This window comes from Globicephala melas, chromosome 2, assembly GCF_963455315.2.
Source record: "Globicephala melas chromosome 2, mGloMel1.2, whole genome shotgun sequence".
NCBI classification, from domain to species: Eukaryota; Metazoa; Chordata; class Mammalia; order Artiodactyla; family Delphinidae; genus Globicephala; species Globicephala melas.
Window position 1 is genome coordinate 75,257,886 of NC_083315.2, and position 72,089 is coordinate 75,329,974.

Genomic DNA, 72,089 nt, shown 5'->3' on the forward strand with positions numbered 1-72,089 from the left:
AACCAAGTCAACATAATCATATCTTGGCTATGCTAATTGGAAACCTCAGGTTTAAACAAAAGGCTGTACATCGCAACATTCTAAGGCAACCACATTCCAATAAAAATTAATAATAAAAAAAAAAGCCTATACACAGAGCAGTATCTTCCCATAATCTCCAGAGGGTACCCTGAAACACAGCAACCTATAAATAAAACCATCAGCCTGCGTTTGCCCAAGAACATTTTGCAAGATAGTGAACCAATGAAAACTAAACATGTTTCCCAATCAACCCTTCTTCTACAAAGGAAGGGAGATAGTGGTGGAAATGCTCTATGGAAATCAAGCAAAAACCACAGGGCTTAAGCCTCTCGAGGTAGAGAAATGAAAACAACTCAAGGATCTTTAAGAAGTTTGGGTTGAACTGTTCTGCTAGTTCATACCCCCTCCCTTTTTCATTTTCATTTAATATTGCATTTTCTCTTTCCTAGTCTAATGTGCCCACAGATTATTTTTCTTCATTGACTGGAACAAAATAATTTTTATTTCTAATGTGCATTGAAAGTTTGATATAGGGGCTTCCCTGGTGGCACTGTGGTTGAGAGTCCACCTGCCGATGCAGGGGACACGGGTTTGAGCCCTGGTCTGGGAAGATCCCACATGCCGCGGAGCAACTAAGCCCGTGTGCCACAACTACTGAGCCTGTGCGTCTGGAGCCTGTGCTCCACAACAAGAGAGGCCGTGATAGTGAGAGGCCTGTGCACCGCGATGAAGAGTGGCCCCCGCTTGCCACAACTAGAGAAAGCCCTCGCACAGAAATGAAGACCCAACACAGACATAAATAAATTAATTAAAAAAAAGTTTGATATAAAACATTCTAGATAACCCCTTTCCCCACCTAGTTGTTGCTTACAGTGAACCTCTTTTCAATGAATATCTAATGAAAGTAGCTGTTAAATAAAAATGAATGTTATATATAAAATTGTGAAATGTTATTTTCTACCTTGTAAAGAAAAAATATATCAGTGTGGAATGTATAATTTATAGGCAACTGGAAGACTATGGCAACTTAAATGGCATCAGGCATGGTGTGGGCAGAAAAACCAAAGTCATCAGGGAAAGTTGGAGGATATACTAGAGATTGCAAGATAATCCCCTAGGGTTCAGTGGGTCTGCTGAGTAAGGTCCTCAGAAAAACAACCCTGCGAGTTTGTATTACTGGCACATTCCCTCCAAATAAGAGGTGTCATTTCTTCTGAATTTATTGGACTGAGTTTCTCAATTCTGGTATGTTGTGTGTCTGCATATGGAGCTCTAAAATTAGCTTTAAAAGCAGGCATAACAAGCTGCTGGCCTGGATTTTATTTTGTCTGTACAGTATTTTTAAAAATCAGAAATTTGCACATAAAAACCCAGATTTCCAATATCTCTTGACATATTGGAAGACCTGGCAACACTAGGCTTGAATTTCTCCTGGTAAAGGTTGATTGTTTCCCATGGCCATGAACTCTGTGGTTTGCCATAATCCATAGAAGTCCTTGTTGTATATCGAGACAGCTTTATTTAAATGGCTGAGTCCCGGAAGCATCTGAGTTTGAGACCTACATTATCCAGTTTCAATTCATTTAGATAAAATAATTTCTTTTGACCAAAATAGGTATTTATAGCTATGAAGGCACCTTGTGCATTTATGGTATAAAATGCCACGAGGCATTTTCCATTCCATTATTTTATTTTCTCCTCCCAACAACCCTTTGAAAGAAGTGTAATTATCATAACCATGATAATCCTAAGATATGATTCTGAATCTTGGAGAGGTTGTATAACTTGCCCATGGTCACACAGTTGATAAGGAGCAGAGCCAATATTCACACCCAAAGCCTACGCTGTCAGATAACTGAGGCCACAGAGAATGTTGAGCTTGCAATGATCTACAGCTAAGTCTTAGGAAAGCAAGGAAGCAACATGGGAGCGTAAAAAGGACCACAGTTCAAAGACTCAAGAATTAGGACTGAGACCATAGGCTTGTTTTTCTGAGGACTTAACCACTTATTAGTTGGTAACCTTGGGAAATCCCCTTTCCTTTTGTGGCCTGAGTTTTACAATCTTTAAAATGAGCGTGGGGTGGGGTGAAAGAGGAGATCTCTGAAAGCCCCTGATGGGTCTTCCTCTGTGTTTGCAACCTAATCTGAAAATGAATTTGTTCCTTTTCTTTGGCTCCCTCTGCTGGGCATAGGAAGAGATTTGCGGCCGGAGCCACTTCAGATTTAATTCAGTTATTTATGAAGGACTTGCCCTGTACAAGGGCATGGTGGGCTCCTGGTTACCAGGTGGGGAGACTTAGACTAGAAGTGATTCTGAGTCACTTTCTAATCACCATTGAGCAAAGCAAATGAAGTGAAGTTCTAAAGCAACTCAAGATTCTATTGTATATATGGAAATCACAGAATCAGAAAATGTTATAATAATGGTAATCATGGAAATAAAGAGAGCTAATATTTATTAAGGACTGACTGTAGGCCAGGCACTATCTAAAGTACTTTGTCTACTTTCGTTTCCACTTCATTCTTAAGTAACCCTATCAAAGATTCCATTTATTATACACACTTTGTGCTGGGAGGGAGTTTAGAAGGCAATCCCCTCTGTTACCAGATGAAGAAATTGAGGCCCAGGGACATTAAGTGACTTATCCAGAGTCACACAGCAGATGACTGTTGGCAAAGCTAAGACCAGAAGCTAGTCCAGAAATATTTTTATTCCTTCATCCAGAGTCTCTAATTTAAAATCTGGCTGCAGAGATAGGACTAACGTACCAAGGAATAATTAACAGGAGGAGGCATGTAATTAGAAGCTTAGATTCTGAGAGTTGAAAGGAGCCTTAGAGGCTAATATGAATTCCTGCTCAGACAGAAACTTCTCTCATATCCCTGCAAAGTGGGTACTTAGCAATTGAGTTAAAACCAACCTCTAGTCCAAATTTTGTTCCCTGGAGCTGTACAGGATGTATCTAAGCCCTCTTTTGTACACGGTCCTCTAAGAATTTGTAAACAACTGTTGTGAAGTTATAAAACATCGTGTCTATGCTAAAATCCTCAAATTTATTTGTCCTTCATGATATACGTGAATCTTAGAAAAGAATTCATTATAAACCTCGTTGCCTCCTCCAGTGGCCTCCAATGAACGATACCTCCTGGTATTCATGTCCTGTGTAGTCTCTCTCATACTGAATTTTGGCTGTCCTTTGACACATTTACATAGAATGGGCAGAAGTGACTGTGCCAGTTTTGGTTCTAAACCTTAAGAAGGATGAGCAACTTTTATGTTTGTGCTCTTGGAAGCTAGCCACTGTGTAAGAAGTTTCGCTACCTTGCTGAAGAGGAAAGGTCCCAGGGGATGAGAAGCCACGTGGAGGGAATTGAGGCATCAGTTCTGTAGGTGAAGAAGCCATCTTGGATGTCCTGCTTATGGAGGACTCCTGTCCAGAGTACTCCAACCCTGGCTACCAACTGACCGCAAGTGCAAGAAAGATTCAAAGCAAAACCAGCAGAAGAACCACCCATCTGAGCCCAATCAGCACAGACTCATGAGGGATAAGAATAAAGTTCTTCTAAGCCACTAAGTTTGAGTGATTTGTTATACAGCAACAGATAACTTGAAACAACCCATTCAAAAAATATTCCCAGAAACAAAATTGATATGTCTAGTGCTGAGGATGGAAGGAACAGTGCCTCTGTTTATTCTGAGACTATTAACACTGTCCTGGATTTAATTTACATTTAGCGACCACATCACCAGATTGAACCATAAATCCCTGGCATTTGTCACACGATAGCTGTTTGGCAACTTCTCTCCAATATCTTCCTAAGTGGTGTTATGGACCTAAAAAAGGACTTCAGATTTTTTTTTCTTGATAATGTTCATCTTGTCTGTTGTGATTCATCATTCCAGCTTGATGAGATTTTTAGAACAAATCTTAGTTCTGTCATCTAATATAATAATTATCCCTTGTGTCCTCTGCAATTTGACAAACATATCATACATATTTTATCAAAATCATTGATAAAATTGATGAATAAGACCAGGCAAATTCGATCCATTTTCAGGCACCTGAGTAGATTTAGATGCATTAATTGAGCAACACTTTTAGGAAATGGTCATTCCAGCTAAAAAATCTCTTCAAATCTGTCATCCAATGTATAATTACCCCTCATGGCCTCTGCATATTAACACATACCATACATATTTTATCCAAGTCGTTGACAAAACGGTTGACTAGGACAGGGCAAACTCAGGGTCCCTTGGCAGGGCACTAACATCCTCCCGCTGAGTAGGGTTTTTTCCGCTGATTGAGGAGCACTTTTAGGAAACGATCGTTCCAGCTATGGGTCTATTTAATCTGTTGTCCACCAAGCTGCTTTTCTTCTTTTGATTCACAGTGACATTGCAGACAATGTGCCTTGCTAAGTCAAGGAATATTTGGCCTGTAGCCTTTCCCTGAACTTTCTGGATAAAACTTTCCAATAAAGTGGCTTAAATTTAGTCTGATATGACTGGCTGTTAATCAACTCATGTGGGTTCCTAATGGACACCACTTTATTTCCTACACAGTCAAGAGCAATATGTTTTAGAGTGTGAAGAGCACAAGTTTTGTAGTCAAACACACCTAGGTTGAAATCCTGGCTATTTTTACTGTGAACTAAGGCAAGTTACCTTCTCTGAGCCTCGGTTTCCTCATCTGTAAAATGAGGATAAGAATACTTTCTTCATAGGTTTGATGTGATGATTAAAATGAGATTATGTGTGGAAAGCAGACAGCATCACACCTGGCATGTACTAACTCAACACCTGTTGAGTTTCATTATTGTTACTGTTTTTTTTTAATTGTAATGATAAGTTAATCTATAGTTTCTAAAACTGATCTCTTTCTTTTCACTTTTCTGAAAATTTGAATAACACATGCCTATCCCTAATCTTATGGCACTGTGTTGAAGAATATAATAAAAATAAAGTAGTGCTGCTTTCTACCTGCCATCTGTTAACTTGAACCATCTGCCCAGAGCTGTGGGCCTATCCCTTTTTTGTTCTTCCTGCTCAAAACATCAATTAAAATGTGTCTCCCACCCCTGTACCCAACTTGAACCTTTTTCAGCCCCAGCATATTTCACATGACTCAACTGTTTTGGGGCTCCAACTGCCATCACACAGACCCTTTGGGGCCATCTTTTGTTCCTGCCTTTTTGCATAGGTGTGTCACCACCAGGAGCGGTTAAGTCCAGACCTAGAAGTCATTTAGGTCTTCCAGAATGGGGTAGAAAATGGGGTAGTCAACATCAAGAAATTATGAGATCTAGGATTAGGGAGCAGGACTTGGAGAAGCAGGAAAGCATCCTAGTCATGGGGAAACTAGGGCACCAGGAGGGGAAATGAAATAGGATAATAGTAACAAGGACCTGGCTACCAGGTCATAGAACCAGGCACCAGGCTGACATAGTGAGAGACCAGGAAGTACAAACCCACCTCTAAAGTTGGTGCTACCAGATCTTGGGTTTGAGTTGATTCTGTGAGTAGTATTAGGTGGCCTAGCAGTGGGGGTTACTGTGCTGCCCCAGCAGAGAGTCAAGCAAGGTGCTAAGATATCCTCCAAGAGAATTTTCAAGATTCCTGACACTTGCTCATCCCATTCAGTTCTTCCAGCTGGTCCTGAATTAAATCCTGGAGAGCACCTCTTTTTACTCATTTCTGAGCCTTTTGTGAGATGACCTTATTGTAAGGACAGTCAGAAATCTATCAGATGCCTTTTTTTTCAGCAGGATGACAGTATTTGACTACAGCTGGGTGGTATCCAGGTCACTGGTGACTCTCTGAGTACTCAAAATGTCAGTTTAAGGCTAGGACAAATCTGATAAGAATGGAGCGAGGCAGTGATGGGTTATACTTTATGGGACAGTCATTTTTAATCCACTTTAATAACCCAAGGGAATGGTACTGGTTGTAACTGTCTGTACCATCAAGGTGCCCTTAAGTGTCACTCAAAAGCCATCTAAGACTTTTGCCATTTTTAAAACTAAAAAAATATTTAAAAATTTTTTAAAGAAATGGAGAAATAAACTGCATCACAATCCCACCTTCTGGAGAAAATCTGTTAAAATTTTGGAGTGTATCTGAGCTAGTTTCTTTCTGCCCTCCTGTCCACCCCGCCGCCATGTACCCCCTTTCTTGTCCTCTTCTTTCTCTTTCTCTCTTTGGACCTCAGGGGCAGAGAGTTGAGTTATTTATGCTTTTCAGTCATGACGCATTATCAACGTTAGCATGTCCTTGGCTTTGCTTCTATTTTACTTTATTATTTTCCCCCTTTCTACTGAATCTTTACTCTCAGTCCCCCCTCTTACTACTGGTGCCCATTCTAAGATGCTGTATTCTTGCATTTGCACTCATGATTGAAGAATATATTGTATTTACGTATTTTCAGTTTACATACATGGTACTTGCTATATAGGTCTTGTTCTGTTTCCTTTTTATTTTTTAGCACATGATCTGTTTATAGTGCAGATGTCCATCTGGCTCATTGCTGCGTACAGCTGCATGATGTTTGATAGTATATATTCACCACATTTTATTTGTCTATTTCCCTGAGTGATGGACTTTCAGGTTGTTTCTAACATCTTCCTGTCAAAAACAACACAATAAACATCCCCATGTATATACCCCTGTGCATCTGATTATCAGAAGTATATACACAGGAGTGAGATTGCTGAATCATAGGGATACACATATTTAGTATCACTAAGGTGTTCCAGATTGTTCTTCAAATGGTCATAACATTCTTTTTTATCGAGAAATGATTCACATTCCATAAAATTCACGCTTTTATGGTATATAATTCAGTGCTTTTTAGATTATTCACAGAGTGGTACATCTAATTCCAGAACAGTTTCAGTTCCTCCAGAAGAAACCTGATAACTATTAGCAGTCACTCCCCATTTCCTCTCCTCCCAGCCCCTGTCAACCAGGGGCTGAAAATCTACTTTCTGTCTCTGTATATTTGCCTACTTTGGACATTTCATATAAATGGAATCATTCTGTATGTGGCCTTTTGTGTCTGGTTTCTCTCACTTATTAAACTGTTTTCAGGGTTCATCCATGTTGTAAAATGTATCAGTACTTCATTCCTTTTTATTGCTGAATAACATTCTATTGTATGGAGATACAATATTTTTTTAATCCATTCATCAGATGATGCACCTTTGGGCTGCTTTTTGGCTATTACAGATTATGCTGCTATGGCTATGTATGTATAAGTTTTTGTGTGGACACACATTTCCAATTCTCTTGAATATAGACCTAGGAGGGAATTGCTTGGTCTTATGGTAACTTCACTTAATTATTGAGGACTGTTCCAAAGCAGCTGCACCATTCCATGTTTCTACCAGCAGTATATGAAGGATCTAATTTCTGCACTTCCTCACCAATACTTATTATTATCAATCTTTTTTATTTTAGTATATGTGCTGCCGAAGCAAGCACCAATCTTTTTTATTATAGCCAACAAAGTAGGTGGCTTCGCATTGTGGTTTTGATTTGCATCTCCTAATGACTAATTATTTTGAGCATCTTTCTATGTACTTATTGGCCATTTATGTATCTTAATTTGAAGGAATGTCTATTTAAATCCTTTGCCCATTTAAAATTGGCTTATTTGTCCATTTATTGTCTAATTGTAATGTTTTTTTAAAAAATACTATGGATAAAAGTTCCTTATCAGAAACATTCCCATTTACCATTGAAACAAAAAGAATAAAATACCTAGGAGTAAACCTACCTAAGGAGACAAAAGATCTGTATGCAGAAAACTATAAGACACTGATGAAAGAAATTAAAGATGATACAAACAGATGGACAGATGTACCATGTTCTTGGAATGGAAGAATCAACACTGTGAAAATGACTCTACTATACAAAGCAGTCTACAGATTCAGTGCAATCCCTGTCAAACTACCAATGGCATTTTTCACAGAACTAGAACAAAAAATTTTACAATCTATATGGAAACACAAAAGACCCTGAATAACCAAAGCAATCTTGAGAAAGAAAAACAGAGCTGGAGGAATCAGGCTCCCTGACTTCACACTATACTAGAAAGCTACAGTAATCAAGACAGTATGGTACTGGCACAAAAACAGAAATCTAGATCAATGGAACAGGGTAGAAAGTGCAGAGATAAGTCCACGCACTTACAGTCACCTTATCTTTGATAAAGGGGCCAAGAATATACAATGGAGAAAAGACAGCCTCTTCAGTAAGTGGTGCTGGGAAAACTGGACAGCTACATGTTAAAGAATGAAATTAGAACACGCCCTACTACCGTACACAAAAATAAATTCAAAATGGATTAAAGACCTAAATGTAAGGCCAGACACTATAAAACTCTTAGAGGAAAACATAGGAAGAACACTCTGTGACATAAATCAGCAAGATCCTTTTTGACCCATCTCCTAGAAAAAGGGAAATAAAAACAAAAATAAACAAATGGGGCCTAATGAAACTTAAAAGCTTTTGCACAGCAAAGGAAACCATAAACAAGATGAAAAGACAACCCTCAGAATGGGAGAAAATATTTGCAAACAAAGCAGCTGACAAAGGATTAATCTCCAAAATATACAAGCAGCTCATGTGGCTCAATATCAAACAAAGAACCCAATCGAAAAATGGGCAAAAAGACCTAAATCGACGTTTCTCCAAAGAAGATATACAGACTGCCAACAAACACATGAAAGGATGGTCAACATCACTAATTATTAGAGAAATGCAAATCAAAACTATAATGAGGTATCGCCTCACACCAGTCAGAATGGCCATCATCAAAAAGTCTACAAACAATAAATGCTGCAGAGGGTGTAGACAAAAGGGAACCCTCTTGCACTGTTGGTGGGAATGTAAATTGATACAGCCACTATGGAGAAAAGCATGGAGGTTCCTTAAAAAACTAAAAATAGAACTACCATACTACCCAGCAATTCCACCACTGGGCATATACCCTGAGAAAACCATAATTCAAAAAGAGTCATGTACCACGATGTTCACTGCAGCTCTGTTTACAATATCCAGGACATGGAAGCAACCTAAGTGTCCACTGACAGATGACTGGATAAAGAAGATGTAGCACATATATACAATGAATATTACTGAGCCATAAAAAAGAAATGAAATTGAATTATTTTTAGTGAGGTGGATGGACCTAGAGTCTGTCATACAGAGTGAAGTAAGACAAAGAGAAAAATAATGTGCTAACACATATATATGGAATCTAAAAAAAAAAAAAGGTTCTGAAGAACATGGGGGTAGGACAGGAATAAAGTCGCAGACATAGAGAATGGACTTAAGGCCTTGGGGAGGGCAAAGGGTAAGTTGGGACGAAGTGAGAAGAGTGGCATGGACATATATACACTACCAAATGTAAAATAGATAGCTAGTTGGAAGCGGCCGCATTGCACAGGGAGATCAGCTCGTTGCTTTGTGACCAGCTAGAGGGGTGGGATGTGGGGGTAGGATAGGGAAGGTGGAAGGGAGATGCAAGAGGAAGGGGATATGGGGATATATGTATACGTATAGCTAATTCACTTTGTTATACAGCAGAAACTAACACACCATTGTAAAGCAATTATACTCCAATAAAGATGTTAAAAACAAAAAGAGCTCCTTATCAGATATATGATTGCAAATATTTTTACCCATTCTGTAGATTGTGTCCTTGAAGCTCAAAAGTTAAAGTCCAATTTATCTATTAATTTTTGTTGTTGATTATGCTTTTGGTATAAACCACTGTCTAATCCAAGGTCATAAAATTTTATGCCTTTGTTTTTTTTTAAGAGTTTTATAGTTTTAGCTCTTATATTTAGAGACTTTGATCCATTGTGAATTAATTTTTGTACATCTTCCAAAGTATTGATCCACATTCATCTTTTGCATGTGGATATACAGATATCCAGTTGTTCCAGCACCATTTGTTGAAAAGACCATTCTTTTCTCCATTGAATTGTCTGTGTACCCTTGTTGAAAATCAGTTGACTATAAATGTGAAGATTTATTTCTGGACTCTCAATTCGATTCCATTTTTATATGTCTATTCTTATCCACACTGTCTTGATTACTGCAGCTTTGTACTACGTTGTAAAATTGGGAATCATGAGTCTTCCAACTTTGTTCTTTTTCAAGATTGTTTTGGGAGTGTTTGGGCGTGTTAACCATCTGTATTAATTTTCTATGGCTCCTGTTATAAATTAGCACCAACCTAGTGGCTTAAAACAACAGAATTTTGTTATATTACAGTTCCACATGGATTCACCAAAATCACAAATTTCACATGGGTTCACCAAAATCAAGGTGTTTGCAGGTTTGTGTTCCTCCCTAGTTGCTCCAGGGGAGAATCTATTTTCTTGTCTTTTCTAGCTTCTAGAGGCCACCCTCGTTCCTTGGCTCCATGATATGCTTTTCCATCTTCAAAGCCAGTGGTGGCAGGCCTAGTTCTTCTCACGCTGCTCTCTCACACATTCTCTCTTTTGAAGGAGGCACACCTCCCTCCCAAAATAATGTTTTGTAGTTTTCAGTATACAAGAATTGCACGTCTTTCATTAAATTTATTTGTAAATGTTATTCTTTTTGGTACTATTGTAAATGGAATTGTTTTTGTAATTTTGTTTTCAGATGGTTTGTTGCTAGTGTATAGAAATAAAATCTATTTTTGTTTTCTTGATCTACCCTGCAAACTTCCTAAACTCCTTTATTAATCCAATGATTTTTTTGTGTGTGAAATCTTTAGGATTTCCCACAAGAAATATCATGTCATCTCAAAATAGAAGTAGTTTTACTTTGTGTTTTCCAATCTAGCTGTCTTTTTCTTGGCTTATTGCTATGACCTCCAATAAAATGTTGAATAGATGTACCAGAGTGGACAACCTTGTCTTGTTCCTGATCTTTGGGGGAAAGATTTCAGTTTTTCACCATTAAGTTTGATGTTGCTTTGTGTTTTTAATGTAGATTCCCTTTATCCCATTAAATAAGTTCCCTTCTACTACTAATTTGTTCAGTGTTTTTTTATAAAAAAGTGTTTTGAATTTTTGTCAAATGATTTTTCTACTTCTGTTAAGATGACAATATATCCTCCCATGTTTTTCTCTAAAAGCTTAATAGTTTTAGCTTTTATTCTGAAGTCTATGATCCATCTTGAATTATTTTTTGTGCATTGGGTTATCCTGAAGTAGGAGTCAAGGTTTCCTTTTTTCTAGTTGTTCAGTACCATTTGCTGAAAATAGTTTCCTTTCTCTATAGGATTGCATGGGCTCCTTTACTGAAAATCAATTTACTGCATAAGCATGGGTCAAAGTCTGAATTCTCTCTTCTGTTCCATTTATCTATTTGTCCCTCCTTATGCCAATAGCATACTGTCTTGATTACCATGGCTTTATAGAAAGTCTTAATATTATATAGTATAAGTCCTCTAACTTTGTTCCTCTTTTTCAAGGTTGTTTTGGCTCTTCTAGCTCCTTTGTATTTCACATACATTTTATTTTTTTACACATCTTTATTGGGGTATAATTGCTTTACAATGGTGTGTTAGTTTCTGCTGTATGACAAAGTGAATCAACTATACATATACATATATCTCCATATCTCCTCCCTCTTGCGTCTCCCTCCCACCCTCCCTATCCCACCCCTCTAGGTGGACACAAAACACCGAGCTGATCTCCCTGTGCTTTGTGACTGCTTCCCACTAGCTATCTATTTTACATTTGGTAGTGTATATAGGTCCATGCCACTCTCTCACTTTGTCCCAGCTTACCCTTCCGCCTCCCCATGTCCTCAAGTCTATACACTATGTCTGCGTCTTTATTCCTGTCCTGCTCCTATGTTCTTCAGAACCATTTTTTTTTTAGATTCCATATATATGTGTTAGCATATGGTATTTGTTTTTCTCTTTTTGACTTACTTCACTACGTATGAGTCTCTATGTCCATCCACCTCACTACAAATAACTCAATTTCGTTTCTTTTTATGGCTGAGTAATATTCCATTGTATATATGTGCCACATCTTCTTTATCCATTCATCTGTCGATGGACACTTAGGTTGCTTCCATGTCCTGGCTATTATAAATAGAGCTGCAGTGCACATCGTGGTACGTGACTCTTTTTGAATTATGGTTTCCTCAGGATATACTCCCAGTAGTGGGATTGCTGGGTAGGATGGTGGTTCTATTTTTAGTTTTTTAAGGAACCTCCATACTGTTATCCATAGTGGCTATATCAGTTTACATTCCCACCAACAGTTCAGGAGGATTCCCTTTTCTCCACACCCTCTCCAGCATTTATTCTTTGTAAATTTTTTTTTGGTTTTCTGTACGTGGGCCTCTCACTATTGTGGCCTCTCCTGTTGCGGAGCACAGGCTCCTGACGCACAGGATCATCAGCCATGGCTCATGGGCGCAGCCTCGGTGGCATGTGGGATCTTCCCAGACCGGGGCACGAACCCATGTCCCCTGAATCGGCAGGCGGACTCTCGACCACTGCGCCACCAGGGAAGCCCTGTTTGTAGACTTTTTGATGATGGCTATTGACTGGTGTGAGGTGATACCTCATTGTACTTTTGATTTGTGTTTCTCTAATGATTAGTGATGTAGAGCATCCTTTCATGTGTTTGTTGGCAATCTGTATATCTTCTTTGGAGAAATATCTATTTAGGTCTTTTGCCCATTTTTGGATTGGGTTCTTGGTTTTGTTGATATTGAGCTGCCTGAGCTGCTTTTATATTTTGGAGATTAATCCTTTGTCAGTTGCTTCATTTGCAAATATTTTCTCCCTTTCTGAGGGTTGTCTTTTCATCTTGTTTATGGTTTCCTTTGCTGTGCAAAAGCTTTGAAGTTTCATTAGGTCCCATTTGTTTATTTTTGTTTTTATTTCCCTTTCTCTAGGAGATGGGTCAAAAAGGATCTTGCTGTGATTTATGTCATAGAGTATTCTTCCTATGTTTTCCTCTTAAGAGTTTTATGGTGTCTGGCCTTCCATTTAGGTCTTTAATCCATTTGGAGTCTATTTTTGTGTATGGTGTTAGGGAGTATTCTAATTTCATTCTTTTACTTGTAGCTGTCCAGTTTTCCCAGCACCACTTATTGAAGTGGCTGTCTTTTCTCCATTTTATATTCTTGCCCCGTTTATCAAAGATAAGGTGACCATAAGTGCATGGGTTTGTTTCTGGGCTTTCTATCCTGTTCCACTGATCTATATTTCTGTTTTTGTGCCAGTACCATACTGTCTTGATTACTGTATCTTTGTAGTATAGTCTGAAGTCAGGGAGCCTGATTCCTCCAGCTCTGTTTTTCTTTCTCAAGATTGCTTTGGCTATTCGGGATCTTTTGTGTTTCCATACAGATGGTGAAATTTTTTGTTCTAGTTTTGTGAAAAATGCCTTTGGTAGTTTGATAGGAATTGCATTGAATCTGTAGACTGCTTTGGGTAGTATAGTCATTTTCACAATGTTGATTCTTCCAATCCAAGAACATGGTATGTCTCTCCATCTGTTTGTATCATCTTTAATTTCTTTCATCAGTGTCTTATAGTTTTCTGCATACAGGTCTTTTGTCTCCTTAGGTAGGTTTGTTCCTAGGTATTTAATTCTTTTCGTTGCAGTGGTAAATGGGACTGTTTCCTTAATTTCCCTTTCAGATTTTTCGTCATTAGTGTATAGGAATGCAAGAGATTTCTGTGTATTAATTTTGTATCCTGCTACTTTACCAAATTCATTGATTAGCTCTGGTAGTTTTCTGGTAGCATCTTTAGGATTCTCCCAGTATAGTATCATGTCATCTGCAAACAGTGATAGTTTTACTTCTTTTCTGATTTGCATTCCTTTTGTTTTTTTCTTCTCTGATTGTTGTGGTGAAAACTTCCAAACTCTGTTGAATAATAGTGGTGAGAGTGGGCAACCTTGTCTTGTTCCTGATCTTAGTGGAAATGGTTTCTGTTTTTCACCATTGAGGATGATGTTGGCTGTGGCTTTGTCATATATGTCCTTTATTATGTTGAGATAAGTTCCCTCTATGCCTACTTTCTGGAGGGTTTTTAAAATTATAAATGGTGTTGAATTTTATCAAAATCTTTTTCTGCATCTATTGAGATGATCATATGGTTTTTCCCCTTCAGTTTGTTAGTATGATGTATCACATTGATTGGTTTGTGTATATTGAAGAATCCTTGCATTCCTGGAATAAACCCCACTTGATCATGGTGTATTATCCTTTGAATGTGCTGTTGGATTCTATTTGCTAGTGTTTTGTTGAGGATTTCTGCATCTATGTTCATGTGTGATATTGGCCTGTAGTTTTTTTTTCGTGGCATTTTGGCTGGTTTTGGTATCAGGGTGATGGTGGCCTTATAGAATGAGTTTGGGAGTGTTCCTCCCTCTGCTATATTTTGGAAGAGCTTGAGAAGGATAGGTGTTAGCTCTTCTCTAGATGTTTCATAGAATTCGCCAGTGAAGCCATCTGGTCCTGGGCTTTTGTTTGTTGGAAGATTTTTAATCACAGTCTCAATTTCAGTGCTTGTGATGGGTCTGTTCATATTTTCTATTTCTTCTTGGTTCAGTCTTGGAAGGTTGTGCTTTTCTAAGAATTTGTCCATTTCTTCCAGATTGTCCATTTTATTGGCATATAGTTGCTTGTAGTAATCTCTCATTATCCTTTGTATTTCTACAGTGTCAGTTGTTACTTTTCCTTTTTCATTTCTAATTCTATTGATTTGAGTCTTCTCCCTTTTTTTCTTGATGAGTCTGGCTAATGGTTTATCAATTTTGTTTATCTTCTCAAAGAACCAGCTTTTAGTTTTTTTGATTTGCTAGTGTTTCCTTCATTTCTTTTTCATTTATTTCTGATCTGATCTTTATGATTTCTTTCCTTCTTCTAACTTTGGTTTTTTTTTGTACTTCTTTCTCTAATTGCCTTAGGTGTAAGGTTAGGTTGTTTACTTGAGATGTTTCTTGTTTCTTGAGGAAGGTTTGTCTTGCTATAAACTTCCCTCTTAGAACTGCTTTTGCTGCATCCCATAGGTTTTGGGTCATTGTGTTTTCATTGTCATTTGTTTTTAGGTATTTTTTAATTTCCTCTTTGATTTCTTCAGTGATCTCTTTTTATTAGTAGTGTGTTGTTTAGCCTCTATGTGTTTGTATTCTTTAATGTTTTTTCCCTGTAATTGATACCTAGTCTCATAGCATTCTTGTCGGAAGAGATACTTGATACGATTTCAATTTTTTTAAATTTACCAAGGCTTGATTTGTGACCCAAGATATAATCTATCCTGGAGAATGTTCTATGAGCACTTGAGAATAAAGTGTAATCTGCTGTTTTTTGGATGGAATGTACTATAAATATCAATTAAGTGCATTTTGTTTAATGTATCATTTAAAGCTTGTGTTTCCTTATTTATTTTCATTATGGAAGATCTGTCCATTGGTGAAAGTGGGGTGTTAAAGTTCCCTACTATGATTGTATTGCTGTCGATTTCCCCTTTTATGGCTGTTAACATTTGCCTTATGTTTTGAGGTGCTCCTATGTTGGGTGCATAAATATTTATAATTGTTATATCTTTTTCTTGGATTGATCCCTTTATCATTATGTAGTGTCCTTCTTTGTCTCTTGTAATAATCTTTATTTTAAAGTCTATCTTGTCTGATATGAGAATTGCTAATCCAGATATCTTTTGATTTCAATTCACATGAAATATCTTTTTCCATCCCCTCACTATCAGTCTGTATGTGTCCCTAGGTCTGAAGTGGTTCTCTTGTAGACAGCATATGATCGGGTCTTGTTTTTGTATCCATTCAGCCAGTTTATGTCTTTTGGTTGGAGCATTTAATCCATTTACATTTAAGATAGTTATCAGTATGTATGTTCCTATTACCATTTGCTTAATTGTTTTGGGTTTCTTATTTTAAGCCTTTTCCTTCTCTTGTGTTTCCTGCCTAGAGAAGTTCCTTTAGCATTTGTTGTAAAGCTGGTTTGGTGGTGCTGAATTCTCTTAGCTTTTGCTTGTCTGTAAAGGTTTTAATTTCTCCGTTGAATCTGAATGAGATCCTTGCTGGGTAGAGTAATCTTGGTTGTAGGTTTCTCCCTTTCATCACTTTAAATATGTCCTGCCAGTCCCTTCTGGCTTGCAGAGTTTCTGCTGAAAGATCAGCTCTTAACCTTTTGGGGATTCCCTTGTATGTTAATTGTTGCTTTTCCCTTGCTGCTTTTAACATTTTTTCTTTGTATTTAATTTTTAATACTTTGATTAATATGTGTCTTGGTGTGTTTCTCCTTGGATTTATCCTGTGTGGGACTCTCTGTGCTTCCTGCACTTGGTTGACTATGTCCTTACCCATATTAGGGAAGTTTTCAAGCATAATGTCTTCAGATATTTTCTCGGTCCCTTTTTTATTTCTCTTCTTCTTCTGGGGCCCCTATAATTTGAATGTTGGTGTATTTAATGTTGTCCCAGAGGTCTCTGAGCTTGTCCTCAATTCTTTTCTTTCTTTTTTCTGTATTGTGCTCTGTGGTAGTTATTTCCACTATTTTATCTTCCAGGTCACTTATCCGTTCTTCTGCCTCAGTTATTCTGCTATTGATTCCTTCTAGAGAATTTTAAATTTCATTTATTGTGTTGTTCATCATTGTTTGTTTGCTCTTTAGTTTTTCCAGGTCCTTGTTAAACATTTCTTGTATTTTCGCCATTCTATTTCCAAGATTGGAACATCTTTACTATCATTATTACTCTGAATGTTTTCTGCCTATTTCCTGTTCATTTGTTTGGTCTGGTGGGTTTTTACATTGCTCCTTTATCTGCTGTGTATTTCTCTGTCTTCTCATTTTGCTTAACTTACTGTGTTTGGGGTCTCCATTTCGCAGCCTGCAGGTTCGTAGTTCCCATTGTTCTTGGTGTCTGCTCCCAGTGGATAAAGTTGGTTCAGTGGGTTGTGTAGGCTTCCTGTTGGACGGGGCTGCTGCCTGTGTTCTGGTGAATGTGGCTGGATCTTGTCTTTCTGGTGGGCAGGACCACGTCTGGTGGTGTGTTTTGGGGTGTCTGTGAACTCATTATGATTTTATGCAGCCTCTATGCTAATGGGTGGGTTTGTCTTCCTGTCTTGCTAGTTGTTTGTCATAGGGTGTCCAGCACTGTAGCTTGCTGGTCGTTGAGTGGAGCTGGGTCTTAGCGTTGAGATGGAGATATCTGGGAGAGCTTTCGCTGTTTGATGTTACATGAGGCCAAGAGGTCGCTGGTGGACCAATGTCCTGAACTCAGCTCTCCCACCTCAGAGGCTCAGGCCTGACACCTGGCCATAGCACCAAGACACTGTCAGCCAGAAGGCTCAGAAGAAAAGGGAGGAAAAAAAAAAAAAGAAAGAAAGAAAGAAGGAAGGAAGGAAGGAAGGCAGAAAGGAAGGAAAAGAAAGTTTTTGAAATAGAAAAAAATATTAAAAATAAAAAGTAATAAAAAAAAAAGAAAGAAGAGAGCAACCAAACCAAAAAACAAATCCACCAAAATAACAAGCAGTAAAAGCTATACTAAAAAAAAAAAAAAAAAATACAGTCAGAACTCTAGGACGAATGGCAAAAACAGAATTATACAGACAAAATCACACAAAGAAGCATACACATACACACTCACAAAAAGAGAAAAAGAAAAAAATACATATATAAATTAAAAAAGGAAGTGAGCAACCAAATCAATAAACAAATCTACCAGTGATAATAAGCTCTCAATACTAAACTAAGATAAACATAAAACCGGAAACAAATTAGGTGCAGAAAGCCAACCCCAAGTCCACAGTGGCTCCCAGTGTCCACTGCCTCAATTTTGGATGATTCGTTGTCTATTCAGGTATTCCACAGATGCAGGGTACATCAGGTTGATTGTGGAGATTTAATCCACTGCTCCTGAGGCTGCTGGGAGAGATTTCCCTTTCTCTTCTTTATTCGCACAGCTCCCGGGGTTCAGCTTTGGATTTGACCAAATCTGTGCGTGTAGGCCACCTGAGCACATCTGTTCTTTGCTCAGACAGGCTGGGGTTAAAGGAGCAGGTGATTAGGGGGCTCTGGCTCACTCAGGCCGGGGGGAGGGAGGGGTACAGAATGCAGGGTGAGCCTGTGGCGACAGAGGCTGGCATGACGTTGCAACAGCCTGAGGCGTGCCTTGTGTTCTCCCGGGAAAGTTGTCCCTGGATAATGGGACCCTGGCAGTGGTAGGCTGCACGGGCTCCCTGGAGGGGAGGTGTGGAGAGTGACCTGTGCTTGCACACAGGCTTCTTGCTGGCTGCAGCAGCAGCCTTAGCGTCTCATGCCTATCTCTGGGGTCCGTGCTGATAGCTGTGGCTCGCATCCGTCTCTGGAGCTCGTTTAGGCGGTGCTCTGAATCCCCTCTCCTCGTGCCCCCCGAAACAATCGTCTCTTGCCTCTTAGGCAGCTCCAAACTTTTTCCCGGACTCCCTCCCGGCTAGCTGTGGCGCACTAGCTCCCTTCAGGCTGTGTTCGTGCAGCCAACCACAGTCTTCTCCCTGGGATCTGACCTCCGAAGCCTGAGCCTCAGCTCCCAGCCTCCACCCGCCCTGGCGGGTGAGCAATCAAGCCTCTCATGCTGGTGAGTGCTGGTTGGCACCGATCCTCTGTGCAGGAATCTCTCCGCTTTGCCCTCTGCACCCCTGTTGCTGCGCTCTCCTCCACTGCGCCGAAGCTTCCCTGCCGCTCTCCCCCATCTCTGCCAGTGAAGGGGCTTCCTAGTGTGTGGAAACTTTTCCTCCTTCACAGCTCCCTCCCAGAGATGCAGGTCTCGTCCCTATTCTTTTGTCTCTGTTTTTTCTTTTTCCTTTTGCCCTACCCAGGTACATGGGGAGTTTCTTGCCTTTTGGGAAGTCTGAGGTCTTCTGCCAGCGTTCAGTAGGTGTTCTGTAGGATTTGTTCCACATACAGATGTATTTCTGATATATTTGTAGGGAGGAAGGTGATCTCTATGTCTTACTCCTCTGCCATCTTGAAGGTGCCCCCCTGCACATACATTTTAGAACCAGCTTGTAAATTTCTACAAAAAAAGCATGCTGAAACTTTGATGGGAATTTCATTTAATATGTAAATCTTTTTTATTTTTGATAGATTTTTGGATAAATTTGGTAGCTCTATTAGGCAATTAAGTAGTTTGGTTAGCTTCTTTATTGAAGCTAGACTCTGTAATTCATGAACTAAGCATGGCCCTGTGCAAGTTCTTTGCACCTGAGTATATGAAGAAAAGTGTCAAATCTAAGTCAGTCATATGACTTGGATTATTTAAGTGTCAGCAAATTTACTCTCCTAGAGATTTTTCTTCAGCGTTTTTTTATGTTAGGAAAGCAAATATACAGCTGAATTTGTAAATGTGAAATAGTAATAGAATCAGCTGACTCTTACGAAGAGGAAAGTAAATTCCAGGCTCTGTGTTAAATGTTTCACAGGCATTTTCTAAATACTTCCAATAACACATAGAAAGCAAGTGCTAGTATCATTCCCATTTTATGGATAAAGAGGCTGAGGTTTAGAGGGTCACACAGCTATTCAGCGGTGGATCAGAATTCAGTCTGGTTGTCTGTAAAGCCTGACCTCTTGAGAACTAGCCACTCAGCCACCAGCCTGTGACTGCACAGACTCCTTCCATGGTCTTGTTCCAGAGGTCTGTGATTCAGCAACAAAGCATCTATTCCCTGCCCTTGGCCCCAGGCTAAGAGCAGGCTCCTGGATCTCTTCTGCGGTGCATGGTCCTCTTTGCTCCTCGATCCACAGATGTCTTTTTGGCTATAAATATGTCATCTATTAAATTAGAATCTAATTCTCTGTATATCAGCAGATGAGATCTGCCAGCTGAGGGCCATCAGAACCTCCTTTGGTAGAGGTAATTTCCTTCATGCAAAAGTTGGGAAGTATTGTGCCGCTTTTTATTAGCTTTTATTTCTAAAGGTCTGAAGTCATTGGGCAAAAAGTATAAACAAAAACAAACAATAAACAGGAAGTATCAAATAAACACCACTACTCCAGGTAGAGAAGCTTAGGAATTTTTAGGTTTTCACTTCCCTTAATCAGTCACTGTGACTCTCTTGCATAGGGCTGCATGGATGTTAAATATTTGGATTTCTTTCCACAGTGTGTTTTACCTTTTAAAGTATAAGCATTTTATGGAGTGTGCATTTTTGGATGTAACAAAAGTCACTAAAGACCTTTTCTGCAACTCAGGTAAATTCAAGACTTCCTCTCTTTCTAAAAATAATTTCACTCCTGGCAGATGGCTACTTTTAGTAATAGTAGACAAACACATTTTCCTTTTGGTATAAAAATGAAAATATTTTGCAAAAATCTTACAGAAGACTCTGATACAAGGGTACAGAACTGAGGTAAACTTGTGCTACAAACTGAGGTAAACTTGTGCCCCATGTTCTCCTGAACAATTAGACATCAGAGTAAATCCTGTTTTCAGTTTTCACAGATTCCACATTATTAACTGGGGTTGAAGGACAGTCTCACTAGAAATGTGAACTGTGACTAGATATTTGATGATATTAAGAAATTATTGATAATTATTTTTATGTGTGATAATGGTATTTTGTTTTTGTTTCTGTTTTTAAAAAGAATCGTTATCTTTTAGATAAACATATTAAATATCCATGAATACAATTATATCATGTCTGGAATTTGCTTCAAAAAATAATCCTAGGGAGAGTAGTGAGAAACAGAGAAGGGGGTATTGATGAAAGCATGTTGACTATGTGTTGGCAACTGTTGAAGCTGCTGGGGAGTCTGTTATACTATTGTACTAGCATGATACTCTTTCTTACTATGGTATATTTAAAAAATCTTCCATAATAAAAAAAAATGAAGGCAATCCCACTGACTTCTGTTAAAGAGTGGAAAATAAAACTGGATCGTTAAGTATTTGAAAGATAGTTTCTGAAAGATACATGTAACTGAGAATTATTAAACTACAGAGAGTAAGAGAAGAGCTTGTGACCAAATTCTGATTTCCTCACTCTATGTCATCAAACTACAGCACATTAGAATGCCATTAATAATAGTAACAATAGCTGCTGCTACAGCAGCAACAGTTCATATTCATTGAATACATACCTTGAGCCTGGAACTGTTTTAAGAACTTGGCATTGATTATCTCACTATTTTTAGCCCCACTTAATAGATGACTAAACTGAGGCTAAGTAACTCGGCTACTGTCCTAGTAGTAAAATCCTGAGAAACCAGGATTTGAACCCAAAGAGTCTCACTCTACAATCCATTCTTTCATTCATTCTCCAAACACCTATTGAGCAGCTACCATGTTCCAGGCACTGGAGCAGCAGTGGTGAATAAAAGAGCAAAAAGTCCTGCAAGCATGGGGCTTCTATTCCAGTGGGAGGAGCAGACAAAACCCAACATGCTTAATAAGGAATATGTGTGTTTTACTTATTTATTTATTTATGTTTTTAAAATATATTTTTTAAAAATTAATTTTTATTTATTTTTTGGCTACGTTGGGTCTTTGTTGCTGTGTGCAGGCTTTCTTTAGTTGTGGCGAGCGGGGGCTACTCTTCGTTGTGGTGTGCGGGCTTCTCATTGCAGTGGCTTTTCTTGTTCCAGAGCGTGGGCTGTAGGTGCGCAGGCTTCAGCAGTTGTGGCACGTGGGCTCAGTAGTTGTGGCTCGTGGGCTCTAGAGCACAGGCTCAGTAGTTGTGGCTCACTGGCTTAGTTGCTCCGCAGCATGTGAGATCTTCCCAGACCAGGGATCGAACCCATGTCCCCTGCATTGGCAGGTGGATTCTTAACAACTGCTCCACCAGGGAAGTCCAGGAATATGTGTGTTTTAGAGATGGTAGTAAGTGCTGTGGAAAAAGATTAAGAAGGGAAGAGGATAGGGAGCGAAACGGTTGTCAGAAAGACCTGAAAAATGTGGTGACATTTGAGAAGACCTGAGCAGGTGGTATAGGGAATTTCAGGCAGGAGAAACATCAAGTGCAAAGGTCCTGTGGCAGGAGCTTGTGTGGTGGGTTCAAGGATCAGGACAGAGGCTTGTATGGCTGCAGCTGAGGATAGACAAGGAGTACAATAAAGGCAAGACCAGGGAGACCCACATATTACAGGGTCTCTGGAGCTTATGGTGCCCCAGGACCTCCCTGGTTCCTTCTCAGAAGGTCAAGAAGGCCCTTTCCTGCTCAGTGCTTGAGAAGGAGAGAGAAGGGCCAAGATGTGGATGGTCCCCATGGTCTCAGGCCTCAGACCTGGCCTCCAGAGTATCCTCACAACTTCTAGGACTTCCAAGGCTCTCCTCTGTTTCCATCCTTCCTCTTCCCTTGGCCGTGTTTCCTGAGACCCCACAGGCAGGGTGTTGAGGACCACAAGGAGGAAGAGGCTGCAGTATGACTGAGCTCTGGGACACCAGGGGGCGCGCTAGAGCCCAAGATGTTTTTAGCAGACCAGGAAAATGTTTTAGTGTCTTCTAACATGATATAAAACATAATAATATAGTCTAGCTTGCCACCAGTGCAGTCATAAAACATAATTTAAGCAATAAAATTTTCTGTGAGGAAAGGGGCCCATGAGGGCAAACATGCCTAAAGTCTACAAAAGACATAATGTAACCCTGGAGAGGAGATAGAGTCAAACTATGCTTGGACAACATGTCCATCCTCACACAGTTCTGTGGATTCTCTCAGCTAACTCAGTTCACTTATTCATGTTCAGTTTTATGAGGGCCTTCCTTTATTAATCTTGAGACTACGTTTCTTGATAGAGCTACTCCATTTCCAGCAACAAAAAAGAAGTTGGGGCTTGGTGGATCAGTCTGTCTACCTGTCTGTCTGTCTATCTATCTATCTATGTCTATCTGTCTATCTAAATATCATTTATCTATCTATATTTATCTGTCATCAGCTATGTACCTATTTATTTTTATAGAGACTTAGAGAGTCAGTAAACCTGACCAGGTCTACCACTGTTTCTCTCCATATACTGTGATAAGTAAACATGTTGTCTCAGAGAACTTAAATTCTCAGTTTGAGAATTGATAAACAACTTGATATAAAAAATTTCTTTGTGGGTGATATTTGGTAGGTTGAGTAATTCTGTTTAACTTATCTAAATACACTTACCAAGAAGTCTTTGACAAATTACCTGAGATTGAACTAACATCGCTTTTTGTAGGTTCTACACTTGAAACTTTTATAAAAATTTTTAGCAACAACTTGTCCCAAATTCTTTATCAATGGTTTTCAATTGGTGTCCCCCACCACACACACAGAGCTTCTCTTCAGAGACCCTTCAGTGGCTGCGTTGGGGGTGGTGTGTGAGATGATATCACAGGCAGGATGAAACTCACATCCTCTTCCCTGCCCTCTTTCTATTTATAGCAGCTCTGGTTTACTTGTGGATACCATATAACATTTTATTTGAACAATAGGTTCTGTGGCTAAATAAAACTTGTAAACCATTCTCTGTAACTGGAAGTTGTAATTCTTTTTCCATGATGACATTTTTGAACACTGACATACCTTTAAATAAGGCAAGTGTGTGTGTGTGTGTGTGTGTGTGTGTGTGTGTGTGTAAGCAATTTAAAGGAAATAATAGTTTATATCTTAAAGATTGGATTTATAAATGTAACATTTTTACCCCACATATTCTGTTCAACAGCTGAGTGTTAACTTTGGCTCTTAAAGGTTAGAAAAGTCCTACAACCTTTGGCATGCTCTGAGATCTCAACTGGTTGGGGAATCATAGAGAAATTCCGTCTTTGACATTAAAATAAATGCTTCTATTACGTTTTGTGATTGACAAGGAAGAGAGGAGGGAAGATGTTGCAATTCTACCTCCTAAAGAATCTATTTTTTAAAGGTATGTATTTGGCTCTAACTGACTTCTGACACATGTCATTCAACCCTATAGAAATTCTCTTGGATAAGAACCTGACCCAGGCAAACCCACTTGTAAACTGGGGAAGGGGGAGGATTTGAGTGTAAGCACCTTGAACCAGAGGACTTTTTTTTTCCATTTAGAAAAACCTTCCTGGGGTTGATTTCCATAAGTGTACATTTCCTCTTCATAATTCTAGTCATTAATCACCAGGTAGTGTTTAAGAGCACCTGCGTGGATCACAGATTCCACAATCCAACCTGAAAACTCGAATTTGGGATTACTTCTTTCTCTAAGAAGTATAATCCATCCCCCGGGTCTGCCCCTGGCTCATCTGGCATCTCTGCTTTTGAAAGAACTTGGATCAGGGCACAGGATTTCAGTGTCTTCTCTTACTCCTCTCTTCCTGAATCCAGGGTCTCTTAACCTCCGCACTGTAGACATTTGGGTCTGGATACTTCTTTACTGCAGGGGAGGGCTGTCCTGTGCATGGTAGGATGGTTAGCAGCATCTCTGACTTCTACCCACTAGATGCTAGAAATGCTCCTACCCCAGTTGTGACAACCAAAAATGTCCCCAGACATAGCCAGACGTCCCCTTGCAGAGGTAGTAGGTAGGACTGTGAAGGAGCAAACTGTCCCCTACTGAGAACCACTGCTCTCTAATCCCTGAGGATCCCCAAACTGAGAATCCTACCAGGAATTACCCGGTCACCACTAGACATGGTTCTTAAGGATACCCATGTACTTTAACCAGGTCAGTGTTCTCAACACTGGCTGCACATTAGAATCACCTGAGATGTTTACCAATGACCAACTGAGCATTAGCATTTTTTAAAAAGCTCCCCAGAGATCTCAATTTGTAGACAGGACAGACAACCTCTGAACTAAGTGTACTTAGCAATCTTAATACTTATTAAAACTCCAAAATAAAACCTCACCCCAAATTTATTTCAAATAGGAAATGCCAAGTAGTTTCAGAGAAATAAAAAAATCCATATATCAATCTATTACAGTCTATTATAGGCCCCTGGAGACATTCACATGTGCTTTTTGTTTTGTTATCATCACAAAGCAGTTGAGAAACTGGATAACTCTGGGAATTCTGAGCTTTATAACAGTTTGACTGAAGGTGCATCACTCGATGTAGAGCAGTTTCTCTGTTGCTTGTAACTCACAGACTTTTTTGACCAAAGTGACAGGGAGGAGCCTGACCAAGAGGAAATTCCTGGAATGTACAGTGTTAGAATTGGCAGGGAAGGAAGATCAAGACTTAGCAAGACTAAGCGTGGCCTAGGAAGGGAGGCCTCTGATAATGTTCTTCAGCAGATGAAAAGTATGATCTAATGGCTACCTCTTTCCTTTGTTAGTGCTTCAATAACAGTGGGAATAAAACCAGACAGTGGCGGTCTTCGTAACTTAGGATCCAAAAGAATGATGCCCAGAAGGTGTACATGTTCTGGCAGCTGCCAGTCCCACTTCTGGCCGGCCAGGAGGGGCTGGCCAAGGTTTTCATCCAATTACTAATCTTCTGAAAGGCATAGGGTGCATTCAGTGATGTTCAACTTTCCATGTGACCTTAGGCAACTCAACTTCCCTGAGATTTTGTTTTCTTATTTGAAAGATGAGCAGCATGATATTTACCCCAGACAGTGACTATAAGGATTAAATTAGATGATATGTGTGAAAGTGCTTTGTGAAGTGTAAAGCCCAGTAGGTAGCCAATTGTAAACCCGGAGCTGAGCATGCTGTTACATTAGCACATTAAGTTCATGTTTCTCTGGTTTGTCCTCTGGCTGTTCTTCCTCGCAGTCTGGGTTAGGATCCGGGTGGTGGATTTCAATGACAAGAACATAGATGAGGCCTCCAGCCATAGCACCAACAAAAGGGCCCACTACAGGAATCCACCAGAAGTTATTTCCAGCTCTGAAATCAAACAAAGAAATTAGTGATACACCACTTGGCCTTCTTCCTGGTATTACTGCTAGTTATTCACTAACCAGCTAGTCATTTCTCATGCTCATGACTCCCTTTTAAATGAGCAAGAGCTAAGTATAAGGGCACTCACTGTAGCTTGGCAACCATCATCCTAGATTTTGCAGTATACCTGATTTCAGATGATCTATTCCATTGTCCTATTAGTACTTGTGAGAGAAATGTCCCATTTATTTTCCTTTCAGAAAATATAGTCCCCGAACCCATGGCTACAATTGAGGGCATTTAGGTAAAGTTCAGGTTGATTATTCGGGAGTTGCCTTCCCCTCATCCTGAAATAATGAGTCCTGGGGATTGCGAATGGTTGGGAGATGTGGAGAGATTCCTGGACATGATTGGTATATGAGGGCACTTACAAAATAAACAATCAGGAAACATTTGTCAATAAGTGAATTAAAAAAAATCAAAGGTAGAGATATGAATTACCTACTAAATATATTGAATTCAGTACTTATATTTTGAGGTCACAGCTTACTTAAACTTACTCTCTGATAGGGACTTTCTGCCATGTTTCCCTCTCCCCTCCAGAAATCCTCAATGTCAGCACATTGTATTGGAGGTATAGTTCTGAGAGAAAGCAGGTGCCTTTGCGAATTGTCACCGTCTCTTTTGGAGATAGAAAATCCACTTAAATAATTCCGTAGAAAGGACCATGAGTGGTCAGAAGCAAGTAAAACTATACAATTTGTTGTTTAAGGATATGTACGTTTGAGATAAAACTTTTTAAAAGCAGGATAATTATGAACAAAAAATTCAGAGTAATGCAGAGGAGGCAGAGGAAACAAGAGGAACACAACTACGCATGGGAATTTCACAATGTTCTATTTGGGGGAAGGATTCATGGCTGCTATTTTTAGTTTTATTCCTAACAACTATACATATTTCCATGGGACCTTTTTTTTGTATCAGTTTTTTATTAGAAAGGGTAATAAAGGAAATAAGCACAAAACAGGGGGGCCTGTCCTAGAATTCATGAGATTTAGTTCTAATCTCAGGAGGGTCCAGATGGTCTTTGGGCAAAGTCTCCTCATCTCTGAGCTTCATTCTTCCATCTGAACAGTGGTCCCTTCCACCTGCATCATCCAAGCACTCTCTTAGATCCTGAATCTTAGATCATCAATGCAGGCTCACAATAAGATAATAAGTCTTAGAGCATAAACGCAGGCTCCGGGGAAGAGCACCGTCATTAAGCACAGTGGCCAGCAGATGTCACTCTTACTGCACTGGAACGAGGTCACTGCATTCAGCTGTTCTCACAGCGCCCTTTCCCATGCCTCCAAATCCAGGTGGAATTTTCTTTGAGAGGCACCTGAGCTTTAAAGAGCTAGGAGCCTTCTCTTCAGGTAAGCACATGAAGCAAGTTTAAGCCACCTTATTTGGTCCATCACTTCCTTTCTTCCATCACTGGTTTGTGGCACATCTCTTACTGTCATTTAACAGATTAGGGTCCAAGATATCTGCCAGCACACATGTCCTCCTTTCACTGGCTGGACCCTCTTGAGCTGGATGTGTTGCACCAGGGTCACAAGGCTTAAATGGAGGAGCTCTGATACGGTTCCCTGCCTGGCCTCACAGGTAAACAAGGTTATTTGCACACTGTGATTTGGGGGATGCCAGAAATATGTCTGTGTTAATTGCTTACGGTACCATCATGAGGGATTCATTCCTTTGGTTAAACTATTTTAAAAATTAACAATACCCCTGAGATCCTTCATCCACTAAGTTATCAACACTTTAAAGTGAATTAGTGAAGACCACTCGCTTACATCCTAATACTTAAGGGAAAAGCAAGAGTCAGCCAGGGTCTGTCTTGCCCTTGTCAGACCTGCTGGAGCCCCACTCCCGCTGTCATCCTCACTCCGTGCCATACAGGGGCAAGTGAGGATCCAAGGCAGTCTCGGTTTTATCTGAGACCTTGGGTGTGGATCCAAACTAGAAAGTCCCCTGAGATGCTTAGCTTGGATGTAGAACCCTGAAAGGATGGGGCACTTTAGGGACACTTTGGAGTCCTGTTATCCCTCAGCGGTTTCCTTGGGAACTTTTTGGTTGAGGATTATCAGTTAGTCTAGCTATTTCCTAACTGGTTTCTGCCCCCTCTACTCATCTTTAATCTGTTCTATATAATAATGTCGGATCAATTTTGCTAAATTGAAGTTCTAAACGTGTCAAACTTCTGCCCTAAATCTTTTGTTGCTTCCTATAACCTACAGAAGAGGGAGCAGCAAAAACCCCAAAGTCTCATTCTGGGAATCTAGGTCCTCTAAGGGTCTGAAACAATTGCCCTTCCAAGCTTCTTCATGCACCCTTCCAACTAAACTAGATCATGTGTTATTTTAACATTCTGTCTTGGGATACAGAATCCTCTCTGCCTGAAATATCCTCTCTGTCTGCTGTTTAAGCATGTCCAAATACTACAAAATGCCCCTACTTCCACCCCCATAATTCTCAAATTTGGAGCTACAAACCTTCTCTCAACTCTTGGAGTTAATTAGTCAAATCTCTTTAATGGCACTTGACAGCTCCAACCTGTGTAAGAGCCTATGCTCACTACTCTGAAATAGAATGTAAATAAAGCAGTGAAGGGCAACAACGGTGAGGGGCATCTTTAGCACAGGGCCTTGAATAAGAAATCAGGTAGCTGCATGGATGAATGAATGCATGAATGAGGGGAAAAGACCCTGATGCTAACAAGGGACATGGTGCTCAGAGTTTGGCATTAGGTGATTTCAGCATTCTCCCACAGACATGGTCTCCTGCCATATACTCAACAAAGCAAAGAAAAGAGGCAAGATCTCTACCTCTTTAGAACCACCATCACTCTTAGAACTTTGGGTGAATCACCAAGCAGGGCTCAAACAGAGGTCACATCACTGTGGAGCACCTTTGTTCTCGGGGTCTGTGTGAAGCTCACAGAGGTGTCTTGATGGTAGGGGCAGTGGTCTCCTGGAGTGAACCTCAGGAAATTGGGATTAAAGGAAACTCATGGGCCAATTCTGGGCTTTGGAAATAAGGAGATCTTTAACGTATGCTTTTGACAGTACATGGGAAGAATACAAATGATCTTCCTAGTTGGCATTTTGTTCAACCTTTTCACGTTCTAGTATGATCATTCTGGAAGAGAGCTCCTCAACTGTGGCACTCTTAGCGTATTTGGCTGAATAATTCTTAGTTGTGGCGATCTGTCCTGGATACTGTAAGATGCTTAGCAGTATCCCTCTACTGGCCTCTACCCACTAGATGCTGGTGACAACATCTGCCCCCACCCTCCCCAGCTGTGACAACCCAAAGTGTCTCCAGGCATTGCCAAATGTCCCTGAGGGCAATATCACCTCTGGCTGAGAACCACTGCTCTATAAATTCACTGCATTGTTCGTTTCTTAAAGATAGGGAATGTTTCTTGATTCTTTTTTATCCCTCATCTCCTAGGATATGTGTGTCACATAGCATTTATCCATACTTTTATTCAATAGCTTTTATTGAGGCTTTCTATGTGCCAGACCACATCCTAGTCACAGCAGACACAGCAGTGAAAACATGGTCAAGGTCTCTGTCCTCATGATGCTTACGCTATAGCAGCTCTAATGCTGTCTGTGGTGGTTATCAGAATGGTGTCAGTGATTTCAGTAGCTTGTGTTTCATGATGGTGGAGGCAACCCAAACTCTTAAATGAATTCATCACTTGTGTACAGCTATATATAGGTCAGCATTAGGGACACTCAAGTGTTTTGTTCCCACAGCAGACATTAAAGTAAAATTTGCTCACACATGTTTTCCCTGCTTCTCTTTCTCCATGTTAGAGCCCTGTTTCCTGGGGAACAAAGGTGGGTGCCTTTCCCAGAGAGAGATGTGATGAGTGGTTGGGGACTGGCCACCATGACTTTAGGGGGGGACGGTGGGAAGGAATTAACGGGAAAAGTTTGTCCTGGGAGCTTGGTACCAGCAGTTGGCATGTTTCATCAGCACATTCTGAGGTGTAAGGCACGGGGTCTTGCCACTTCCTGTGCACAGGCTCTCTTTGATGCCTGTTCCGCTAGGAATTTCTTATGCTTCAAGAATTCAGGGACCAGTGATTAGGACTCCGCGCTCTCACTGCCGAGAGCAAGGGTTTGATCTCTGATTGGGGAACTAAGACCCCGCAAGCCACATGGCATGGCCAAAGAAAAAGAAAAAAAGAATAAGCTCAGCGCTCACTTCTTCTGTGGTGCCTCCCCCAGCTTCCCCGGGTAGAGGTAGCCACTCCCTCATCTGTGTTCCCTTAGCACTTTGTTTCAGGGGTTACCAGAGCACTTGTTACATTGCTCAAGGCCAGTGTCTTATCTGATTTTGAAATTTCCTTGCCTAGCACAGTGACCACAGCATAAGTGGTGATTAAGGTAGATCTGTTGAATGAAGCGAAGCTAGCATGGTCTCCTAGAAAGAGCCCTATAGTAGTATCAGAAGATAGAAATTCTACCCCTTTGTCACAAAGTGAATACGTAGACAAGTTCTACATCCAAAATAGTCACATAAAGCCATATACCAGTTGAGAAATCATTATTATATATGACAAACCTATCTCTTTGAAACTATCTAGAGCCTCTCTATCTTTCTCTGTCTCTCTGTCCCTCTCTGTCTCTTATTATGTCTCTGTGTCTATCTCTTTGTCTCCCTCCCCCTTCTCTCTCTCTCTCTCTTTCCTACACACACACACACACACACACCCCGTATCATAAATCACCAGTGAAACGTTCCACACTTATTATGAGGATGCGCTTAACCTCACCCTCCCATCTGCACTCTTGCATCTCCAGGTCAAAGCACAGCCGTCCCCATTGAGGCACAGTGTGAATCTTCCTCCCTCCTCCCTGACCGTTGTTACTTACGTGAAGACCTCAAACCCCCAACCTGCCAAGGCAGTGAAAAGTCTGGGACTCAGGTCTCGAGCTGGGTTCATGGCACAGCCACTGTTCATTCCCAGAGAGGAAGAAATGACAACAATCAGGAAGCCAATGACAATGGGCTGTAGGCCTTTGGGGACTCCCAAGTTTCTTGAGTCAAAAATGGCAAAGATGACAATGAGGAGAAACATGGTGGCCACTACCTGGGGGAGGGAGAAAATATACAAGGGATTTAGCTTATATTCTTCCCCCTTGCCCACCTCAAAATTCACCCACTCTCATTAAAAACAAACCTAGTAATAAGTAACGTATGCTGGTTGAGCACTCTGTGCCAGACCCTTATCGCAGCAATCCTAGACATGGGTGCTGATATCATTCTCCTTTACAGATTAGTTACCTGCCCAAGGTGACACAGTCAGTGACAGGCAGGTGTGGATCCAGAGAGTTCAGCTCTAGAGACTGTTATCTTTACTACACTATCCTGCTGAGCTACTACCAGCTAAATGGAGAGCAAGCTACAGGCTGGAAAAATGAACAAAGGGGCTCATTCAAAGTGGTGAGAAAAGCAATGTGAGACATCAATAGATGAATGGGCAAAGGAAATGGAAAGAAAATTCATAAAAGAAAAATAGATTTAAGAAACAAGAGGGAAAAACTGATTCACAATGAAAAAAAGTGCAAACAATACCAAGTGTTAGGGAACTGATACCACTTCTCTCAGGCTTTCCTAATTAAACTAAGCACATACTACACTTTTGAAAGGCAATTTATCAGTAATTTAGCAACCTGCATTAAAAATAATCCGTAAGATTATGTAGTGAATTTGGCCCAGTTGGATATTTTGAGAACCACATCATGGAAATAATCTAAAATATGGAAACATCATAAAGCAAATATGTAAATAAATAGTTAAACATCATTTATAGTATTGAAAAACTGGAGTCCCCATCAATAGGGAAAGGGCTAACTATATTATGAAGTGCCCATTCTATAGTCTATTATACAGCCATCAAAAACAAATACAAGGGCTTCCCTGGTGGTGCAGTGGTTGAGAGTCCACCTGCCGATGCAGGGGACACGGGTTCATGCCCCGGTCCGGGAAGATCCCACATGCCGCAGAGCGGCTGGGCCCGTGAGCCATGGCCGCTGAGCCTGTGCGTCCGGAGCCTGTGCTCCGCAGCGGGAGAGGCCACAACAGTGAGAGGCCCGCGTACCGCAAAAACAAAACAAAACAAAAAAACAAATATAAGAGCTATCTGGTAACATTTTTAAATGCTTATGATATTAAGAAAAATATGTGCATTATATTTTATACTTGAAAACAACATAAAAACAAGTTGTAAGAGATTATACAAACAATGAGAGCAGGTATTCTGAAGTGGTGTGGTACGGTGGGTGTTTTCCCCACTCTCTAGTTTCTAAAATTTCCAAACTATTATTTTACTTTAACAGCTAAATCATAGCTTCTATTTACCAGACACTTATTATGTGCCAGGTACTTCGTATGCTTTTTCTCATTAGAACTTCACACCAATTGGTGAGATAAATCCTATTTATTCACAGTTTACAGATGAGGAAATGTAGATAGAAGGAGGTTAAGAAACTTGCCCAAGGGCACACAGCTCATAAGCAGAAGAATCAGGACGAGAACCAGACAAGTGATTTTTGACCAGAATAGTTGTGCTATTGGCTACACGACAGATGCTTGGATGCAGCTTGTTTAAATGTCATTAAGGCAGAGACACTTCTAGCTGCCTAGAGAGTCTGGATAAACCTATGCACGTGGGGAGACACAGAAGACCTGGGATACTCTAAGCTCAACTACTACACTTCACAGTCCTTGAACTGAGATCACAGTGTCTTTTCTTGAGGCCTCTACGTTTAGATCACGTGCACAAAAGAGACAGTTAGGTGGAACAAACCCCATTTGCCCCTACAGGGGTTGAAATGTCCAGTCACGCACTTTTCTCTGAAGCTTGACTGATGTGGAAGAAGTGTATATATTAAAGAGGAGGCAGGAAACCCGTAGTGGTATCCACTTTGGCAAGGGCAGAAATTTGTCAACAAAGCTTGGGTTATGCGTAGGGACCTCTGACTTTGGAAACATAGCCTTTCTTTTCTGATAGGCCTGTAATGTTCCTATGCATCCCCCTTATTAGATTATGTCTTTTCACGAAAGTTAGGTCTTTGTTGAATGTACACTTACTTGGTCTGCAAATGCATTCACCAGAGACAGATACGGAGCTGGGTATGTTGCGAAAATGTGTGCTGTTGCGTTTTCTCCCACGACGAGCAGTTTTCCACCAGCAAAAGACAGAAATGCATCTATGGAAGACAGAGCTCTGGCATGTTAGCATCCTCTGGGCAGGGGGGGACGTAGGCCTATGCCAGGTCTTGTGCTGAACAAGTACAGGCGAACCCTCAGGTTCAGCTAGGAAGATCCATATCATTTGCCTCTTTTCACTTCACAGTATGGTAGCTTTAGAGATACCCAGAGAACTCCCAGGATAGCGGGTCAGAGAGAGAAAGCCCCGGCTGCCCTTGATGGTTCACTCCATGTTTGAGCCAAATCCTTATCCAGTGGGTCTTGGGAACCATTTTTCTTTGAGGGGAATTCTTGGAATTTTCAAGATTGACTAAAAGTGAAAGTGAAGCTTGGACTTGCTCTATGCAGAGCTCATGATTCCCAGAGGGTTCTCAGTAACCCCTAATAGCGGTCCAGAATTTGAGGGCATCAAGGTACAGTGAAGATGCCCTTAGAACAAGGAACACAGCAGTCCCCGACATAGCCAGCACCACCCCTGGGCCTCTCTGGCCACAGCAGCTGGTGCTCTAGGTTTCTGGTCTGGTCTTGAGTAATTCTTTAGTCTTCTTACTCTAATTCTTAGGATACTCTGTGGGAAGAGGTCCCTTTCCACAATGTACCTCTCAGGCTTGGCTCATAAATTCTAGTTCCTAAGGGCTTCAGTTTGAGAGTCATAAAGTATTAAGACTTACCTTGGGTTAGAGAGTAGGAACTACTTTAACACTTGATTTTATGGAACCCCAACATTTTTTAGTTTGAAGGGCCTAAGAAGTCACCTACTAGTTCAATTTCTTTATTTTCCAGAGGAGGAAACTGAGACCAATAAGGTCAGATGACTTACTGAAGTCACACAGCTACATACATAGTTCACATGGAACTAAAGTCTGGGTCTTTGATCGTCAGTACTGTGGTTCCCCCAGGACTGTTGCAGAATGGAAGCCCTGGCTACTGGATGGAAGGGAGAAGAGGTTCCCCACCCAGCCCATTTCTCTGCTATGCTTCTTCCTTCAAAGACTTTGTTCCAGATTCCTTCTTTAAGTACTTACTCATCATTCTCCTTGCCACAAGTCAACGGCCCCCTTCCCAGCCAAATCAGAGAAAGCCATGGAGAAGCCAGTGGCCTATTGCTTACTTTGGCATTGTTCACAGTGTAGTGCTGGTTGGGTCTAAAAATATACTTCCTTTAAGTTCTGCCCTCCATTTAAGTTGTGACCATTTTCACTAAGAGGCTTCCTGAACGTGCCCTGATGATAATGTTGGCCCCATTATTTAGAACTTAGGACTCTTAGAACTGCGTGTCAAGTGGAGAACGTTTTCTGTTCTTACCTCATCTCACCTCTTCCTACCAAGTAATTCTGACTTTCAACTTATAGCCAGTTCTCCCTAATCTCTGGACTCAGGGGTCCTACTCACCATAATAAATGCCAAAGAGGGTTGCAGCCCCTAAAAAGGCTCCCAAGAGCTGGGCCCCCACATAAAAGGGGAATTTGAACCACTTTGTCCGTCCAAAAAGACACATTGCAAAAGTCACAGCTGGGTTGATGTGGCCACCTGCAAGGAAGATAAGGTGATTAGGAAAGTCAGAGGGCAGGCCAGGGAGAATTATTGTGAAGGAAACCTTATCTAGGGACTGCAGGCAGAATTCAGTCTTCTAGGTGTGAGGAACTGTATGTGAGGAGACAGAGGTGTGTGTGTGTGTGTGTGTGTGTGTTTGAGTGGAGAGGAAGAGAGGACTAATAATCCTCATGGCCTCATTAGACACTGTTTAGGAAGTTTAGCTTTCTCAAAAGAAAGTCAAATATATAAAGAAACTTGTACTCAAGTGGCTCATTTTCTCACTCTCTCATCTCTCTCATCTCTCTCATCTCTCTGTATCATCTATCTACTGGGTTTTGCCTAACTATAAAGCAATAACCCCAAAGAGATTGATATAAACAGTTAACTTCAGTATATTTGTTAGTCAATATACTTATACTTGTAAGATTTAAATCTATGTCCAGTCATTTCTAAGTCCATGTCCAGAGGATGTAGAAACAATCTTAGGACTCAAAAGAGATATCTCTTTAAGGGGAAATGGCCCTTCCTTTGTGGGCTGTGCCTCTCACTGAGGTAAGGGGCTCAGTTTATTTTGAGGTAGTCACAGTGTCTGAGTGGATTTTCTGTAGTTTCTCTGCATAAACGATGTATATCTCACACACACAAATGGAGCAACACTTCCTCCTCCACTCCAGCCTAAACTCTGACTAGAGAAATCAGCCTCTTTGATTCTAACCCAGTTGCAAGGTCAGGTAGAGGGGCTTGCTCTGGGGTAGGTTACTGATATCCCCGGCTGGCTTTGCTAGTAACAACAGTAACAACAATGCATATTGAACACTTGCCAGATGCTGTCATAGTTGTATTACATGCACTTGATCCTCCTAAGAACCCGGTGAGGTGGGTACTAGTCCAGTTAACTGCTGAGGAAACTGAGGCACAGAAGTAAAGTAAAATTTTAAGGTCACATGGCTAATAAGTGGTAGGTCTAGGATTCAAATTCAGGTTTATTTGAACGCTTGGGCCTATGTTCTTTTCTAGACCTTCTTCACCAAGTTTATAAAGGTTTCTCTGCCTTAGAAAGCAGGGAAAAAATTTTCAAAGGTCATCTTTGAGCATATGGGCTTGATTCCTAGGGATGAAGGACACTCATATGAAGAGTGCCAATGACATTTAGTGTGGAGGGGGGAATTAGAGTAACTGTCAATGTGACCACGCTGAAATGTGGACCTCTGGGTTGTGGAAATAGTTGTAAACAAAGGAGTGATGATGATGATGATGGTGATGACACTTTGCCATTTGACTCCCCACAGAACCTATTGGTGAGCTTGTTTTGGGAAGCCTTCCCTCCTCTCCCCAGTCCGTGAAGAAAGCTATGCTTTTCCTGAGTCTCTAAGCCAAAGTGGGCTTGCAGTGGGGAGGGGTTCTGACTGCTGACTACACCGTGAGGGTCCTTTCTTCACCTGCCTCTGCCACTCTGGGGCTAATATGAACAAGAAAATGCCAATATATCAAAGCACAGGTGACTTCCTGAAGCCTTACACACATATCACCTGTTTTGTTTTACTTTTAAATCTAAGAGAGTCATAATTTTGGAGACTGGCAGGAGTACAGCTTCCTAGGGAAGCTGGAAACAGGGGTTAGAAGAGGGGAGCACCCAGGGCAGTGGAAAGTTCCTGGAGCCAGCCCTGTTCCTCTTCTCCCAGAGCTGGTTGGAGGGTAGCCGCCACCCAGCCAGCCTGGAGGAACCCATTGTGAAAGGACAAGGGGACGTAAGAAATCACCTCCAATCAAAAATGTCTCCCCTCAGGTGAGTCCACCAATGGGACAGTTACTGTTTAGCAAGCTCCTCTTTCAAAATAAGACTTGCTGTAGGTAGGTTTATGCTTTTAGCCCCTCAAAAGCACCCTGAGGCAGGAACTATTGTTCACCTTGACCTTGACATGCTGCAAGGCACTTAGTAGGTTTTCAAGATATGAAAGTTGATGTATGTGGAATCTAAAATATGGCACAAATGAACCTATCTACAAAGCAGAAACAGACTCATAGACATAGAGAACAGACTGGTGGTTGCCAAGGGGGAAGTGGGGAGGGAGAGGGATGGACTGGGAGTTTGGGGCTGGTAGATGCCAACTATTACATTCAGAATGGATGAACAGCAAGTCCTAATGTATAGCATGGGGAGCTATATCCAATCTCCTGAGATAAACCATAACGGAAAAGAATATAAAAAAAGAATGTCTCTATGTGTATAACTGAGTCACTTTGCTGTGCAGCAGAGACTGGCACAACATTGTAAATCAACTCTACTTCAATTTTAAAAATTGAAGAAAAAAAAAGATATGAAAGTTGAAGAAATAGTCAGAGGTCTTTATTCAGATAGCTCAGACTACAAAGATCTACAGAGGGAAAGTTGTTTGGGAGTCAGAGAGGGTGTGCCCAGGAGGGTGCTTTGCAAAGCAACGAGGAGAGTTTCTCCTTGCAGAGATGCGTGATCACTTGGCTTACCCGAAGGACAAAGCAGAGCAGTGTAGTGGAAAGAACATGAGTGCAAGAGTCAGAGAAGGCCACACTCACATCTTGGCCCTGCCAAGGTGGTTGTGACGATCAGATTATTCACATAAAGAGCCCAGGGGGATAGCTGGATTCCCCGAGGCCTGAGATGAAAGTCTTACATGAGCAAGGTGAGCTCTTTCAAGGTTCTGTCCTAGATGAGTCTCCTGCCCACCACCCACAGATGATCTGTGATAGAGATCATCTTAACATTTTATTTGTCATTAAGCAAAGCTATTTTGATTTTTCAGTGAATTTTTATTGCTTATAAAAAAACTACATCAAAAACAACCGCCATAGTCTAGGTACAAGCTGGCAGTGTAAACGCTTTGTGGGGGATGGTGCATAATTAGGGCATTATGAGTTCTGATTGGCCAGATTGGATTGCCAGACTACTGGCAAGTTCACAAGGGAGCAGGGTGTGGTAACTGCCATGCAGTAAAGTAATGCTTTATGTTCCACAACCAGATGTCAGCTGACCTTACCAGTCTGGACCACAAAGTGGGATCCCATTTATGTTTATGCCTAATATACATTGGTTAGTTTTGGAATTCCCAAAGAGGGCCTCACATATGCCCACAAACCAGCATGTTAGCTGCAGCCACTGTGAGAAAGTCACCTCCCCTATGTAGTCTTCCTCTCCTGTTCCTGGGCTGCTGAAGCCAATACTGAGTCTGCACTGATGTCATCAGTGGGCCAGTGTGTTGTCTGTGCACGTTCCCCCCCAGTTCTCAGGGAGCTTGAATATCATTTCCAAACAGAGATGGGGAGATAAGCTCCTTTTCCAACTCCATGCTACCTTATATCAGCCAGGCTCAGAAACTGCTCTCCTTGCATTTTGAGATCTCACAGTCTCTCATAAACAATGTGGACAGCTCCCAAGCCTCACCCAGAAGCAGCCTCTAGTGAAAACAGTCCCATCAGTTCTGGCCCTTACTCTGAGCGCAGGGGCTTAATCCCAGTCTAAAGGCCGGATGGGAAGACTCCACACCATCCTTTACTCCCTCTTCCCCCTTCCTGCTGGTCCCTGTCCCTTCTCCTCCTATCGTGACTCCAAATATATCAGTGGATGCAAGCAGACATTGACAGTGCTGGTGGTAAAGGGTGTTAGCTACATTGGTAGGGTCTGGGACCAATTTATCCTAAGTAAATATTTGATGAAGTTTAATTCAGGGTGTTATGCAGGTGAAATACTGCAAAACCACATCTCCACCTTAAAAAAATCGCTGAAAACATGCCTACATTTATATTGCATGGTTTGTGGAAACAACACCTGTGTGAATGTAGTTGGGAGCGTGAGGGGAGGCAGTGGAGCATCCTGCATGCTTATTTGAAGCCAGGAGTGTGTTGTGTGTCTGGTGTCAAGGCCTGCAACTGTAATTAAGCCTTGGCACATTCATTGGTGTTCCCCTGGTTATTCTTGTGTCTTAGGTAGGTAGTACAGTGCTGGGATCACAGCAAAGGCTCGGCAAGAGTTTGAACAGAAACACTGCTCGGGCCAAACAAACTACATGTATGGGAATCTGTAACCTGGTCTGCCCCAGGATCTGAGTCGGCCTGTGATATGGAAAGGCTGACAGCTAGCAAATGACTGTTCCAAGTGCCCAGCCCGTGGATGCTCCGTGGGGGTCTGGGCAATCATTCTTTAGCGCTCCAGTGGCAGCACTTGTCACCAGTCCAGCCAGCTCAACTGCAGGATCCTCCAGCTGCACCGTACTGCCCATAGGCCCTGCCTGTACTGTCCTTCCCATAGTAGACCGCTGGAAATGTTGTATAATAATGGGGACCTGTGCTTTGCTGTCGTATAGACCTGGGTCAAATCTTTGATCTGTCTCTTTGCCAGCTGTGGGACTTCTGGCAATTTACTCAATCCCTTGGAGCTCCAGTTTTCTCTGTAGAATGGACAATAATACCAGCCTCAGAGTGCTGCTATAGAAGTGAGAGGAGATAAAGTATGTACAGCACCCAGTACAGTGCCCAGCATGCAGGGGGTCCCTTCTTCCGTTATCACCAACAGTCTTGCCTTAGTTCTCTGAGCCCCCAGACAAGGCTGCTGAGGATTCTGCAAGCCTTTGGGAAGTGGATCATTTCCACAGTTCCTTCCTAAGGTCCCAGGCTGTGTTAAATATCATTTCATTTTGCTCCTCAGAACCTTGAGAATGGCTTCTAATTAGCCTACCACTCAGAACAGAATTGGACCAAGACCTTCTGACTAGCCCTGCAGCTCCATGAACACACTAGCTATTTTGCAAATGACCTAGGCTCTCCCTGATTGCTGTGGATAAAGGTCCAGGGAATTGCCTCTGTTGGAGTGATATTCACTGGGCTATTCACAGCATATCTGGGAAGTAGTTTCCAAGCATGGGGAAGAGCTAGTAAAGACTCTATTGATCGATGAAGAATACTATTCTGTAACCAGATTTAGGAATCAGTCAGTTCTGAGTTCCAACCCTCATCTCTGTCTTTTGCTAAGTGTTGCCTTTGTGCCACTCACTTAGCATTTGCTGGCCATTTAAATTTTGTCATCTATAAAAATAGAATCAAATACATATTCTTGCAGGACTGTTGAGATCTAAAAAAATTAAGGTCTGTAGAGTACCCAGAACTGCACTAGTACATTGGAATGGTTGAGTTAATAGTAGCTGTTATTATTATTATTTCTATTACTTACCAGAGACACCTCCAGCAACATAAATGGCCATTACTATTGCCATTGAAAGTCCAATATTGATAGTGATGATTCCTCCATGACGTCCTCGGCTGAGGACAGCTTGGGCAACACAGCCACATCCAAGGACCTGGAATGAACGGGAACTCAACAAGTAAGTGAAGATGGCCACTGTCACAGACAATGGAAAGTCAGAGTAACAAGAAGCATTTTTCAAGCACACTCATGGCTTGGACTGCCATAGGCCTCGTGCAAATCAAATGATAATCTTCCAGCTGTGCACAGGTAGCAAAATGATGGTCCCAAGGCTGCATCTGGCTTATGGATGAGTTTTGTTAAGACTGCACAGTGTTAAAATGTTGTATGAATTTATAAACCAAGTGGTTTGGTAATCATTTCATAATATATATAAATATCAAATCATTATGTTGTAAAACTGAAACTAATATAATGGTGTATGTCAATTATACCTCAAAAGGAAGGAAGGAAAGAAGGAAGGAAGGAAGGAAGGAAGGGCAGGAAGAAGTAAGGGGGGAAGAAAGGAACATTTGGTGAGGGAGGGTTATTGGAAAAGATGAAACAGTCACATACAAGTTTGGTAGGAAAACAACAGGACAACGAATCACCATCAGCCTTTGTCACTCTGTGGTTGAAAGAGCCAGTGTGGTCCTGGAGGAATAAGTTCTGGGCTGCAGGATCATTAGATCATTGCTCTTAGATGTCAAGTAGCCACAACTTTTTGTAGAATACAGGTTCTGTTTTGGGTTTTATAACTAAAGAAGAGCAACCAACTGGAGGGAGGGCTCAGCATCAAGTAATGGATATTATTTAAGGGCATATGAAGAAAGGTTTCAGAAACAAACGTATTTAAGGAACAAGAGATTAAGAATGTGAAGACTTCTTATCAGGAAGGTAATAACCAGCTCTTGTGTCCCTTCACAAAAGAATGAGAAAGGAAGTCTGAACCTGAAATATGAGAAGTTGCACATAAGTCATTTCCTGATAGTGATGAATTAATTCTAAATAGCTCCCTTGGGACCCATTGTGGAGTCCTTCAGATAAATACAATTTAGAAACAATGGATATTTAATACATATAGAACGATTTTGGTTTACTCCTCCCTGAAGGCAGAGAAATTACCTAGATGATCTTTTAACATCCACTCCAGTCCCTGATTCTAAGATATATTGATTTAGCTCTACCTGATAGACAGTAAGGAGAAGTAGGACTTGACATCTCAAGGGGAGCACAGGGGCTGCATATCACACGCACAGGGCTGTCTTTGACGTTAATCAAAGACTCCAGACCCTGTACTGAGAGCTAAATAAAGTTGCAGCAGGAACATGTTCCCTTTTCCCTTTCCAAAAAGAAAAAAATCCCTTGGGTTCGTTTCACAGCCTACCAATTTCACCTAGGCTTGACATTATTTTTTTCTAGGATCCCTATCTGTTATAATAACTGTCAGAATACCGTATGCTAACACATATATATGGAATTTAAGAAAAAAAATGTCATGAAGAACCTAGGGGTAAGACAGGAATAAAGACACATACCTACTAGAGAATGGACTTGAGGATATGGGGAGGGGGAAGGGTAAGCTGTGACAAAGCGAGAGAGAGGCATGGACATATATACACTACTAAACGTAAGGTAGATAGCTAGTGGGAAGCAGCTGCATAGCTCAGGGAGATCAGCTCGGTGCTTTGTGACCGCGTGGAGGGGTGGGATAGGGAGGGTGGGAGGGAGGGAGACGCAAGAGGGAAGAGATATGGGAACATATGTATATGTATAACTGATTCACTTTGTTATAAAGCAGAAACTAACACACCATTGTAAAGCAATTATACTCTAATAAAGATGTAAAAAAAACACAAAAACCACACTGTGTCTTTCTTTTTAATTTATAGCCAATTAAATGCACCTGGCACAACTTCCAAGCTAACTGGCATTTTGGTAGCATCTTCTGAAAAAAGGAGAAAAACACTCCTGACAGCTGAGATGACCTGATTTAGACAACCGGGGGTAAGAAGAGACACATCCAGACACTGGCCAGTCCTGAGCTATTACTACTTTCCACATAAGCTTCTTCCCTCTTTTATGGTCTGATGTTCATGCACTTGTGATAGTCTACAGGGGGCGTAAAAGCTTTAAATGGCCTGAGTGGACCTGGGGAGGCTTCTGTCCTGTCAAACTTCATTGTGATTAATACTCTCCTCTTCTACCCTAGATGTTGAAATTGCTTTTTTGTTCTTTTCTAGAGAGGATAACTGATGCTGTGCACTGCAAGAAAGGAGCAGATGGAGAAATGAACAAGGTAAGTTACCCTAGTCAGAAATTGTTACTCAGAGGATTTCAGCCCAACTTGACATCACTGCTTCTTAATTTTTAAATACATTCATACAGCCCGAAAATCAATGAGGAAGACAGGTAATTGCCTGCTAGTATCTTTCCTTGCCTGCTTCATCCCAGCTGCATTCACAGCACCAGGGAAGCAGATCTGGGATATTCTAATGTTATCATGGTCTGATTGCTAGGGAATTGGTCATCCACTCTGGTTTCCTTCTTCTCTGTGCCCACTGTAATTTTTTTCCTTAAGAAAATGAGAGAACTGTTGTTTATGGTGTTACTGATAGAATTTCCAGCATGATTCTGTGCTCTAACCTTTAAGAACTGCCATACTTTCCCCCTTCTTAGACACAGAAAGAGCCAACCTGTCTCAATTTTTCAGGTCTCCCTATCTAGAAATCTTTTTTTGGACCCATCACCCTTTCATATTCTTCTCACTAAACCTAACCTCTTTTCTCTGAAATTCACTTGTACTGTCTGTACTGAACAGTTAATACTTAGTTGTTCTCCAGGTGCCTGATCTAGATTTCCTTATCTAGAAAACAATCTCTAAGATTCCTTTACATGCCAACAGGCAACAATATGCTAGTCTATCCTGTTTTATTCTGTTTCCTTGGGTGTTGTGTTTCCCAAGTCCACCATCCATATGCATGCCATCAACAGACCGTCAAGGTCTCTTCCACCTTCTTGTCAGGATCCAGCACCTACCTTCTCCAGGTAGGTAAAAAAAATCACAAAACCATGTAGGGGAGGGAGGGTATTACAAAGCCATGGATCTAGTCTTCACTGTGCCCCCAGAAGTCTTCGTTCATTTCTCATTCATATTCTCCCAATAGTTTCATCAAGCCTTCTCTTCTCTCATTAGCCCAAGACACCTGAGCCCCTTTCTGCAAATAATATCTCCTTCTACTTGACTCAGTACCTGTAGGTGGCCTTGAAGATCAATGGCAATTCAGAAGATCACATAAACATTGTGTTCCGGTTATTCAGTGCTACGAAACTAACTACTCCCAAACTTAGTGGTTTAAAATGGTAACATTTATTTTGCTTGTGAATCTATCATTTGGGCAAGGTTTGGTAGAGCATCTTACGTCTGCTCCATTTGGTATCAAACGTGGTGGTTCAAAACTTGAAAGACTGGAATTATCTGAAGGCTCACACAGTCACATGTCTAGTGGTTGATGTCAGCTGTCAGCTGATGCCTCAGCTGGTGGGTTGGCCAACACATCTACAAATGGTCTCTGTGTGGCTTGGCTGAGTTCCAAGGGTGAGCACTGTACAGCCTTCAGAGCCTGCGTTCTTAAACCCTGCATCATGCTACCTCTCGGCCATAGCACTGCTTTGGTTCTGAACTCAATAGCACACAAATTACAACATCTTTAATAGGCATTAACTTGGCCCATGTTGGTTACCTTTAGGAATAGGGAGCTCATTACCACATCAGGTAGCTTGTTCTAAATATTTTTGGTGTTCCAGTGGTTGGGGAGTCCTTCCTTATATGAAGTTGGAGTCCTTTTTTCCCGTAACCTCTGTTCATTAGTTCCTGGCTTACTCTTGGGACCTCAGAGAAGAAGCCTGTTTTATACACCAGGCACTCCATTAAGTAGAGGGAACAAAAGGTCCTCCCTGAGATCTTTTCTGCTGGATGTTTGTCCCTTCGCCTTTGATCCCTAGGGCTCCTCAGATTCCCAGTGAGTGTCACCTGGATAAGCTCTAGGTTGTTAGCACCCCTTTTAAGCACGGAGCCCAGGAATGGACACAATCCTCCCTTATTTTTTTTAAGCTTTTAGAAATGTTTATTATTTAAGACCAAAAATCCTGTGTAGGCTCCTTATAGAGAATATGAGGAATATATAAAAATATAAAGAAAAAACCCAATCACAATGCCTTTACCTATGAACAGACATTATAAACATTTTGGCTTATTTCTCCCCAGTAACTTTAAAAATATTTATTTATTTATTAAAGTATGATTGACCTAAAACACGATTCACTATTTTCATACATTACAAAATGATCACCACAAGTCTAGTTACCATCTGTCACCATACAAACTTATTACAACATTACTGTGTTCCCCATGCTGTACTTTTCATCCCTGTGACTCATTTTGTAACTGGAAGTTTGTACCTCTTAATTTCCCTCACCTATTTCACTCATCCCTCCACCGCCCTCCCATTTGGCAACCACCTGTTTGTTCTCTATATCTGTGAGTCTGTTTCTATTTGTTATATTTGTTTATGTATTTTGATTTTAGATTCTCTGACTTATTTTACCTAGCATAATACCCTCGAGGTCCATCCATATTGTCACAAATGGAAAGATTTCATTCTTTTTATGGTTGAGTAGTATTCCATTGTATATACATACCACATCTTCTTTATCCATTGCTCTATTGATGGACTCTTAGGTTGCTTCCATATCTTGGCTATTGTAAATAATGCTGCAGTGAACATAGGGATACATATAACTTTTCAAATTAGTGTTTCTATTTTCTTCGGATAAATACCCAGGAATGGAATTGCTGGATCATGTGGTAGTTTTATTTTTAATTTGGGGGGAAACCTCCATCCTGTTTTCTATAGTGGCTGCACCAATTTACATTCCCACCAGCAGTGCATGAAAGTTCCCTTTTCTCCACATCCCTGCCAACACTTGTTATTTGTTGTCTTTTTGATGATAGCCATTCTAACAGGTGTGTGGTGACGCCTCATTGTGGTTTTGATTTGCATTTCTTTGATGATTAGTGTTGTTGAGCATCTCTTCATGTGCCTGCTGACCATCTGTATGTCTTCTTTGAAAAAATGTCTGTTCAGGTCCTATACACATTTGTTTCTTTGATGTTGAGTTATATGAGTTCTTTGCATATTTGGGATATTAACCCCTTATCAGATATATCGTTTGCAAATGTCTTCTGTTTTGTAGGCAGTCCTCCCTTATTTGTGCATCACATTATGACATGGTAATTAATCATGTACCTTCTGCTCCTTGCTTGTATTGCTGTCTAGCGGAGCACTTAACCACAGGATGTAATTCAACTGTTCACATATTAATGCCTGGTTTTCCCAATTTTGTAAGATGCTTACGATTGTGTAATCAACTTATTTGCCTTTTAACAGCATCTAGTATACTGGACGTAATTAAATAACCAGATCCTACATGTTATTTCCAGTTATGACACTTGGTGTCTGTGTAAATGAACATGTTACTTCTCAGCCTAAGCTTGCTCATTTCTTGAAAAATAATACCTGCCAGACTTGTTTCATAGGATTGTTCAGTGAAGGTTTAAATGGGATAACCTTAATGAAGGCACTATTTAAACAACAAAGGACAATAATAGATGCAGGATATTATTGCCTTTGGTATAAACTCAAAAGGAAAGCCCCAATTCAGGGTAAATAAATTGAAACAAAGGGACTCATGAACTTAACCACTAATGCACTGCCTGGCAATAAAAATGGGGCGAAAACACATCTATGACAGATATTAGAAATAGCTACTATTTCATTCCAAACATGAGATCAAAATTTTGGGGCGAGAGGGGAAGTGAGAAACTGACGAGAACTTCAAGGTGTTTTACGTATTTGTGATTACTCTTGAAAGATAGGTCGTTGCATAGATGGCAAGATTTTAGTGCTTTTGGTAGTAAAGCAACACTAGAAAAGAGAAGGGGGTAAATACCGTTGTTATCAGGTTCCTTGCATGGCAGGAGTGGGAGAAAGAATTTCAGTGGAAAAGGAAGAAAGACATTTGAAAGGCAGAACTCCTATAAAAGATTGATTGGTGAGTGAGGTACCCCCAGTCATTCCCAGTCACCCAGGCCATACATTCTGGAATCTTTTGGTATTCCTTCCTCTTCTCTCTCTTGGCTGCCCATAGTCAATCATTCCCAAATCTTCGGAGTCGTCTTCTGTGGCCCCTGACCACGGTCTCCACTTCCAGTGTCTCCCCACTCAGTGACCATGCCAGATGAAGCACAACATACATACTGTCCCACCCCCGTTGCTCAGGAATTGCCAGCATACCGAATTGCCCCTTAACCTGGTACTCAGGGCCTTGCCTCACAATCCCCAGCTACTTTCTGCCCAGGGTTCTTCAGCATAAGTCTCTGCATCAGCCAGTCACTTTGAGTCCTTTGAGCTCATGACACTCATTTCCACCTCTGCACACCTGCTCATGCTATACCTACCAGCAGAATATCTTTTCTGCATGTTTCCCAATCAAAACCGATCTATTCTTAACCCTGAGCTAAAATGCTACCTTTCCCCTAGGGCTTTCTCTGGCAACTGAAGCCCTCAAGAGTTCTCTTCTGCTTATTGTGCCATGTCTTTACAATGTCATTTCATTTCACCTTGCCTCGTGGCACCCCACCAAGGCTGTAATGTTCACCAGGGCTCTCATGCTTCTTTGTATTCCGTGCTCAAACAATACTTACGAAAAAAATTAAAATATCTATAAACAAGCAGGAAAAAATCCTGCGTAAAATGCTTTTTCAAGAGAAGAAGTTAATTTGAGGGTAAGATGTAAAAAGTGGGCGGTGTAATTTCTAAGACACACCACTTGGGACTGCTGGGAAGTTCCCAACTGAGCCATGAACCCTATGACAGGCTGATTAATGGACACAATGAAATGCTGGAGATGAGGAGAGAGGATAATGAGTCCACAGATTTTATTTCATTTGAGCCTTCTCAAATCCCCTTTGCATATACTACCTCCTTTAAAAAGTGAAAGCCAAGATGTTCTGAGCACAGAACAGAGTGCAAAACAGGCACTCAAAATATTTGTTCAGTGAGTATGTAAAAACTGAGCCCTTTCAGAAAAGCAGTTAGCGAAGGTTAGGGATTACTTAGCAAAATGTTGGCAAATGCATGCACCCTGGAGCCAGGGATCACCTGGGAACCTTCTAATTATCGCAAGAGGTCTGTGATTCCCTGTGCACATCAACGTTATCCAAAGAAGGAAAAAATTAACATGTCTTGTATCTACCTTTCTGTTTCAGTATTTTCAGAATTAATGGATACTAAAAGAACAGTTTCTATCCTATAGAGCTCCTGAAAAAATTTTAAAGTCGAAAGGAGCTCCTTGGGAATCGTTGTCATAGACTTTGGAATAAAGGCTGTATGAAACGTTAACTATCTTTACTCATCTGTTTAGGGTAATGTGAGTAAAGGAATACAAATACCAGCTACCATCTATTTGGTGTGTGCTTTGTGCCAACTTCCGTGCTAAGTGCTTTTCCTGTATTACTTCATCATTATCCCATTAACTTATGATCACCCTGAAGGGGAAGTATTATTATCTGCATTTTATGGATGAGGAAATTGAGGCTGGGAAAGGCCAAGCAATTTTCCCAATGTTACATAGTAAAAATAAAGGAGACAGAACCAGGATTTGATCCCAGGTCTTAGTCAGAGGACTGTGCTCCTAACCATGATGTATTGGACAGGGCAAAAGGTCATCAGAACCAACCAATGCCCCCAAGAATTCATGGAAGTTTTCAGGGAGGACACTGGGTTTTCCACAGGAAGTGAGATGGGGCACCGTTTTTCCTATCTGCGTACTGAGAGTAAAGGCTGTCTGGGAATGTTGAAGGACTTGGAGAGCCCAGGCAGCAACCATCTGTTACCATCCACCCAGTATAAAAGGCCTCCCTGCAGACCAGATACAGTCTGAGGAAAAAAGACTGAGGTTGAAGCTCAGTTGGAAGCCTCCTTGTAGAACCTGCTCTTTGTGCCAGGACAAGTGGCTTCTCTGCTGACAACACATGTGATCACTCTAGTTCAGAAAAGTACCCAACACTTGTACTTTTTCTCTAAAGCTTCCCATGACCTAGAGAAAAATTCTTTTCAGCCCCATTTCCCTTCCTTTCTCAGAGATCAAAGAGACATGTTGGTGATTAAGTGCAACTTTTTAGTTTATGCAAAACTTTTTTTATGGATTTCTGTTTGCTTGATTTCTAGCTCCCTTTGCAGAGACAACTTCCACTAGATGACCAAGTGCTCACCGGGGAAAACTAGACCTGAAGGCAGAGTTAAACCTTTTCCTCTCTTGTTCTCTTTTGCTCGTTTTCTTTCCTCATAGTGTCTCCCAATCTTGTAGTCATCAGCAGAAATCACACTCCTCCCCCTAATGCTGACAAAACCTGCCTACTCCGGGGAGTCAGTGGGCTGAGAGAAGGTGGGGTGGGCCTTTTCTACACTTACAAACCACACCCACGAGCCATGTGGATTTCTTGTGGAGCTGGCCAAAATTTAGGGCACTTATTTAGCATTCAACCTATTCACAACACCAAGACTCAAGAAGTCAACCAATTCCACCTCTTCCCCTCTACCCGAAGTGCCCCGTTAGTACATTTTACTGAAAAAGAGCCAAAGAACTAACCCAGGTGGCCATTCTAAACTGCTCCAGTATCTCCAGAGCACACCTGGCTAGTGTTTATTTACTATTGTTCTTTTAAAAATGTATCTAGGAAGCCAGTATCCTCCTTTAATCCAGTAGTGTCAGTTTGGGTCATGTTTGCTGTGTGCCACGTGGGCAGCAACAGCGTGACCCAAGACATGAACCATGTATGACTATTTACCTTATGTTGCTGCAGGTCTTCTTGGAAATAGGTAAGGAATATATTTTGAATGAAAAGTATTCTTCAGTCGATAATTTGTCATTAAATGATGTAAATATTCATAAAACAGAAGTCAGCATTAAAAGGGCATATCTGTGGCAACATTTATATTTTAAATAAACTGAGTTGTATTATGTGTAGGTGGGTGAGTGTATATGTATACACCCACCCACCCACCCACATATATATATAGATATAGATATGTTATAAATAATCTCATTTAGTCCCAATAATAACCTAAGGGGGAGGAAAACTGCTCTTTTCATCTAAAGAAAACTTAGGTCAAAGAAATTAAGTAATTTGCCTGAGGACTATAGCTAGTGAGAAGATCGTTTTGAACCTAAAATTAACATTTCCGTCCAAAGTTCATGTTCCTTCACTTACATAAACAGCCCTCAAGTGTACCTGAGCCAAATAAGTCATTTGTCCAGATTTGTACTTCAGAAGCCTCTCTTTCAAAAAATCAAATTGTGGGAAATGAAGATCTCCAAATCTACAAATACCTCTCACTGGGAATTGGCATTCACTTTTCTTCATCCATTCCTCCCTGTTCATGTACAATGAAAACTTCTAAGTGCCATGCACAGTGCCTGGTGTCATAGGGATGCAAAAAAACAGACACAGGGCCTCCAAAGTTCACAGACCAGTAGGAGAGGTAGGAGCTGGGAACTGGTAAGAATCACAAGAACAGTATGAAGTGATTCCCTGTCGTTTTATGTTATAATCCTGTTATTCGTGGATGGTTTAAGTATTTATGCCTAGGGAAGGTGTGCATGGGGATGTGGTTTCATAATTCAGCCTTACTAACTAGGTGATGGAAATTTTGACATTTAAGTCTCCCCAAATTCTTGAATTACTTGATTAATACCCAAAATTATTGAGCCACCTGACAATACTATTAAGTCCTAGATGTATTAATATATCACGAGTGTATAACAGATTGGCCTCATGAGGAACTTGACTACGATAATATAAGATCAAGATTTATCTTCTGATATTGCCAGAAATAAAACTGTTTTCACCCTATTGCCTCAACCAATTTTACTAGGGGGTAGGATGGGGAAAGGAAAGGACCACAATCTTGCACGTAGGACTTAGATTTCTAATAGCCAGGGCCCCTGTAAACAGACGACATTGGACAGTAGCCCTCACAATCTCTCCATTTGCGCTTTTGTGGTGAGAATATTTTGTCTTTGTAGAATGTGGTTAAGGACACCTTCAGGGCAGAGTCACAAACTGGTGGTCCATGGCTAAAGACAGCCTATGAGTAGGATTGACTCAAAGATGTGTTTTGTTTGGCCCACGTGGTGATTTTTTATAATTTTAGAAATTGTTACCAGTATTTAAAAATAGAAAAATTGTGCTTCCCTGGTGGCACAGTGGTTTAGAATCTGCCTGCCAATGCAGGAGACACAGGTTCGAGCCCTAGTCCAGGAAGATCCCACGTGCCGTGGAGCAACTAAGCCCGTGCGCCACAACTACTGAGCCTGTGCTCTAGAGCCCATGAGTCACAACTACTGAAGCCCGTGTATCTAGAGCCCATGCTCCACAACAAGAGAAGCCGCTGCAATGAGAAGCCCACGCACTGCAGCGAAGAGTAGCCCCTGCTTGCCACAACTAGAGAAAGCCCACGCGCAGCAGCAAAGACCCAACATGGCCAAAAAAAACCACATAAATTTGCTAAAAAAATAGAAAAATTACACACAGAACTCTGGATTACTGACCATTCTTGAAAAACTGGAATATCTGATAAAGCCTTACCCCATTCCCACTTAGCCACAGTGGAGACGGTCTGGGTGGCAGCTGCCCCCCCAGGACATGGCATACACTGTCCACTTCCTCCCTAACTCCACCATGCCCCTGTCACTCAGATATCTTACCTGACTGGTCTCAATAAGCTTTGGGGCTATTGAGTACCATCTTAAGTCCTAGAAACAGAAACCCATTGAGATTTTGGGGCCAGTGACTTCCTGGCCCCACAGATACCATGGGGATAACCTACCTGGGCTGAGACGCAGGACAGCCTCCCACTTTCTGGAGGAAGGATTGTTGGCTACGTTCAAGTGAAGGAATAACTATGGGCAAAGCTTTATCTAGGGAGGTAGTAACAGGGAGACCGAAAACACAGTCCTATTCTTGAGAAGAAAGTCATTTTGGGGCCTGCCACAGGCTCTCCTCTCCCTGTAAGCGTTGTGTCTTTTGTAATTGGAGAGGAAGAACAAATCCCAACCTGTCAGTACACTGGTCTCTGCAAACCTTGTCCCTCCGGCCCGTGCTGTAGGTATGTGTTACCAGAAGTCCCACCTCCTACTCTATCTGTCTGTATATACCTATTTAGTTTATGTAACTGTGTCCATTGGAACATGTAATGATAGTAGTAACAACAAGAACAACAATAACAAATACTACTTATTGAGTATAATAGCATACATTAGCCTATTAATCCTCACAAAGACCCTATGAGTCAGGTCCTCTTAACTGTCTCCACTTTACATATCAGGAAACAAAGCTTAGGGAGGTTAAGAGGTCAAGAGAATTCCTCACATACACACAGGCAGTATGTGATAAAGCCCAGGTTTGATTGCACATAATTTTGGCCGCTGGGTGGATGAATGAGCAAACATTTACAGCATGTATACTGTGGGCCAAGCATGCTCACTTCTGTTACTTCCGTTATTCCTCCCAACACTTAATCCTCATTTAAAAAGTGAAAGACTGGATGACTTAGCAAAAAATCCTATAGCTAATAAGTGACAGAATCTGAGTCGGGAGCCAGGTTCTCTGATTCCCAGTCCTGTGTTTCTCCTGAGACAACTTCTGCTACCTTGGTGGGGCTGCTTGGTTTGTTTATTAGGACAGAATGCCTCTTCAGGCACGGCTTTCCAGTCAGTTAGTTTTCCAACTGGAAAATAAAACTTTCTCAGTCATAACAAAAAAGGTCACAAAGAACCAAGACTGAAATCTGGACATTCCAGTTAAAAATAAAGTATTGGGTGGCATGTAGCCTGAGATAATATCAGAATGTGATCAGTGACCTCTCAAGAACCAGCTGTACTTCAAAAGAGATGATATTAAGGCAGGTTCATCAAAAGAGAGGAATCTGAGATTTGAGAAACAGGTGAATGGGCAAATGGCCAATTTTATAGGTCTCCAAATAGAAAAGAGTACCAAGAACCAACACAGACCTCAGAAATGAGAGAAGACTAAACTCCACTATTTCCACTAGGCTGAAGAGAATAGTGCTCTCCTTTTCTGATCTACACCAGCCATTCACTCCTCCCTCAGCTCATCCCAAATAATGTTAGCTTGGACAAGAGCTTGACCATGATCCCAGGGCCAGAATAAGAAACTGATTATTGATTAAGGTGTGTATGTTCATATCAGGATAACCATGGGGCTGAGTGTGCTGGGTGTGGATGGGGGGTTGCTGAGGACAATTCTCTCTTTATTCAGAGTGGCCCAACAAAGTCAAGTATACCTCGGGTCACCCTCAATCTGGAAGATCACTGAAGATGGAGGAGTTTTGGGCACTGATTTGTTTCTTAGGTTCATTCCAGGGCTTGCAGTTCCCAAAGTGTGTTCCACAGTTTATCAGTTCTGTGAGGTGCTCCTCAAAAAAAGTGGTTTGTGGTCAAGTAACTCTGGGGACAACTGTATGTTCTAGTCCCCTCTTAGAAATTTACAGTGAAGATTAAAGGCTCTGATAACTCCTACAGTTAAGAAAACTACTTAGGGCTTCCCTGGTGGCGCAGTGGTTGAGAGTCCGCCTGCCGATGCAGGGGACACGGGTTCGTGCCCCGGTCCGGGAAGATCCCACATGCCACAGAGCGGCTGGGCCCATGAGCCATGGCCACTGAGGCTGCACGTCCGATCTGTGGGATCTTCCTGGACCGGGGCACGAACCTGTGTCCCCTGCATCGGCAGGCAGACTCTCAACCACTGCGCCACCAGGGAAGCCCGAGGCATAGGTTTTGAGGGGAGTTGTCCTGCTAAGAAAGTTTTACACAGAGTCTAAGCCATGTGGGCCAATTCTAGGACGAGAGGGACTAAACCCTTGGGTCCTTTTTGGTCTTCGCTGACCATCCCAGACCTGTACCTTAGAGCATATCAGCCAATCTATCAAGATGGCTGAGGGGGGGTGGTGCATATTTTGCTGGCATATTTTCTTTTAAAGCATTTGCTTTGCTTTCCAGGGTCAGTGAACGTAGCAATCCTACCTCAGATGTGAAATAAGGTGCCCACTAGATGCATGGAGTCACTGCTGGGCTCTTTCAGCATCTTGATATGTTGTATGGGTTGTCTCACTTCTGTGAGGCTTCCCTTCCTCAAAGGCCTCACTTTATGCCATATGTACATCACAAGGCTGATGAGTAAGGAGGAGCCAGCTTCTGCTCTCATCCCATGTTCTCCTTTCTTGTCAAGTAATGAAAACATGTTGCAGAAAACTTTGTCATTAAAGAAAAATTAAGCAACTCCGCTTCTGGAAAGTAAAAAACAAAAATACTTCCCCTTTGAAAGTAATGAAAATAGCAAGTTTTCTGGGTCAAAATTAAAACTCAGGGATCACAAGCACAGTTTTGTTTGGCAGAATCAAATTTGGCTTTATGAGTCTGCAGCCCTTAGATCAGTGACTCAGAACAGACGTTTCTCCCCAGGTTCTTTGGAACTCTGAAATTTCCCAAGTTAGTCTGGCCCTTCATGTTCACTGATGATAAGGGGAAGCCCGCAGGAAAATCCTTCTTCAGCTGATACTGACTCAGGGTCTCAGGACTTGAAGAGGATCAGCCTCATTTAGAGAAAGCATGGGGTTTCCTAGTCACTCATGGTCACACATCCCATGTGGGAGAAAGGGAGCAGAGAGCTGTTCTCTAGAGTGAGTGCTCTTCACCACCACACCCACATTCATCAGTCTTCTTTTTTGTCAGTTTTCTACCTCACAGTAATCATTTCTGGTTGGTGATATACCTGGACACCCTAGCAAAAGCAAATGCAAACCTGTTCTGGAAGAGCAACTCCACAGGTTCAGGCCGTACAGATTTCCCACACTGAATAATAAACCTTCCTGAAGAGCTTACAATACAAATTTACAAAACACTAAAGGAAATGATCCTTTGTGAATGAGACAGTGGATAAAATAAGCAAGATGATTAGCAACTCCAAAACTTGAGATGATGGAAATAAAATATCATAAAATACTATAAATATGTTAGGCTTTAGTAAGTTAAACAGATTAAAAATAAACACATAAGGAGGGAAAAGAAAAGCAATTAAGTAAAAGAACCAAATAGAACTTCTAGAAATGAAAACATATTAATGAAACTGAAGACTTAATGAATGTATTAAACAGAAGACTAAATATAACTGAATAGGAAATTAGTGAATCAGAAGACAGATTTAAGAACACTACAGAAAATTCATCATAGAGAGGTTGAGACAGATTTATGAAAGAATGGTTAAGAGACATATAGGAAAAAGTGAGAGGGTCAAGCATATATACAAATATAATAGGAATTCTAAAAGGAGAGAATAGTCTGGAGGAGAGGAAAGGTGATAAGCTGAGAATTTTCTAGAATTGATGAAAATTGCAAATCTTTACATTGAAGATGAACAGTGAATCCTGAGCACTACAAAGATTCATTCCTAGTCATATTATAGTGAAGTTTCAGGAAAAAGAAGAAACTTGTAATAGTAGGCAGAGAAATGCAGGTTATTACGGACAAAAATTAGACCAGTAACAGACTTGTCAATAGCAATAATAAAGACATTGGGATGACACCTGCAAAATGATAAACAAAACCAATCATCAACCTAAAGTTTATCAACTAATTTATCACTGAACCTTGAGAATGAAATAAAGACATAGGCAAACAAAGACTGAGAAAGTTTATCCCTAACACACCCTTCCTGAAAAATTTCCTTAAGAAAGTTTATTGCACAAAGAACATTGCACCTGAAAGAAAGTAATGAATGGATGCAGTAATGATTAGCAGGTAAACTGGTAAATGATAGTAAATTTAAATGAGTATTCACTCTTAAAAACACTAATATTAAGAATAATGAGAATAGAATATTAGATAACAATGGCATAAGATGGAGTGGTTGATTACAATGAGGCTTTTAAAAAGTTTTTGTGTTGTTCAGAAGCAAAGAGATATTAATTCACTTTAAAGTTTGTGAATGCAATAATAACATTTTTAAATGTAAGGATAAGTACTTAAAGAATAGAAAGTGTAAGCAGAGGAGAAAAGGGAGAAACAAATCTGATCAACTCAATGGGAGAATATAAGAAAGGTCAAAGCAGAAACTACTAAGTGGAAAACAAAGAAACCACGTTAAAAATTAAAGAAAGGGCATCACCACAGGTACAGAAGAGATTTTTAAAAGCTGTAAGCAAATACTATGAAAAATCATCTCAAAATTACTGCTTTCACTATGTTAATTTTGAAAGTATTAACAATTTTGAAAAACTACATTTGAAAACAGAAATGAAGTGTACAGTTACCTAGGAAAAAAATAAATTGCCAAAATGGAATTAAGAATAGAAAATCTAAATGAGACATAGCTTTAGAGAAACCTTCTCTCACACATCTCTCTCTCTTTTTCTCTCTCCTTCTCCCTTTTTCAGTTCACATGCTAAGTAATCTTTAAGAAACATAATCCTCATTTTATACAAAATGTTCCAGAAAACATAAAAAGAGGGAAAAATTCCAAAACATTTCATGAAGCTAATATAGCTTTGGTAATAAAACTAGACAAGGGCAACATAATAAATGAAATTATAGTTCAGATCCTTAATAAGACATTGCAAACTGAATGCTGCATGAGTAGGTGGGAATTAATCTCAGGAATGTAATGATGATTTAACCCAAAAATATTTATCAATGTAATTTTCTTTATCAACAGATAAGAAGCCCTTGTGCTTATTTTAATAGATGTAGAAAGGTATTTTTTAAAAATTCAACAGTCTTTCCTAATGAGAGTTTTAGTAAATGAGGAACAGACAGGAGTTTCCTTTCTCAAATCAAGAATGTCTACCAGGGCTTCCCTGGTGGCACAGTGGTTGAGAATCTGCCTGCCAATGCAGGGGACACAGGTTCGAGCCCTGGTCTGGGAAGATCCCACAAGCTGCCTAGCAACTGTGAACCACAATTACTGAGCCTGCGCGTCTGGAGCCTGTGCTCCACAACAAGAGAGGCTGCGATAGTGAGAGGCCCGCGCACCGCGGTGAAGAGTGGCCCCCACTTGCCACAAGTAGAGAAAGCCCTCGTACAGAAACGAAGACCCAACACAGCCATAAATAAATAAATAAATTAGGAGTATCATTCTCTGTTAAAAAAATATGTCTACCAAAAACTTACAGAAACTATCACATTTCATGGTAAAATACCAGAAGCAGATTTTTGAAAGTTGGGAATAGAACAAGAATGCTGCAATTATAGCTTCTAATAACATTGAACAAGAGGTTTTAACCACTATAATAAGATAGTAAGAAGAAATTAACAATTTAAGGACTAAAAAGAAAGAAAATAAAAACTCTCATATTCTCAGAAAAAAGTATTATCTGTGTCAGCACAGTCCAATAAGGCATTTTTCAGTGAGAGAAAAGTTCTACATCTGTGTCGTCCAGTATGGTAGTCAGTAGTCATATATGGCTCTTGAGCACGTGAAGTGGAACTAGGAAGACTGAGGAACTAAAGTTTTAATTTTATTTAAGATTAATTTTAAGTAGCCACATATGGCTAGTGGCACTCAAATTTGATGGCCTTGATCTATACAGAATAGCCAAGATAATCTATAAACTTATTTGAATTAATAAGAGAATTACCAAGTTTGCTGAATGTAAAATCAATATACAAAAATCAATATTGTTCTTAAACCCTAGTAATAACCAATTAGAAAATATAATTTTTAAAAGGTACTATTCACAATAGTGATAATAACCATAAAGTAGCTAAAAATATATCAAACAAATATTTCCCTGGCACTAGCAAAGGCATAAAGACTTACCTATCCCAATGTCTAAAAGGCCAAATTAGAGCTAGTTTTTTAGCTTATGACTTAATTATTGTTGTTTTTAGTTGTAGTATACAGAGAATTTTTCATGGACCTGCTCTTTCCTTAGTGCTACGAGTAGCCCTTATTAGTCATTTATACCACAGTGTGAGTGAGCTTGAGATGCTTCCCTTAAGAGCAGTTTTCGAGAAGAGGGAGGCAAATGGCATCAGACTCCCAGTGTCTGGGGGAAAACTAATTTTACATATGAAAGACCAGTGAGTCCTGCATATACTCTGTCATCTTTTCAGTGCTCCCTTTGCTCCATGCCTTATCAACATGCAAAGCTTTTTACTAGAGAAAGTCAGGCAAAATGCACATTTTCTAATAAAGCAGAAACAATTACTTTGAATAACCTTTGAGAAAAACCATGTAGATTTATTAAAAATTAAATTTTTAATTTACATGTATATTAAAAATTGTGTTTTTGCAGAAGTTTCTTGTTTACACATCCCCACAAGCCTCAACAAAATTGAAGATTATACTCACCATGAAAGATTTCATCAGGGTTTGTTTTAGAACAGTATAAATAGAAATCAAACCTTTCAGGAAATTATTGGCTTTAGCCAGACGATACAAAGTTTAACTTTTCAGCATACAGTATTAAGATATTATTTCTTTAGCTCCCACCTTGAATAGTAGGGAAGGACACAATACTATTTGCATGAGTAGAATAGTGAATGGCTAAAAGCCACTTTCCTTTACTTAACTCAGACAGGATGGGATCATGAAATAGGTTCTTGTTAAGAAATAAAGAGGGTTTTAACTTTTTTGGTTACAAAATACATAGATGTTTAGTTTACTTCCTCTTCTGTATTTTTTGCAGAGCACTTAGAATTGTAACTGAATTTGCCTCACTTCTCTATACCACAGATCACCTTGAGGATGAAGTTAGGCCCGGGGCAGTAACCACTCTCCCCTTTGGGACCAAATTATCAAGTAACATGACCCCAGGGTTTCTGTCTCCCTGAGGGCAATTTTCCAGTAAAGAGTGACGAGAATCAGAAGAATCTTGGACTTTTATTTTCTCTCTCTGTTCCTTCCAATGCCCTTCTCCCCCACACTACCCCTGCCTAACAAGTCACCATAGATGAGAGGTGAGGATGGTCAAGAGGGAATGTAGGAAATTGTCCATAACACCTTGAAAATACTTGAACAAATCAGGTACAAAGAGGTTTTCAGAGACCAGAAAACATATTGCTCTCTCTTATTTTACACTAGTTCCATTTTTTGAATTCACATTTGTTTCTCAGTGTTGGCTTAGTCTCCTAAAGTATTATGTATTTACCCAATGCAAAGAACTTTTTAAAAAATTAGGTATAATTAGCATATAACAATTTATTAGTTTCAGGTGTGCGACATACCAATTCAATATTTGTTTATATAATGAAATGAGCACCACAATAAGTCTAGTTAACATCTATCACCACACATAGTTACACTTTTTTTTTTTTTTTTTTTGCGGTACGCGGACTTCTCACTGTTGTGGCCTCTCCCGTTGTGGAGCACAGGCTCCGGACGCGCAGGCTCAGCGGCCATGGCTAACGGGCCCAGCCGTTCCGCGGCATGTGGGATCTTCCCAGACCAGGGCACGAACCCGTGTCCCCTGCATCGGCAGGCGGACCCTCAACAACTGCGCCACAAGGGAAGCCCAGTTACACATTTTTTTATCTTGTGATGAGAACTTTTAAGATACACTCTCTTAGCAATTTTCATATATGTAATATGGTATTATTAACTGTAGTCACCATGCTGTACATTACCAAAGAACTTTTAATGTACAAAGTTTATGGACAAAAATAACTTTTTGTTATTTTTTTATAACAAATCAGAGAATACTCACAATCATTATGAATGTGCCCAAGAACTCGGAGAGCATTTCTTTAGCTAAGCTGCTCTTCAAGACCAGTCTCTGCTTCAAGCTTTTTTTCTTTTGTTCCATCTCAGGCTGCATCTTGGGGCCTCTACAAGGACCACTCTTTTCACCAATACCTGCTTCTTCTGGTCCCTATTTCACTGGCACATGGAAGTTTTAACAACTGCTCACAGATTCCTGGAGATGCCTGATTAGATAATATGGCTGTACAAATCCAGTCCCAATTAGAGCCTGTGGCTTAATCCTCTTCTGGTGAAATTGTCATTCCCTGTTTGCTGCTGTTTATTTGAAATGGTGTATTAGAACCTGAAATCCTGAAAACAGTCTTTTTTGTACCTGATGGATTAATCATTACCTTTATTTTCAAGGTATTTTTTTTTCTCTGTTGGGTTTTTTTTCAAGAGATGAGAGAAGATATATTTTGGTTGCGTTGCCAAACCACAGTAATGGGCTCCAGTCCAGGAGAGATTTACATGTTGCACAATTGCAAGCTTCTGATGTTTTTTTCCTATTCAGAATTGGCTGGTTGAGGTGTAGTTTGGAATTGTCAGATCAGGTATGTACACATCTAACGTAAACATTCTTTTCTGAAGGAGCTTTCATGCAAATTGGAGAACAAGAAGAAAAATAAGATGTGTTGTTCAACAAAATTAATCACTCTTTTTTCTTCCAGTAACATTTCAGTGATTTAATTACACCTCCCTGAGGGTGTTAAGAACCACTGCATTTGTTCTAGAGGTGGAGAAATTAACGTACAGAGAGACCATTCCAAGTCTCACATGGCAAGTCTGTAGGACAGGATGGGATCTACTCCTCTGTTACTGTAGCTGGGGTTCATCTACTGAGGATAGCTTGGGATCGAGAATCAGAAAGATGGAGAAGCCAACTTCTTAAGAAGCATTCTAGTTTGAAAACCAAGTTACTCTCCTTCATTTTCCATGAAATATTTAGGCAAAATACATACAAATAAACAATAGTAGCTTGAAAGTCTATACTGCTTGGAGATCACTAAGCCAGAAGGAGATCAATCTGAGTATATGTCACCCCAATTAAACAAGAAAGGGAGTAAACATGCCTAAACAAGGCTCCTAGATTATATCTTTTAAGTTTGATGAATTAACATCCTTACAGGCAACAAACTGTGTTCAGGACTAGCTTCTCATCATGTCAAGTATTCAAGCCTTGTTTTTCAAAACTAGTTTGTGAGAGGAAATAGAATCCAGCAGTTGTTTCTGAATACCAAGGCAGTCCCATGGAATTAGTACCCTTGCTGTGTGCTTCCTCCCAGTCCTCCCACAGAAAAGCCTGCTCTTTTTCAGACCCTCCCCTATCTTTGCAGGAGGCCCACAGTCATTCCCAGTTGAGGAGGCAGGCTGGAAGAGGGGCCTGGAAAAAACAGCTATAGAGATTTCAAGGACAGAAGACATACCTAGTCTGTAGGTGAAATCAAGTGTTAAGGCCTAAAGAGGTTCTAACTTGCCTGAGGGCATGCCATTGCAGAGCCAAAACAGGAATGAGCATTTTGACTGTAACTCCTGGTTAACTTATGGATACCATCCCACTACTGGGCATATACCCTGAGAAAACCATAATTCAAAAAGAGGCATGCATGTACCACGACGTTCATTGCAGCTCTATTTACAATAGCCAGGACATGGAAGCAGCCTAAGTGTCCATCAACAGATGAATGGGTAAAGAAGATGTGGCACATATATACAATGGAATATTACTCAGCCATAAAAAGAAAGGAAATTGAGTTATTTGTAGTGAGGTGGATGGACCTAGAATCTGTCATACAGAGTGAAGTATGTCAGAAAGAGAAAAACAAATACCGTATGCTAACACATATATATGGAATCTAAAAAAAAAAGTTGTTCTGAAGAACCTAGGGGCAGGACAGGAATAAAGACGCAGATGTAGAGGAATCGACTTGAGGACACAGGGAAGGGGAAGGGGAAGCTGGGACGAGGTGAGAGAGTAGCATTGACAGATATGCACTACCAAGTGTAAAATAGATAGCTAGTGGGAAGCAGCTGCATAGCATAGGGAGATCAGCTTGGTGCTTTGTGACCACCTAGAGGGGTGGGATAGGGAGGGTGGGAGGGAGACTTAAGAGGGAGGGGGATATATGTATGCATATAGCTGACTCACTTTGTTATAAAGCAGAAACTAACACACCATTGTAAAGCAATTATACTCCAAGAGTTATTTATGGCCATGCTATTCCCAGGTCCCAGTGGATGGACCAGAGAGACAGGACTTCATTGTGATTACAACTAATACCACACAAGGGTGTTCTGTGGTCTCTCCATTCCCTCACCTAACAAATATTTATGGCATACTCATTATGTGCCAAACACTGTACTTAACAGAAGCACATGGGGTTCTTGCCCCTTATAGAGCTTAGAGTCTCATGAGGGAGAGAGACGTGAGTGAACTAATCATAAACACAGAAATATGAAATTACAACAGAAATGTATGCTCTGAAGATAGAGGACATATTTCTGTAAGCAGATGTAAGAGGGGGATTTCATCTTGCCAGAGATCTCTGATAGCTTTTCCAAGGACATCATGTCTGAGCTGAGATCAGAAACAAGTGTAGTGGGGAATGTCTTGTGGGCTGGGGGTGGGAACAGTATGATGTGTATCCAAGAATGAAAGAGAGGGAGCAAAGGAGCACAGTGCGGAATGAACCTGGAGCCGTGGGCAGGGATCAGACCATAGTGACCCTTGTAAATCAAGTTAAGGGTAAGAGCAATAATAAGTCACTGAAGTAGTTTAAGCAGGAGCAGGACACAATCAGATTTGAGTTTTAAAACTCATTTCCATGACACATAATGTTTGAATAAACATATGTTGAGGTAGGGAGTGAGCTGTGAGGTGGAGAGGGGATTGGTGGGGGCCTAAGGTGGGCATATGTAGACATTGGGGGATATTCCAGAATTCCAGGACTAGGTGGTGGCTTTCACAATGGAGAGAAATGGAAGGACTCGAGAGTTCTTTATATCTTAAATTGGAAGGACTTGATGGATTGGATATGAAGGATGAGGAAAAGAAACTCAAGTTTGATGGCTGTATTCCTGGCTTGTTGGGGAAGGAGGTGCTAAGCCTCCAGAGAGGAAATGCTGGAAGAGGACCAGGACTGCAAGGGAAGGTCATGAATTCTGCTTGTGCAGGCTGAGACCTCAGGGGCTCTCTGGTGCTTCTGAGAGAAGATGTCAAGTTGGAAATGATATAGGTCTGTATTCAGAGGGAAGGTTCTTGTGCTCATCGAGGTGATAACTGAAGCCATGAATAAAGATGAGGTTACCTAAAATTAAATTAAATTTTTAAAAAAGATAAGGTTACCTGAGGGGAGAGTTTGAAGAAAGCACAGGTTAAGCTTGTGGTACTGAACATTTCAGGCTTAAGTGGAGGAGATGAAATATTTATCATTTCTTTCAGTCTACCTTCAGAGGACAGTTACACTTTTTACCTACATCACCATGAATTCATCATCAGACCTAACTCACTCACACCCCCCTTTGCAAAGCACCCTCATGCCAAAATTCCTGTTAGAAATATGGGGCTGCTTAGTTTCTTTCATTCATTCAGAAGAACCTTTCATTATTTACCATATGTCAGGCACAGCATTAAGCAGTAGGGATTCAAAAATAAGGAATACAAATCTCTACTTCTAAGGAGTTATATAGTCTACGTGACAAGTACCTCCAAATGAACACATCATATGGTAAAATAGAAGCGTGCGCAAAGTACTGAACCAGCAGTCCAGCTATCACTGCATGGATATCCTAGAGGTTACCGTGCTGCCAACATACTGACTCATCCTGCCACCAACAGTCCTAAAATTGTGCTTACCTAGACACAGTGCCATGCTGAATCTATGGAGCTAGCCTACCCAGCTCTTTTATTTATTTGTTGCCTCAGTTTCCTCATCTTTTATTTTTTTAAATTTTTATTGGAGTATAGTTGATTTACAATATTGTACCCAGCTCTTTTATTGCTCCCTGACTCTGTCCCTCCGTGACCCTGACATTCTCTTCTCTGCTTTTGCCTTGAGAAGAGAAACCATCTTTGCCTCCATCATGGGATTCAACAAATCTGTTGTTCGTAAGGATAATCATCTCACACTCTGACCTTTACTCCCCAACCTCTTCTACTTTGGCCAAATTTATCCCCACTCTAGTTCAGAAGCCCCTTACATGGCCACTGTTGGAACTGTGTCACCATCTCCTCTCTCAAAATCTTTCATACCAAGACACATCCCACTGACTAAAACTTCCAGTTCCTGCCCTTCACCCACTCTCTTTCACAAATCTGCTTTACATCCTCTTCATAGATTACAGTTTCTCAACTCCTCCCTCTCCACCCAGCCCTTACCTCACTGTCACCCGGGTTAATGATGCACTTACCAGCGTCTCTGTTTCCATTGACCCCTTGACTTTCTTCTACACCCACATTGCCAAAGCCCAACTCTGAGTAAATCCAGTGATCGATTTTTCTCAAATGCTCTCTTCCCACACTGTGAATAATGCTGGAAAAATTATATAGACGTGTCGATTGACCCTAGAGATAGTTGCGATCTAGCATCAGCAGTGGTCCCATATCCTTAGTTAACCTTTTATTTCAAAGGTTCCAGACTTCAGGGTGCATTCGGACACCCAACTTCAGAGGGTATGGTTTGGTAGATCCGGGATGGAGCTCAGGAATCTCACACATATACCTGATACTCCAGATACCATGCACTATTTCATTCTCTGCAGCAGTAATACACCTCTTCCATGCCCCTCCAGTTCCCTGTCCCGGTCCTCCTACTCAGCTGATGACCTTTTCTCCCAATCCACTGGGAAAGCAAATGGGTTCATTAGCTATAATACTTTTGTACCTCTTCTCCTCAAAAAGTTGCCCTAATTTTATTTATATTGTCCTTTCCCGTCTTTCTTTCTAAAGTTAGCCCTGATGCTGGTGTACTGTCCCAGCCCCTCTGAGATCTTGGCTGACTAACATTCTCCTCACTCTCTCAATCTCTTTCCCCCATTGGCTTCTTTCCTGGGGCCTAAAAACAAGCTTAAGTCTTGACTGTCCTGAAAAACGTTCCTTCAGAATTGTTTCACCTCAAATTCCACAGTCTTAGTCAATTTGGGCTACTATATCAAGACCCGTAAACTGGGTGGCTGAAGCAACAAGCTTTTATTTCTCACAGTTCTGGAGGCTGAAAGTCTGAGTAGGATACCAGTAAGGTTGGGAGAGGGTGAGAGCTCCTTTCCTGGGTATAGACAGCCACCTTCTTGTTGCATCCTCACATGGCTGAGAGTTCTAGTCTTTTTATCCTCTTTTAAGAGAACCAGTCCCACCATGGAGACTCTACCTCCATAACTTCATTCAAAACCAGTTTCCCCCAAAGTCCCCCCAATCCAAACACCACCGCATTTGGCAATTAGGGCCTCGTGTATGAGGACACGAACATTCAATTCATAGCAACCATTTCATGTCTCATCTGCTTTTTTTCTTTTCTTGTTGGGGTAAAAAATAACCACTTTACCTTGAGCAAAAAATCGTACTAAACTGAAAAAAAATCAAAAGTATTTAAATTAAAACAAAAATCTGTCATAATCCCAGCCCTCATAGATAACCACTGTTAACAGATTGAAATATATCCCTCCAGAATTGTTTTCAGTAGATCTATATAAATATTTTTTTCTAAAAGTGGGATTATATTATACATACTAGATTAATGTGTTTTCTCTTCAGAATTTCTGTCTTCTTTCTATGCCAATGTATGACTCATCTTTTTAATGACTGTAATATTCAATTGTACAAATGCGCCATAATTTAAACAACTTCCTTTCAATAGACAATTGGTTGTTGCTATTTTGCCCCCATTAAATGAACATCCTAGTGTATATAATTATCTATCTATCTCTTAGCACAATGACCTAGAAGTTGAATTACTGGTCAAAGAATATGCATATATTCTGGGTTTTAAAAGTACCTATGTCTCCGGGAGTTCCCTGGTGGCCCAGTGGTTAAGACTCTTGGCTTCCACCGCAGGGGGCACAGTTTCGATCCGATTCTGCATGCAATGTGGTGTGGCCGGTGGGGAGGGGGGGCGGGCGGGAAGTACCTATTTCTCCCATTCTCTTTAATATTGGTTAATGTAAATTCTTTCTAATTCTTTTCCGACTATAGCAGTTAAAAAATTACATTGTTTTAGTAGACATTTCTTTGGTTAACAGGGAGGTTGGTCATCTTTCATGTGTTAGCTATTTGTGTTCATTCTTTTATATGTTTTAAATTTATGTGTGTTTATTCTTTTATACATTTTAAATTGATGTCCTCTACCCCTTTTTCATCCATTTCATTTATTTATTAATTTTGTCACTCTTTATAAGAATATAAATCTTTTATCTGTTATATGTGGCAAATCATTTTCCACTTAATCTTTTATCTTTAATTTACAATGATGATGTGTGCATGCCATAGAGAAGTTTATAAAATTTGTCTACCTAAGTCTATAAATATTTTTCTGTATGGTTACCAAATTTGGTATTTATGCTAAAAAGGCCTACTCTATCTCCAAATTACAAAAATATTAAACTTTGTCTTATGTTTTATTCTAATATTTTCATGATTTTACTTTTCATACTTAAGTTTTTAATTTTTTTAGAATATATTATGATGTACAGTATAAGGTAGAATTCTAATATATTTCCAAAATATTTTGACAAGTTTTGCAACACTGTTTGGTTTGAAATTCCATCTATGCTATATAAAAGAATTCCTGAAAGTAGAATTATAATTTTTTAAACATCTTTATTGGAGTATAATTGCTTTATAATGGTGTGTTAGTTTTTTCTTTATAACAAAGTGAATCAGTTATACATATACGTATGTTCCCATATCTCTTTCTCTTGTGTCTCCCTCCTTCCCACTCTCCCTATCCCACCCCTCTAGGTGGTCACAAAGCACCGAGCTGATTTCTCTGTGCTTTGTGGCTGCTTCCCACTAGCTATCTGTTTTACGTGTGATAGTGTATATATGTCCATGCCACTCTCTCACTTTGTCACAGCTTACCCTTCCCCCTCCCCATATCCTCAAGTCCATTCTCTAGTAGGTCTGTGTCTTTATTCCCATCTTGCCCCTAGGATCTTCATGACCTTTTTTTTTCTTTCCTTTCTTTTATATTCCATATATATGTGTTAGTATACAGTATTTGTTTTTCTCTTTCTGACTTACTTCACTCTGTATGACAGACTCTAGGTCCATCCACCTCACTACAAATAACTCAATTTCCTTTCTTTTTATGGCTGAGTAATATTCCATTGTATATATGTGCCACATCTTCTTTATCCATTCATCTGTTGATGGACACTTAGGTTGCTTCCATGTCCTGGCTATTGTAAATAGAGCTGCAATGAACGTTTTGGTACATGACTCTTTTTAAATTATGGTTTTCTCAGGGTATATGCCCATTAGTGGGATTGCTGGGTCGTATGGTAGTTCTACTTTTAGTTTTTTAAGGAACCTCCATACTGTTCTCCATAGTGGCTGTATCAATTTACATTCCCACCAACAGTGCAAGAGGGTCCCCTTTTCTCCAAACCCTCTCCAGCATTTATTGTTTGTAGATTTTTTGATGATGGCCATTCTGACTGCTGTGAGATGATATCTCATTGTACTTTTGACTTGTATTTCCCTAATGATTAATGATGTTGAGCATTCTTTCATGTGTTTGTTGGCAATCTGTATATCTTCTTTGGAGAAATGTCTATTTAGGTCTTCTGCCCATTATTGGATTGGGTTGTGTTTTTTGATGTTGAACTGCATGAGCTGCTTGTAAATTTTGGAGACTAATACTTTGTCAGTTGCTTCATTTGCAAATATTTTCTCCCATTCTGAGGGTTGTCTTTTCGTCTTGTTTATGGTTTCCTTTGCTGTGCAAAAGCTTTTAAGTTTCATTAGGTCGCATTTGTTTATTTTTGCTTTTATTTCCATTTCTCTAGGACGTGGGTCAAAAAGGATCTTGCTGTGATTTAAGTCATAGAGTGTTCTGCCTATGTTTTCCTTTAAGAGTTTTATAGTGTCTGGACTTACATTTAGGTCTTTAACCCATTTTGAGCTTATTTTTGTGTATGGTGTTAGGGAGTGTTCTAATTTCATACTTTTACATGTACCTGTCCAGTTTTCCCAGCACCACTTATTGAAGAGGCTGTCTTTTCCCCACTGTATATTCCTGACTCCTTTATGAAAGATAAGGTGACCATATGTGCGTGGGTTTATCTCTGGGTTTTCAGTCCTGTTCCATTGATCTATATTTCTGTTTTTGTGCCAGTACCATACTGTCTTGATTACTGTAGCTTTGTAGTATAGTCTGAAGTCAGGGAGCCTGATTCCTCCAGCTCTGTTTTTCTTTCTCAAGATTGCTTTGGCTATTCGGAGTCTTTTGTGTTTCCGTACAAATTGTGAAATTTTTTGTTCTAGTTCTGTGAAAAATGCCAGTGGTAGTTTGATAGGGATTGCATTGAATCTGTAGATTGCCTTGGGTAGTATAGTCATTTTCACAATGTTGATTCTTCCAATCCAAGAACATGGTATATCTCTCCATCTGTTTGTATCATCTTTAATTTCTTTCATCAGTGTCTTATAATTTTCTGCATACAGGCATTTTGTCTCCTTCGGTAGGTTTATTTGTAGATATCTTATTCTTTTTGTTGAAATGGTAAATGGGAGTGTTTTCTTAATTTCACTTTCAGATTTTTCATCATTAGTGTATAGGAATGCTAGAGATTTATGTGCATTAATTTTGTATCCTGCTACTTTACAGAATTCATTGATTAGCTCTAGTAGTTCTCTGGTAGCATCTTTAGGATTCTCTATGTATAGTATCATGTCATCTGCAAACAGTGACAGCTTTACTTCTTCTTTTCTGATTTGGATTCCTTTTATTTCTTTTTCTTCTTTGAATGCTGTGGCTAAAACTTCAGAAGTACGTTGAATAATAGTGGTGAGAGTGGGCAGTCTTGTCTTGTTCCTGGTCTTAGTGGAAATGGTTTCAGTTTTTCACCATTGAGGATGATGTTGGCTGTGGTTTGTCATATATGGCCTTTATTATGTTAAGTTCCCTCTATTCCTACTTTCTGGAGGGTTTTTATCATAAATGGGTGTTGAATTTTGTCGAAAGCTTTCTCTGCATCTATTGAGATGATCATATGGTTTTTCTCCTTCAATTTGTTAATATGGTGTATCACATTGAGTGATTTGCATATATTGAAGAATCCATGCAATCCTGGGATAAACCCCACTTGATCATGCTGTATGATCCTTTTAATGTGCTGTTGGATTCTCTTTGCTAGTATTTTGTTGAGGATTTTTGCATCTGTGTTCATCAGTGATATTGGCCTGTAGTTTTCTTTCTTTGTGACATCTTTATCTGGTTTTGGTATCAGGGTGATGGTGGCCTTGTAGAATGAGTTTGGGAGTGTTCCTCCCTCTGCTGTATTTTGGAAGAGTTTGAGAAGGATAGGTGTTAGCTCTTCTCTAAATGTTTGATAGAATTTGCCTGTGAAGCCATCTGGTCCTGGGCTTTTGTTTGTTGGAAGATTTTTAATCACAGTTTCAATTTCAGTGCTTGTGATTGGTCTGTTCATATTTTCTATTTCTTCCTGCTTCAGTCTTGGAAGGTTGTGCATTTCTAAGAATTTGTCCATTTATCCAGGTTGTCCCTTTTATTGGCATAGAGTTGCTTGTAGTAATCTCTCATGATCCTTTGTATTTCTGCAGTGTCAGTTGTTACTTCTCCTTTTTCAATTCTAATTCTATTGATTTGAGTCTTCTCCCTTTTTTTCTTGATGAGTCTGGCTAATGGTTTATCAATTTTGTTTATCTTCTCAAAGAACCAGCTTTTAGTTTTATTGATCTTTGCTATCATTTCCTTCATTTTGTTTTCATTTATTTCTGATCTGATCTTTATGATTTCTTTCCTTCTGCTAACTGGGGCTTTTTTGTTCTTCTTTCTCTAATTTCTTTAGGTGTAAGGTTAGGTTGTGTTTTTGAGATGTTTGTTGTTTCTTAAGGTAGGATTGTATTGCTGCTATAAACTTCCCTCTTAGAACTGCTTTTGCTGCATCCCATAGGTTTTGGGTCGTTGTGTTTTCATTGTCATTTGTTTCTGGGTATTTTTTGATTTCCTCTTTGATTTCTTCAGTGATCTCTTGGTTATTACGTAGTGTATTGTTTAACCTCCATGTGTTTGTATTTTTTACAGATATTTTTCCTGTAATTGATAGCTAGTCTCATAGCGTTGTGGTCAGAAAAGATACTTGATACGATTTCAATTTTCTTAAATTTACCAAGGCTTGATTTGTGACGCAGTATATAATCTCTTCTGGAGAATGTTCCATGAGCACTTGAGAGGAATGTTTATTTCATTGTTTTTGGATGGAATGTCCTATAAATATCAATTAAGTGCATCTTGTTTAATGTATCATTTAAAGCTTGTGTTTTCTTATTTATTTTCACTTTGGATGATCTGCCCATTGGTGAAAGTGGGGTGTTAAAGTCCCCTACTATGAATGTGTTACTGTCGATTTCCCCTTTTATGGCTGTTAGTATTTGCCTTATGTATTGAGGTGCTTCTATTTTGGGTGCATAAATATTTACAATTGTTATATCTTCTTCTTGGATCGATCCCTTGATCATTATGTAGTGTCCTTCTTTGTCTCTTGTAATAATCTTTATTTTAAAGTCTATTTTGTCTGATATGAGAATTGCTGCTCCTGCTCTATTTTGATTTCCATTTGCATGGAATATCTTTTTCCATCCCCTCACTTTCAGTCTGTATGTGTCCCTAGGTCTGAAGTGGGTCTCTTGTAGACAGCATATATACGGGTCTTGTTTTTGTATCCATTCAGCCAGTCTATGTCTTTTGGTTGGAGCATTTAATCCATTTACATTTAAGGTAGTTATTGATATGTATGTTCCTATTACCATTTTCTTAATTGTTTGGGGTTTGTTATTGTAGGTTTTTTTCTTCTCTTGTGTTTCCTGCCTAGAGAAGTTCCTTTAGCATTTGTTGTAAAGCTGGTTTGGTAGTGCTGAATTCTCTTAGCTTTTGCTTGTCTGTAAAGGTTTTAATTTCTCCATCAAATCTGAATGAGATCCTTGCTGGGTAGAGTCATCTTGCTTGTAGGTTTTTCTCCTTCATCACTTTAAATATGTCCTGCCAGTCCCTTCTGGCTTGCAGAGTTTCTGCTGAAAGATCAGCTGTTAACCTTATGGGGATTCCCTTGTATGTTATTTGTTGTTTTTCCCTTGATACTTTTAATATGTTTTCTTCGTATTTAATTTTTGATAGCTTGATTAATATATGTCTTGGTGTGTTTCTCCTTGGATTTATCCTGTTTGGGGCTTGCTGCGCTTCCTGGACTTGACTATTTCCTTTCCCATGTTAGGGAAGTTTTCAACTATAATCTCTTCAAATATTTTCTCAGACCCTTTCTTTTTCTCTTGTTCTTCTGGTACCCCTATAATTCGAATGTTGGTGCATTTAATGTTGTCCCAGAGGTTTTGGAGACTGTCCTCTATTCTTTTCACTCTTTTTTCTTTATTCTGCTCTGCGGTAGTTATTTCCACTATTTTATCTTCCAGATCACTTATCCGTTCTTCTGCCTCAGTTATTCTGCTATTGATCCCATCTAGAGTATTTTTAATTTCATTTATTGTGTTGTTCATCGTTGTTTGTTTCATCTTTCGTTCTTCTAGGTCCTTGTTAAACGTTTCTTGCATTTTCTCTATTTTATTTCCAAGATTTTGGATCATCTTTACTCTCATTATTCTGAATTCTTCTTCAGGTAGACTGCCTAGTTCCTCTTCATTTGTTAGGTCTGGTCGGGTTTGCCTTGCTCCTTCTTCTGCTTTGTTTTTTCTGTCTTCTCATTTTGCTTATCTTACTGTGTTTGGGGTCTCCTTTTCGCAGGCTGCAGGTTTGTAGTTCCCGTTGTTTATGGTGTCTGTCCCCAGTGGCTAAGGTTGGTTCAGTGGGTTGTGTAGGCTTCCTGATGGAGGGGACTAGTGCCTGTGTTCTGGTGGATGAGGCTGGACCTTGTCTTTCTGGTGGGCAAGTCCATGTCTGGTCGTGTGTTTTGGGGTGTCTGTGGCCTTATTATGATTTTAGGCAGCCTCTCTGCTAATGGATGGCCTTGTGTTCCTGTCTTGCTTGTTGTTTGGCATAGGGTGTCCAGCTTGCTGGTCATTGAGTGAAGCTGGGTCTTGGCGTTGAGATGGAGATCTCTGGGGAGATTTTCGCCATTTGATATTACGTGGAGCTGGGAGGTCTCTTGTGGACCAGTGTCCTGAATTTGGCTTTGCCACCTCAGAGACACAGCCCTGATGCCTGGCTGGAGCACCAAGCGCCTTTCATCCACATGGCTCAGAATAAAAGGGAGAAAAGAAAGAAAGAAAGAGAGAGAGAGGGAGGGAGGGAGGGAGGAAGAGAGAGAGAGAGAGAGGGAGGGAGGGAGGGAGGGTGGGAGGAAGAAAGAAAGAAGATAAAATAAAGTTATTAAAATAAAAACTAATTATTAAGAAAAAAATTTTTTTAAGTTAAAAAAAAAAACACAGACAGAACTCTAGGACAAATGGTAAAAGCAAAGCTATACAAAATCACACACAGAAGTATACATGTACACACTCACACAAAGAGAAAAAGGGAAAAAATATATATATATATCTTTGCTCCCAAAGTGCACCGCCTCAATTTGGGATGATTCGTTGTCTATTCAGGTATTCCACAGATGCAGGGTACATCAAGTTGATTGTGGAGATTTAATCCACTGCTCCTGAGGCTGCTGGGAGAAATTTCCCTTTCTCTTCTTTGTTCACACAGCTCCTGGGGTTCCGCATTGGATTTGTTGCTGCGCCTCTGCATGTAGGTCACCCGAGGGCGTCTCTTCTTTGCTCAGACAGGACGGGGTGGAAGGAGCAGCTGATTCAGGGGCTCTGGCTCATTCAGGCCAGGGGCAGGGAGGGTATAGAGTGTGGGGCGAGCCTGCGGCGGCAGAGGCCAGCATGACATGCAACAGCCTGAGGCGCGCCGTGCGTTCTCCCGGGAAGTTGTCTCTGGATCATGGGACCCTGGCAGTGGCGGGCTGCACAGGCTCCTGGGAGGGGAGGTGTGGATAGTGACCTGTGGTTACACACAGGCTTCTTGGCAGCTGCAGCAGCAGCCTTAGCATCCCACGCCCGTCTCTGGGGTCCGCGCTGATAGCCACGGCTCACGCCCGTCTCTGGAGCTCCTTTAAGCAGTGCTATTAATCTCTCCTCGCACACCGGGAAACAAAGAGGCAAGGAAAAGTCTCT

At 40.5% G+C, this 72,089-nt stretch overlaps 1 protein-coding gene across 2 annotated transcripts; it reads right to left on the bottom strand.

Annotated features, from left to right (window-relative positions):
* Nucleotides 1–25,660: 25,660 nt before the first annotated feature.
* On the bottom strand, nt 25,661–58,811 carry AQP9 (aquaporin 9). Of its 2 annotated transcripts, XM_030878817.2 has the most exons (6): nt 58,701–58,811; nt 39,844–39,970; nt 34,500–34,637; nt 32,988–33,106; nt 30,767–30,984; nt 25,661–25,835 (listed from the first exon to the last, which is right to left on the bottom strand). In XM_030878817.2, the coding sequence occupies exons 1-6, from the start codon at nt 58,809–58,811 to the stop codon at nt 25,661–25,663; spliced, it is 888 nt and encodes a 295-aa protein (XP_030734677.2). The 2 variants fall into 2 exon arrangements, with proteins under 2 accessions (XP_030734677.2, XP_060149548.1); XM_060293565.1 differs by lacking the exon at nt 30,767–30,984 and having other exon boundaries at nt 25,824–25,835.
* Between the last annotated feature and the right edge of the window lie 13,278 nt (nt 58,812–72,089).

What these genes read in the sequence shown, in the direction of transcription:
- AQP9 (XM_030878817.2), bottom strand. Translation starts at nt 58,811, where the DNA reads ATGCAGCCTGAGATGGAACAAAAGAAAAAAAGCTTGAAGCAGAGACTG. An exon ending in TGTTGCTGGAGGTGTCTCTG is followed by an intron (nt 34,638 to 39,843) that starts GTAAGTAATAGA and finishes TCTTCCTTGCAG; the next exon opens with GTGGCCACATCAACCCAGCT. An exon ending in CCTCTTTGGCATTTATTATG is followed by an intron (nt 33,107 to 34,499) that starts GTGAGTAGGACC and finishes TGTCTTCCATAG; the next exon opens with ATGCATTTCTGTCTTTTGCT.